Here is a 60,948-nt window from a genome sequence, read left to right as displayed (position 1 = left end):
ATCTCTGCCTACTGAGTAGTGGAAAACAAGTTAATATCTGCTAGCATGACAGAGATGATCAGTGTGTAGCATGCTTGAAAAATGTGTGGACTGATATCATTAGAGTTACAGTATTTACTGACTTCCCAAATGGCAACCTGCACAGTCATCCCTTCATATAGTTTTATGATCAAGTTTATTCAGAATCTGTCATTTTCTGTTAATTTTTCAGAGTTGTTTTCAGAGTGATGGATTGCATTTGAATGGATTTGGTATGAGTCATCCAGAGAGACTACTGCTAGAAGGAAGAGTAATAGTGAGATAATTAAAGGTAAGCGAAAGATCTGAGTGTGTAAGAAGAGATATGAAAGAACCAGAGAGTGAGATGGATGAAGCTGATGGAGTGATTATGAAGGATGAGAGATGAGAATGGTATGCAAGATGAACAATGAAATAGGAGAGGAAGCTGGGTGAACAGGAAGATAGAAAGTAGGAAAAGTGGACACCAGAATCAGTAGTGAGTGTGTATGTATGTGTGGAAGAGTGGTGGTCAGTGTAAAGAGTATATGGTGTTGGTCAAATGAGAATTAGTTTGGTTGAAGTTATTTAAGGGGAGAGATGAAGGTCTGGAATTGCAGCTGAGAGGTGAAATAGGACTGGTTAAAGACTCAAAAATCCATTAGTTTGCATTTTAAGGTAATGCTTCAAGGAGTTAATGGAATCATTAACATACCTTGTATCACAAGATCCTTTCAATGGGGAAAAATCCCAAAGCAGTTGAAAGGGGTAAAATTACCTAACTTCTCATAGGGGTGATAACACTGAAACTAATGGTGGCCAGTTTTTGTTTCTGGAGTTGTGATTACGGTATGTTGAAAAGGGCAATAGACTAGAATACAGAAATGGGTGGATAGTAGTAGGATTCTTAGTGAATGTTAATGTGGGTTTAAGGAATTTGATTTGTTTTATGGTGCAAAGACATCAAAGGTCATACTGCACCAGGACGGGTTTACAGCAGTACATAAGGTAAACAGTTTGTCGTACAATCACAAATATCCATGTCCTTGGCAGGATTCGAACCCACAGCCTTTGCTGGAGAGCAGATACGCTAACCACTTGGCCAACTAGGCTGGTGTTCATATTGATTAAGAATTTACTTAATTACAACAGGGTAGAGATAAAAAGAGGACTATGACAGGGATGTGTGTTATCACCACTGCTGTTTGAGATCTGCGAAAGGGTCATGGAAGAAATCAAAATATAAGGGGGACCGGAAAGTAATCAATTTTTTGAACTACATTTTTAATATAAATTTTATTAAAGAGCAAATTAACATTATTCAATTCTATAATCGCCATCATTAATTATAACCTTATTCCAACGATCTACTAAGTTTAGAATTCCTTTTTTTGAAAAAACTTTTTTCTTTAGAGGCAAAAAATGATATCAAACTCCTTTGGACATCATCTTGCGAACGGATGGTTTTATTTCTTATGCTGTGTTCTAAGGACCTGAATAAGTGATAATCACTGGAGGCAATATCTGGCGGATATGGAGGATGTGGTAGAAGTTCCCATCCTAACTGCCTAATTTTTTCTTGAGTCATTCTTGCAGAATGTGGTTTTGCATTATCTTGCTGCAAAATTACCCCTTTTCGATTGACAAGTGCAGGACGTTTGATTAACAATGCTTGTAATTTGTAATTGATGTAGTCACGCTAATTGTTCACAGTAGATGGCTGCTGTGATAGTCTTACCTTGTTCCATGAGTTCGTAATGAATAATTCCATGAATATTCCACCAAACGCACACAGAACCTTTTGTGGATGAAGTCCATCTTTAGGTGTTAGAATTGGAGTTTGATTTGGAGAAAGCCACTGTTTTTTGCATTTATTATTCTTATACAGCACCCATTTTTCATCACCAGTTACGACTCGTTCCAAAAAGGGGTCATTTTGTTGCCTGGTCAACAATGAATTGCAAATCGCCCGTCTCTGTGCTTTATTGTTTTCTGACAGTTCATGCGGTACCCATACACCCTGTTTAAGAACTTTGATACTCTTATGTAAGTGCTCTTGTACAGTTGACCATGATGAATTAAGTTTCTCTGCTAATTCTTGTATGGTTTGTTTTGGATCTGATTCAACAAGAGTCTTAAGAGCATCGTCATCTAGAGTAAGAGGTCTTCCAGATCGAGGACGATCAGAGAGATCAAAATTTTTTTCTGCAAATCTCCTAAACCATCACACTGACATTTGTTAACCTTCATTACGTCTCCATAAGTTGAGCAAATGATTTTGGTAGCCTCGGTAGCATTCTTTCCTTGGTGAAACAAAAACAGCATACAAAAACAGATGTAAATGGTGCTCTTCAACTTTAAAGTCTGCCATATTAAAAAAAAATAATCTAAAATTTAAAAAAAAAAACAGATTTTTTAAATAGAAAAGTAATGCTAATATTTAAATAAAAATCAAATTTAATAATTTGTGTTATTTAAGAAAAAACAATCGGCTAAAAATGACCTATTAAAAATTATTGATTACTTTCCAGTCCCCCTTATACATACAGGCATTTCAGTTGGTGGTACAAAACAATACTAATCAATGAGAATGAAGAGGATCGATCTGCAAAATATAGTTACAAACTGGAGTAACTATGATAACTGATAGCTTTGGTAAATTTGGACTAAAAATAAACATGCAAAAAACACAAATAATAATCGCAGGCATAGTGATGGATAAAAAGCTTTTAAAAGGTTTTTATAGTGATGGATAAAACATAACCTTAAAACGGCTAACCTCCATAGAACAGGTAGATACATTTAAAAGAAGAATACACATAGCCAAAACAACCTTTCTTAATATAAACAAATACCAATAGAAAAGTTGATATAAATACAAGTATACAACTGTTGACTTGCTATGTATATATTCTTCATTAATGTACACCTCAGAAACATGGACTATCAGTAAAGAAATGGAAAAAAAGATTGCTGGCTGTAGAGATGTGGTAAGAAGAAGAATGATGCAGATCTGCAAATAAGCAAGTACTTGAAAAAGCAAACCAAAAAAGATTACTGAATGAGATCAGGAAAAGGAAAATGAAATTTTTTGGACTTGTGCTAAAAGAAGAACTGACCAATGTGATTGTCACAGGAAAACTACAAGGAAGAGTCCAACCAAGAGATCACTATATGACAGACATTGAACATGGACAGGCAAAAGTACTATACAGAATTTTAGAGATGAATATGATAACAATTCTATGGCCTCCAACCTCTTGATCAGAGACAGCACTTTAATGAATGAACAGCATTGTAACAGATGTCTTGGACAATCCACAGGATGAGTTTGGTATTGAAATTGAAGTGGATAAGGAGATTGGCTGTTTGATCAGCCAGTTGTGTAAGGGACAGCAGTATCCCAGAAGAGGAAAGTCACTGGTGGTGTGTGCCACTAGTGACTCTCCACAGGTCTGTTTCAGGAGCCTTAATGTTATATGTTAATGATGTGGAAAAGGATATGCAGTTGTTTGTGAATGATGCAGAATTAGGTATTGCTATAAAAGGATGAAATTCTGTGTATATAACTGGTAGGGATCTATTGAAGGAGATAAGAGATATCTGTGGGGGGATGGGGGAGTAATGATTAGAACTAACACCAGTAGAATTGTAAAGATAACATAGTGGAAGTATGACAATTATTATTATTGTTGTTGTCATTATTATTACATAACACCTCCAGGGAGTTCAAAGAATCATCGAGGGAGGGCACCTACTCTACAAGAACTGCAACTACACCAACGCCATCTACCACCTATCACCACCACTAGTATTTCCACAGACAATCACAAACATTCATGCCCATGGCAGGATTCGAACCCACAGCCTTTTGGCTGGAGAATGGATAACCACTCGGCCAACCAGGCTGCCAAAAAAATGAGTGACTTGAAGGATGGTTTAACTCATTACTCAGTGGTGGCGCTGTCCAGTTGCAAGTCCACCCCAAAACCAAGCAGAGCTGCTCATATCTCATAGTAAAGCATCCACTTCAGTGAATTTTCCCACATCTATGCAAAACCCGTCTTTGGAAGCCAGACCCAGAAGAGATTAATTATAAGGAAGAGATTGTTATGTAGAAATAAAGAGGTTATAGTGACGCTGTACAAAGCCTTGATAAGGTTAAATATGAGCTTCTGTGCACATATTTTGTTACCAGAATTTTCAGAGATGATTTCGGAGAACATCCAGAGAAGAGTAACTGAGATGTTGTTAGGTTTTTGAAATGTTGAGTATGGGAGTGATTAAGAGAATGCCATCTACAGTGGAGAATGCATAATATACAAGTTGGTGCAGGGTTTGTATGTTAAAAAGATTTTCATGGAGTAAAATCAGATAGGATAGAGAGCCTCCATAGCTCAGTTGGTATAGATGAAGCCCTTTGGTCGGAAAGACTTGAGTTCTTTTCTTGTCCATTTTGTGAGAAACCTTTATCTAGTCTCCTTTTGACTAAAGGTGAGTTAGCTGGTCTCATATGGCTGTAGAGGGTCCCCTCCCCCCCTGGAAATAATAATAATAATAACTAAGAGATGAATAAGTTGAGGATAAAAAAATATAACTCATGTATGTATGAGGGTAAGTTCCAAAAGTTTCCAGCCTGACATACAAAATCCGTGCCAATTTTAGAACACTGTGTGTGACAGATAGCACCATCTATGGAGTTTAGTGTACAAGTTTGAACTCTACCTGCATCATTCAGTTGGAGGCACTCATTTGACTAACATATGGCTGTAATGTTAAAAATTGAGTACCGTGCTGTGATAAAGTTTTTCACCAAAGAAGGGCTCTCCAAGTGCTATCAGACCACGATTGAATGATGTTTGTGGGGATGCTTCTCCTTCATATTCCACCATGAAGGAATGGGCTAAATAGTTTGCCTAGGAAGAGAGAGCATCGAAGATGATGCTCATGTTAGTCGGCTTCTGTAAGTATGACTGAGGAAAATGTCTCTCTTGTTGAGGAGGAACTGCTCAATGACAGATAGCTGAAGCTCAAAGAAATCTCATCAAGGTTGGGGCTTTCTATAACAACCATCTTTCGCATCATTCACAAGAAGCTTCACATGATGAAGTCAATGCAAAGTGGGTGTCCCAACTTCTCTCTTCAATTCAGAAGGAGCATGGTGTGACCTGTTCCTGCAAGTTTTTAGAGCTTTGCCAAGGGAATCAGAGAGAAGTGCTGGAATCCATTTTCAGTAGGGATGAAACCATGGTCCTTCATTATTATTCTCTTTCCAAAAGGGAATCCATGGAGTGGTGCAAACCAGGTGAATCACCGCCGAGAAAAGCCAGGGTCACTTAGTCCAAGAAAACCATGGCAACAATGTTTTGGGATTGTTGGGAATTTTCTTGATTGACTTCAAGGAAAAGGAATACCACCGTGAATGTAGAATATTATGCTTCACTCCTGCGCAATGGCATTAAGGAGAAGAGACGAGGAATGCTGAGTCATGGTGTTCGCCTGCTTCATGACAGTGCTCCAGTCAATACAGCTATTGTTGCGACGGCTGCAGTGAAGGACTGTGGCTTCCAGGAGATTGAACAGCCACCCTACATCTTAGATCTAGCACCCAGTGACGACTACCTCTTCTCAAAACTGAAGAAAGACCTTAGAGAAAGAAAATTTGCAGATGACAATAAGGTGAAAGATGCAGTTTTAGGCCATTTTGCAGTCAAAAGTGCAGACTATTTTTTCAAGGGCATAGAAATGTTAATTCAAAGATGTGAAGATGGTTGAAGTAAAGGGAGATTATGTTGAAAAGTGACACAGTTTTCTTTGTATCACCTCCAAAAGTTAGTCAGGCTGGAAACTTATTCTAAGAGTTTATAAGGCAGAATAAGATGATGACATCTGTTCCTGTAACTACATAATGGCTGTCACGTTTGTTAGTCTTTACTGTTTTTTCTACTAGTTTTCATGTTTACACTTGATGAAATCCTGTGCAATTAGGATGAAACTTCATGTGGTTAATGAAATGTTATCTTATTCTAGTGTTCTGCCTTATAAACTTTTAGTTAAATATATATGTTTAATTAATTTTTTTTGACTTGCAGATAATTTATGGAATTTTATTTACTCAGTTCACTGAAACAAAAATGCTAATAGTGAATATTAAAAAAAAAAAAAGAAAGAATTTAACACTAACATTGAATAAACTTTATTCATCATATTTATTTCACAAAACAAGTGAGAGGAGGGATAGAAAATATTTTGCTCTCTGCTAGTCCTTTGTTTTGATTCCAGATCACAGCAGACTAGTAGTTCCCATGAAAAATTAGGAATTCTTCCATTTTTCAAAGTGACAGAAAAGGAATACTCTCTGTTATTTTAAATTTGTGTAAATGTTATGATTCTTGTGACCGTAGACATTGAAACTTTTTTTTCTTGGTTATTCAGATCATATATATTTTATTTGTGTGACAACATTTCAAGCTACACTGTTTGTCCAAACTACATTAATTAAATGCATTAATTAAAAAAATATAAAAATTGTTCATGTGTTATGATTTTGACTGTGGGTTGATGCTATTAGATATTTGTGTGACAATTCAGTGTTTTTTTAAAGCATTTAGTATATTTTAAAGCATTTAGTACATTACTGAAAACAACCACCATTGACAGATAACCAATAATTTGTAAAATGATCTGATAACTTATTTTTATAATGAAGATATGATAGACATATTTTACAGTATTTACAGAAAAGTATAACTCAGAATCACCTTTTTAAATTTAATATAACCGTAACCAAAAGTTTCTTTTGATTATATTTTATTAATAGTGATGTGAAAGTAATGGATTCATAACATTCCTAAATTACGCTACAATTGCTTCCTTCGATAAATAAAGTAAAAATGCACATTTAGCTCTGCCTTTGAACTGGACTAAGTTCCACCTCTTGATATATTTTTTTTCCATCCTAGCTTGCGACTATGCTAACTTACCAACCTACCTCCAGTCCAAGGATGTCGGATGTCAATGTAAATCACAGTATGTGGAACTACACAGCATGGAATCATGATAGGCTTAGAAGACAGCTTGCAAGGATGCCATAGCATGAGGAACTAGAGCAATGGTCTTTAAACCGTTTTTTTTTTTTGTCTCACACCTCTCCCTCTCACTTCTGATTTTATAAAGTCCCATGTCTCCATTTATTTCTTCAGATTTTTTTTTAATCAAAAATTATTAATATTTGTTTGTTTATTTATTCCACCAACCTAAATGTCCAGTTTTCCTGTGAATAATGCAAACTGAATATATAAACTATATTTGAATTGCAAAAATGGTTAGAGGAAAAAAAAAGTTGCACTAATGTACGAAATATACATATTAACTTTAAATAAATATACACATCATCATTTGTAGAATAAGGAACAAAAGTAACTTAAGCTTGAGAATAAATGACAGTAGTTAATGGTGTTGATCATTCATGCTGCAAAGTTGCACTGGGTGTTGTTAGTTCTGTTCTGCTCTGATCTAAGTAACTCTGTAGAATAGTTTGAATGATATGACATTTGCCCTTCATTTGGAAAACCTGGGTTTGAATCCTATCTAGGATGCTGTGGACCTTTCTATTTTGGAACAGAAGGTGAGGTCACTGATCTCATGCATAGTTTGCATTCGAGTGAAACAGGATGCTAGAGAACACACGAACTTAAGACATACTGTCCTCATAGCTTTGATTGCTTTAGCTTAATTACAGTGAACCAATCTGTTGCTGAAACTTCAACTGTTGGAATGACATATAAATTGTATTTATAAAAATATATATATTTTTTTTTTGTCTTTCATATAGTTTTTTGAAAAATAATTATATTTTTGATAAATCAACTCCCACCAAACTTTGGCACTTATCAGAGATTAATTTAAACCACTTTCATCATGGCTTGGTGCTGACCTTATGCATGCTCAAGCCCTACGTTCTGCAACACTGCACCATAGTGACTTATTTAAGTGATGCATTCAAACTTATTTGAATTGCATTCTGTCTTTCCATCTCTCTCTCTCTCTCCCTCCCTCCCTCCCTCCGTTTATTTAGCATATAGGTAGCTGATGACATATAATTAACTTTTCAAGTGACTCAAGATTTGAACATTTATTGTAAAAGTGTGATTATAACACATGGACTTTTCTCTCTAATCCGAACTGTCTTGATCCACTTAGGGCAATAGTAACAAGATTAATAATAAAAATTATTCTGAAAAAAGAGAATAATAATAAAAGTCAAATAGTAAACAAGTTTATATTATGTCTCTAAGTGCTGATGCCTTTGCACTTTTAAGTTTTTTTTGTTTTGTTTTTTAATCTGATCCACACACGAAAAGCCACAAAACCTGTAGCACATTAGTGCTATGTGTGGGAAAGAGGAATAGAAGAAAGGAGGAAACTGTTCACATTTTGCTTGAACAGCTGAGGGTTGTAATCTTTGGGGGAAGGCAGAGTGGGGGGATGCTGTTCCAAAGGACAGAAGTAGATGGAATGAAAGAGGAGGCAGTAAAGTTAGTTTGGTAAGTTTCAAGATGGGCTATAAAAGGGTGTTGGTTAGCAGTGGCTCTTGTGTTTATGATTTTGGAGAGTGAGGGAATAATAGTGTCCATGAAAGTATCTGTAGAAGAAACACCTTCTCCATAGCTTTAGAGAGAACAGAAGTGAGAGAACAGTTGAACAGCAGTTCATTGGTTGGCTTTTATCACATTTCTTTGGGATGGGTTGGATGTGGACCTGTTTCCATTTGTAAAGTAGATGCCAGTCGAATAGGATAGATTGAAGAGGCGATAGAGGATAGGTGTTCGTTCTGGGGTTAAATTTTTTAACACAATAGGTGGGATACCATTAGGTGTCCCACCAGATGCTTTCTTTGTGTCCAGGTTATTTAGAATTCTTTGTATTTCTTTTTGTCAGAAGACTATGGCAACATGAAGGGAGATATTCTTGGTAGAGTGGAGGGAACTTTGTCCCAGTCTGCAATGCAGGAATTGGAAGAGAAAAGTGATGCAAGTTTGGCTTTAGCTTGAGGTAACTACAATACCGGTAATCCAGATGTGGGAGTGGTGAAAACCTGATTTTCAGTATTTAAGTAACCTTATTTTTCCATTTAGAGACCGTCTATGCATGCACTTAAGTTGAATTGGTCAAAATATATTTTGGTTTCATTCATAAATTATATAACATTATTTTTTGCATTTTGAGACCCTTATTCCTCTGTCCAGAAAAAGCTATATATAATATGGGCATGCTTGTGTGTGTACACAAGCATGTGCGCACACACACACAAATTAAGGAATATAGGGATAAATTCTAAATATATAGATCGTAATTAGAACCATGAGCATTATAAAATATAGCTTGGAAGAGTGACATAAGCACGTAAAGGGAGTTATCATAGCAATCCAGAAGAATTTCTAAAAGAGTTTTTTTTATGTTGTCAAATAGAAGAAAGACATGGCTGTGGAAGAATACTTGAGTGACTTGAAATGATAGAAAGGTATCTACAACAGAATCAAGTGGTTAAATTATTGATTGTCCACTTTGCCAGACTATTATATGGGGCATGAGGAGAAGATGTTTATTTTAAGGAAGTGAATGAATTAGAAAATGGGTGAACAGGAGCAGCTAGAAATATTGTATTGTTCAGATATGAATAAAGTATGCGATTGGGTGTATGGTTGTTTCAGAGGAGTGTTAATATTGTTTAGGTTTAAATAGTGTATAAAAAAAGGATAAAAAAGTAAGATGCTGTTTCTGCAAAAAAAAGTTGGTGCTAAACAGGGACATCAAATTGCAGACCAGTTTCCACTTCTCAGAAACTGGTTAAGACTAGAATTTAGGATATGATGAATACGCTCTTGAATCTCTTTGGTAATACTTTGTTTTTATTCAAGGGTTATCTTATTTTAATAATTCTATATGCATGCAGCTGAATTATTGAATGACTAATAAAGTTTTTTTTTCTTATTTCTGTGAAGCTAGTCAGCTGAACATGTGCATAGAAATAGCTTTTGGTGTATGACCAAGAGGGAAATCAAAAATTGTCAAGTTTTTAAGTTTGAATATTCTTTTCAAAAAAAAAAAAAAAAAAAAAACGAATTTTTTTAAAATCACATTTTGACATCAGTATCAGTAAATAGCTGTCTCACATGCTATCATTAATGAATTTGTCAAATTTGACAAATTCTATCCCACCCATCTCCATGGAATATCTTCCCTAACTATTCATCCCTCAGTAAATTGTTGGCATTATAATAGTGATAGATTAGGGAAATGTTCCTTCCTTTGCTTATATTTCTATTCCTCCTTTACTCTGATTGGACTGTTTTCTCCAGGATTTCAGTTGTAACGTGTCTTATCTTTAAATAAATAAACAAATTATTCTTACTAGCATAATTTGATTAAGTGCCCTCATCCTATATACCATTTTGATTTCTCACCCTGTATGCACATCTTGATTTTCTAACAAGTGCACTAAACCAGTTCATAATAAAAAGAAAGCATACTACAATTAACTGAAAATAAAGTTTCTTGCCGGCTTTTTCTTTATTTTCTGAAATCTGTTGTACCTGTAATAATATCAGCAAATTCAAATATGCTTTGAAAATGTCAATGATGCAAATGGCAGTTGTACCTTCTTCTCATCACTACTACCAGAATTTGACAAATATGTTTGCCCCCTCATCCTTTGGTAGGTAGATTTTTGCCAGCTGGCAAGAAGCCACAGATTGGACAAAATATAAACATTTTTTATTTAATAAAAATAACTCTGAAATATCTTTAAAAAACACAGATGTGACACACCACTGATGAATTTATGGAACTCTTATTGACTTATAGAAACATGTCATTAAAAACAAACTTGCTCAAGTAGTATTTCTCAAAATTTGTCCAGCTTGTCTACTACTGTCTGCTTTCATCCAGATGGTAAGTTCTTCTGCTGTGTTGAAAAGACAAAATGAACTTTTTCTGCTGTAACAGATATCTTAACTTAGTGCCTCGTAATCTCTTCTCAGCCAGCAAAAGATCAGAAAATTTTCAAGCATCTTTGATACCAAAAACTTCTTGTTTTGATAGCAATAGTAACACATCTCCAGGGATACAGTCATGACAAGTAACTTCTGAACTTTGCATTCTCCTATTCTACTAGCATCTGTCCCTATAATTCACATTCTAGTCTTTAGTAATTCAGTCAGTTCATGTTCATTCCATGGAGGAAGATCAGCAGTTCTAACTTATCTCCCACATATTCAGTAGGATTACAGTCAGGGGAGTTTTGGAGCCAAGGCATTGTGGCAGATTTGTTGTTGTGTTCCACCAACCACTCAATAGTTGTACGAGCCTGATGACAAGGTGTGTTGTCCTGTTCAAAAGATGACACTGTTGTCATCTATTTTCTGGCATATCCTAGGTCCCAACAGACCTAGGGTATGCCAGAAAATAGCTCCCCACAACCAACTGTGCAACCAGGGGATAGGGCTTCACACTATTTACACAAAATGCAAACCTGGCCATTAATATGGTGCAGCAGAAAATGGGATTCATCACTCCAGATGTCCTTCCATCTGTCAAAGGTCCATTGCCGACGTTTTTGGCCCATGTGAGATGTTGTTTACAGTGCCTTGCCGTCACCATGGGTACCCCTTGTTGGTCTCCTGCTGTGGAACCCCCAGGTGAAGGAGGTGTTGTATTAGTGAACGAGCTGTGTGACTGTTGCACGTCATTGCTGAGATACCAGTTGTGACACCGACTCTCACCTCTAGGGTCAACTATGCATTATTGACCAATGTGAGCCCTTCTGTTGGATGTCTGTTCATGATTAATCTAGTCCTGGTACACCCTTGATACAGTAGTATGGGAACAACCAATAAGTGTGGCTGTTTCCAAAATACTTGTATCTACCCTCTGGGCCCGAACTATCTGCTGCAATCAAATTGACTTACATCACCGTGTTTCCCTATTACTGGCAAACATTTACTGCCCTTTTATAGTAGCCGCACGTGACATTGATGTTACACAGTACTTGGTTATCATGCTGAATATGTAAATTGGGGGAGGGGGGAGTGTTCCTAATGCAAAGCTAACTCAGTGTACACTTCTGTCTAAAATGCTCTTCACTCATATCCTGAATTAAGAATGGGAGAAATGTTTAGCATCAGAAGCCAAGTTCTTGGGACTCATTCCTTGACAGAAAATTTACATTCCTTGCACACATTCATCAACTAAGAAAAAAGTGCAAAAGAGCATTGAATCTTTGCTCTCTATTGTCTACTGAATGGGGTGCACATTGATCTTCATTGTTTCGTCTCTATCATGTGCTTATACATTCAATGCTGGATTATGAGTCTCGAGTCTATGGTTCTGTAAGGCAGAATACACTGCGATGGTTGGATCCCATTTATCATCAGAGTATATGGATAACTATCGGTGCCTTTCACACATTGCCCACTCCAAGTCTATGTTGAAGCAAATGAATTGGTCCTGTCATTTAGATGGAAACATTTGTCTCATAACTATGTTCACAATATTACCTGCACCAAACATAACAACATTCCCCCATGGCTGGTTTGTACTCCATCCTGCAATCTCTCACTTTGTCAACTACATAAGTCTCGTACTCCATTATTTGTTTACCTGCAATTGTTTAATGCACCGAGCAAGTCCACTTTTGATTTCTTGCCCATCTACACCAATGGTTCAAGAACCGACACCTCTGGCTGTGCTGCTGTGTTTCTTGATATGACTGTTTCCAACTAGATCTCACCTGATTGCAGTAATTATTCATGCCTTTCAGTTTGCACTTGTGCATATAAAAGAAAACTGCTATCAAAAGTGTGTAATGTATAGAGACTCATTAAATTCTTTACAGGCTATCAGCTCTGTATATAATCCACATCCAGTGCTGTGTGAGGTGTTATCTGTTGTACAGGTAACACCATACACACAGCACTTGATGTGGATTAAACCATTGTAAACACTTAATTTTGATGTGCAGTTGTGCTGCATTCTCAGCCGTGTACATTAGAATTAAGAGAAATTAGACTGCAGCTGTAGCTGCTGTATCAGCTCGTACATTTTCGACATTCAATCATGTAATCTGATGTGCTGTTTTGGCTACCTTTGCAGTATGTCCTCCAAACTTCAGCTTTCTATCCACATCATCCCCAAGTGCCTAGTCTTATCAGTTTCTTGCAGTTGATTTCCATCAGTATAATACACACTCTGCAATGTCTTCTCCAAGTTCATCAGTTTACATTTTTCGATGATAAACTGGCAGCTATTTACCTTTGCCTATACTGCTAGTCTATTTAAGTCATCCTGTAGGAACTCTATATCACCTTCATTTACTACCGCTCCTCCTAGTTTTGCATCAGCAATCAACTGAATATTTCCCCTCGGATAATTTCCTGTATCACTGATGGACAAATTAAACAATAGAGGACCAAGTACTGAGTCCTGTGGTACACCACCAGTTACCTGCCTTCTTCTGGACTCAGCACTTCCATAAACTACTTTGTCCATCTTTATCCATCTCCATATGCTGCAATTTATGCGACAGAGTTCTATGTTGAATCCCGTCAGATGCCTTTGCAAAGTCCAGCAGTATCACTGAGTAGTCAATTCCTTTATCCAACTTCATTGTCACTTTATTATAAAAAGTAAGCAGATTACTAACATAAAACTTACCCTTCACAAAACCATGTTGCCCTTAAGTATCATATTCCTATCTACCCAGTCCTGAATTCTCTCTTTTACCAATTTCTCAAAAATTTTAACCACCACTCTTGAGATACTAATTGGCCTATAATTTGCTACTTCTATCTTGGAATTTCGTTTATGCAGTGGGACTATTTTGCCCTCTTTCCATTCCATTGGCACCTTAGTACTGTATCCTAAATTATATAGCTTAGTCAGAGGAGCTGATAATTTCCTTGCACATTCTTGTAATATACAGCTGATATGTCATCTAATCCCCAGACTGTGTTCACGTTTAGGTTGTGCAATATCCTAAGCACCTCCATCTCTTTAACTTCTGTTCTCCCATCAGTCATATCATGTAATGTCATTTACTTAGATGGTGCATCCTTGCAAAATGATAATTTAGTAACTCAGCTGTTTGGTTTGCTTCTGTTACCTTCCTGCCATTGGCACTTTTTAAAGTAATCTTTCTATAGTCATTCTTCCTTTTAGTTCTGTTAAATATATGGAATGTAATAAGAGTATTATGAGGAACGTTGTTGATCAGGCAAATACATGAGTGATATTCCCATTTTGAAAATTTAAACAAATCTGGTTAAATGTTAAGATGTTGCCTTAACACTTGGATCACTTTTTTTTTTTTTTTTTTTTGGATACATATCTGGGGGGGGGGGAATACTTTTCATTACTTTAAGATGCCATTTGTTATTAGATGGGTGGGGAAGAACAGCTTCCCAAATGGTCTTCTATACTCTGGCAATTCTATGCACTGCTGAACTTCCAAAGAAGTTCAGGCAGTCTGTCCATATGTTTTTTGGTTTACCAGCTAGTCTTTTCATATTTGGTTTCCAGTCTATTCGCTAGTTTAATTCTTTTTTGGTCTGTTCTGTTAACATGTTTGATTCCTTTCAGGTCTTCTTCTTTTTTTTATCCATTTGTTTAGGGGTTGTAATTGACATTCTTCATAAATCTTTTAATTTTTTATTCTGTCAAATTTTGTTTTATTAACTATTTTCTTAATGTTTTAATTTCACATGTTGCATTTATCTGTTGCATTTTTGATGTTTCTATTTTTCATATGCATGCATATGGCAATATTGATTGAACCACTTATTTATATATTTTTACTTTTGTTTCTTTTGTTAGATCTTTATTTTTCCATGTAGTTGAATTTAAACATCCTGATATTTTATTAGTTTTCAGAGATTGTTCTTTTACTTTCTTCTGTATTATATTTTCTCTATACATGGTTATTCCTAGGTATTTAAATTTCATTAATTGTTCCAGTATTTTCCCATTTAGTTGTAATTTACATGTCATTACTTCTTTTGCATTTACAGCAATCCCTCGATTAATGCGCCTAATGCATTCTTTAAAACAGGCGCATTAATCAAAAACGCACTAATCGAATATAATAACCTATAGGAAAAAGTATAATTCGTTCCTCAAATTTCTTGTTTGACCCTTAATTTTTTTTATAAAAGAATTAGGGTATGTCTCAAGGCTTGGTTAAAGGAAACCATGAAGCTGAAAGACAATAAAACATATTCATAATATAAATTTATTATTCTGCTTCTTAACAAAGAATTGAGTTAACGTAGTATGGTGAGCATTCTGTTTATTTTTTTCGTACAACTGACGGTATGGCCCTATTGCCTCTTCTGCAAATTTTACTGGTTCTCTCTTCACCAGGGTCAGTCTCTAAGCATTGCTGCTTAAAAACTTCGATTGTACAAAAATTATTTTCAAATTGTTTCTGTGAAATGGCTTGTCAGTGATTAAATTTTCCATATTCTTCAGGATTTTCCTGCTGTGCATCTAAGTTTAGCAGGTCGGAATCACTCAACTTCTCAGAATGAGATTTAATTAATTTAGATTCATTTGAAAATGCCTCTAAAATCATTTGCACAATGTGGAAGAATGTGCTTCCAAACGGCTCGCATATTACTAGCAGTAATTTCATTCGCCTTTGTGACTTTATAACCAGACTGAGATTTCTCTGATTTGGCTAGAAAAGTCTTGAAAGGCATTCGCTTCCAAAAAAAGGCTGGTTTCATCGACATTAAATATTTGTTGATCACAATAGTTCCCTCCTTACACAATTTTCTTCAAAATCTCTGGATATCTCCTTATCTGCACTTGCAGCTTCCCCTGCGATTAGAACGTTATGTAGGCTATTTCTCTTTTTGAAATGCTCAAATCACCCAGCACTAATGTGGAATTCTAATTTTTCCATCATTGATAGTCCTTTCTTTCCAGGTTACCAAGAGCCAATGCTTTTGATTTAATAAGGCCAGTGTTTAGCGAGATCCGTTTTTGGTTACAATCTTCGATCCATGTAAAAAGAAGTCTCTCTAATTCAATCATTATAATACTTTGATTTCAAGTGCATGCATGATGAACTTGAAGTAGCCTTATCTTTCTCTTTGTATTCAGCAGTTGATTCACCAATTTTTGTGTTCTTGTCCTATCTTTGCTCTGGACTTGCCTTGTTCATTTTTCTTTATTATTTCAAGTTTTTCTTCTGATCAGATTACTTTTCGAATCGTTTTAACACTTCTATTTTTTGCTCCCTAATTCTTTTACTCATGATTAAAGGTTAGGAAAATGACAAATTTTTTGCCCTGGATAATGTGTGTGTAAACTTACACACACACACACACACACACACACACACACACACACAATGATGTGAAAATTATTTGTAATTATGACAGATTTTCAGGGCACTTTTTTTTTAAGATTTGAGAGTGTATTAAGTATCTGTGATAGTGATTTATTAAGTTCTATATTTGTACTATGTAATAGTCAAAGGAAAAAAATAAAGCATACAAAGATAATAAGCCAAAAGGCTATTTTACCGGCAAATTTGTTAATTAAGAGGGAGATGTTAAATCCTGTTTTCTGTTCACTTAAAAACCTTGATATTCCAGGTCTACCTACTCATTGATGAGACCTCAAAAAAGGTTGAAACCGGTTCTGGGTAGTGACCTCTTCTCATAATGTAAAACAATATTTATACATCTCTTAGGAGCTGGGTTTTACATTATGAAAGAATATTAAAGTTAGTGAGGGAGCTTGCTCCACCTTTGCATGGAGTTGCCCTGGTGTTGTACTATCCAAGTAATCATTTACACTTGGTTCCGCCGATAGTTTTTTCGGCATTGAAACTCTATGGATGTCAATGGATTTCGACCCGAGTTTCGTACCCGGCTATAAAATAAAATGGGATTTAACATCTCCCTCTTAATTAAAATAAAGCATATTTTAGGGTTCAGGAATCATTTTATTAGTGATTTCACATGGCTGACTGAAATCTTATGATATAAGATTTCAGTCAACCATGTGGAATCACTTACAAAAAATGTCCTTAATCCATAAAATCATATGATTTCAGCTGCCAAACTGAAAAACAAAGTGAGGGAAGAAGGATATCCGTGACACTAATGTTTATTAGAATATTCATGTAGGCATGTCATGAATTGTGTGTTGGAGGAGTCCTAAGCAAGCAAATGATCTTGTACAGTTTGTTGTAGTTGTTACATCTATCTGTTTTTTATTTATATTTCACTTTTTTTGCCTTTTTGTCTAAGAAGAATGTTCTTTTATTTGGCAGTGATTGTTGTAGTCAGTGTATGCTTCTTTGACATAGTAATAAATCTCAGATACACTAATATTTTGTTGGAGACTACCAGATGCAGACCTTTTCTTACAAAACAAAAAGGATTCATTTTTATTCAAAGGAATAAAGATGTGGCTAACTCTCGTTATATGTGGGGTTTGCATTCTCGAGATCGCCTTCCCAAACAAGTGAGATTCTGATCTTTCAAGATTAATTTAATTGAAAATGCATCTATTTTTCGTATATATTAAAGTATAAGAGTAGTAAAGAAAATATTCAGTACATGTTTTATCAGCTTACAGGCTTGAGACATGACCGTCGTTGTGAGCTTTCTCAGGCTCAATATCTACAGAACTTGACTCAGATTCCTTACCGATGTGCTTTTCCATAGCCAGAAGATCTTCGTTACTCAGAGTGCAGAAGTTATTTACAAAAGACAATACTGCATAAACCAATAAGACAATAGGGACACAAATTATATTCTTGTTTATAGAGAATGGAATGAAAATATCCCTGACTCACACACAGACATAAGCAAAACAAAAATCACTAATTACAGTACAAAGATAGTCTGTATTCTGTTTAGTGATAAATTAATTGATGTAATTAGAGACACCTAGAATGAAAATAACTCTGCATAGATAAAAACATCTCTTCCCCCATATTGCATTTCTCTCCTCCTATACTGCATAGACATAAGCAAAAAAAAAAAAGTAGTTTTATTGTAGTGCTAACATTATCTAACTAAATACAGTATCCTAACAACCTGTTTCAAATTTTCATTTGCAGAAAATATATGGTCACACATATATTTTCATAATGCAGTCAATGGATGGATTAGAAACCAATTGAGTTATGTATAGCAAATTTCCAAAAATAGATAACGTATATACGTATATAACTTGAAATCAGATGAAATTACATTTCAGATTTTCTGCATCATTAAGACGGTTCACAAATTAGTATTTGTGAACCGTCTTAATTCATTTTATTTGTAAAAACAAATAAAATGAATTAAACGAATTCTTCCCTGATGTACAACCTGTGAGAACACGGCATGGCATGAATATTTTAAGGCACTCGCCTCGTGATGCAGATTTTAATTAGCTTTGCCAGAACCACTGCAGAGATATTCATTAGTCTATAATTGGTTGCTTTTGTCCTGGTTTCACCCTTATATAATGGAATTACCTTGCCCTCTATTCATTCATTAGGAATTGCTTATGTTCTGACTAGTATTCAAAGTTAGAGATGCTGCTAATTCTTTTGCTGAAAAGTTTTTTTTCACTTGGTTACAAAGTAAATCATACTCGACAAGAAATTATTTTCTTGTCTAATCTAAGTGTAAGCACATTTTTGTTACACTTGAAGGATTAAGCACAAGAATATAATTTCTTGGTGAGTATAATTTTCTTTGTAACCAAGTGAAAAAAACTTTCTACACCTATATTTGATCCAGAGTATTTTAATAATGTGATTTACTTTTTTGCTACTTATGTATATATATGTGGAATTATATAAAGAAAATATGACTTTGTGTTAATTCAACCTTGATATCATTCTGGGTCTGGCTCCCACTGATTAAACCTCAGTAATGTTTGAAACTGGTCTGTAGTGACTCTTTCCCTAATGCATAGAAATATACACATCCATAAAGAAGTGTGCTTTCCATTATAGAATACTGAGGCAATTTATGTGAAGTTTAGCAGCCCATATACACCCTCTGTCCAAAAAGAAACCGAACTTTTCGAAAATAGAACTGGTGGCGTCATCTGTTGTATCTCTTTGTTGTCGAAAGCGGCAACCTTCATTAGTGTTGTGTCAACGTTTATGACATTTCTTTCATTAGAAGCCAAGTTATAGTGCCAAGAGTGACAGTTTGTTTTGATGAACGGTTGGAAAATGAGTTTCAAACAGAGAGCTGCGATTGACTTTTGTGTTAAACTTGTTAAACGTTTTGCTGAAATGCATCAAATGCTTCAAAAAAAGCATACGGAGATGAATGCTAACCCGTACTGAAGTTTACGAGTGGTTTACAAAGCGATTTCAAAGTGGTCGTGAGACGCTTGAGGACGACGAAAAGCCAGGCCTTCCAAAAACTGGATGGAGCGCAGTTAATATCTAAAAGGTGCGCAATTTCCTCCAAGAAAACCCGAAATCATCTGTGAGATTGATCAAAGATGAATTGGGAATTCCAAAATCAACTGTGGACAACATTTTGACTGAAAGTTTGGTAAATTGAATTCGAGATTTGTTCCCCACAAGTTGACCGATGACCAAAAAATGAATCGAATGGAACACTGCAAGGACCTCATTAAAACTGCTCATAAGGACTCAAACCTCCTTGAAACGATTGTTACTGTGTATTGTTACTTGAAACGATTGTGATGAAATGTGGTGTTTTGAGTATGAGCCCGAAACAAAGTACTGAGTGGAGACCACCAGAAGAGGAGCATCTGAAGAAAAAAAAAAAAGTAGCTCGGAGAAGTCAAAAATAAAGAAAATGCTGATTTGTTTCTACGATTCGAAGGACATTATCCACAGAGAATTTCTTCTGCTTGGCCAAACCGTCAATGGTGAGTTTTATCTCGAAGTTTTGAAGCAATTGATAGCGAGAATTCGTCGCGTATGACATGAATATCATGATGCAGGCAGCTGGTCACTTTTGCACGATAATGCACCATCTCGTCGTTCGAACATTGTGAGACACAAGTTTGTGTGTTGGATCACTTGCCATATTCACCTGATTTAGTTCCTATGACTTCTTTCTCTTCCCTTAACTTCATTTGCTGATCAAAGGAAAGTGATACGACACCATTGAAAACGTTCAAGCAGCAGTAACCACGACCCTCAACAGTATCCCGAAAACCGATATATAAAAAACTCATTTAACGAATTAATTGACCTTGCCAAATGCTGTATCGATGCTGAGGGAGAATATATTGATTGAAATAAATGATTTGAATAATTATAATTGGCCAGTTTTATTTTCTATCAAAAGTTCCGTTGTGTGTATAATGAGTAGCTAATTGTAAAGATAAATTCATGAAAAACCTTTGTTTGTTCGCATTTACATAAATAAACAAGAATATAATTTCTCGGCAAGTATGATTTAATTCTTTCACACATTTTCAGCATCCTTCAAGTTCTTGCAATAACTTTAATTTCTCCAACTCATCCACCTCTATCCTTTTATCTAGTTCCATCTCAGTACCCAGATAACTAATGGGAATGCTTGGGACATATATTTTACTATTGCGATTTTAACAACTTGACACCTTTCTAAAAGTATCTAATACCGTATTTACTAAGATTAAAGCTAACTGTTTTCCATAGTCTGATTTTGTGTTCCTCACAACCCTTAGTCCTTGCTTCAATATCTTTCCATTTCCAATGTTCATCCATTTAGCACTCTAATGAGTTAATTTCCTAACTCTCATTAGAGATGCAGTCATCTGTAGCTTGCTTCTGATATCTTTTGACCATTTCCTATTCACTGCTAGTTCCTCTACTCTGCAGTTTTTCATGTGAAGGTACTGCTTCCATCTGCCTTTTCAACTATGGCAGGTGATTACGTATCATAATCACCTGCCATATAATTTAGCATTATCCTTTTTCATTCAAAGCGCTTACAAAGTTTTCCACCTCCTAAGACAAAACTAGAGGCAAAGGAGCTACCTCATTTTATATACGGATTCTTAGAGCTAATATTCTTTCTCCACAAGTCCCATCATCCATCACGTATTGTAAGGTAGTTATCCCTTAGTAACTCTTTAAATTCTCTTTCCCTTGCCTGGCATGCTTTCTCTTCAACTGTAGTCTGTATCACCGTAGTTGAAATCACCCATAATGATAGTGATCTCAGTTATCCAACATTCAAATGAATGAATCTTTGATCATCACCCTTGAATTAACAACAAAATTCTGGTATGCTGCCATGTAATTGTAGCTTCAGTCAGCAGGGATGTAGTAATTATCCTGCCCTTCAATTATTTGTACAAATTGATGTCCTGTTGGGTTGGATAATTGAGGGTTACTGTAGTTATATCTGTAAGGTTATTCCTTTTCTGTCTATGCAGTTTATAGTCCTCTTCAGGAGAGTATGGTATATAGCAGTATACAACTGTGTATTTTGTTCTGTTAACTGCTAGCTTACACAAAACAGCTCAAATCTATTGCTTGTATTACTGCTACTATCAACATCACTCGAGATCTCTATTTTGGTTTTGTCGATTGGATTTTAACGGTATAGATGTGAACACAGATTGATAAGAAAATAACTATTTATTGACTTAATTGCTAATATTTCGCTGGTATTCTGTCCAGCATCTTCAGAGCACACAAAGTTTGTTACAGTAGCGAGACAACCACAATCCAGTGTAACTGTGGGACTAGTATGAGCAATTGTAGCGTGCAGTGCAAAGACTAAAGTCCTAATTACGTGCCATCTAAGTTGAATAAAAAGAAATAACTAATAAAATTAAATTAAAAAATTAAAAAAAAAAACGAGAGAGAAAGCAACTACTAATTTGGTCTTAGGATGACTGTCTCCCAAATCTTTGGTAGATTTATGCAGCCATACTTGTTGAGGTCTGGAGTATGTTTCAAGGCTTCTGTTGATTCCAGGAACAACCTCTGACTTATAAAAGCTTCTGCGCGGCACTTTTGTTTTTTTCCAGTTGATCCTGTGTGCAGCAGTATCCAAAGCATGGTCTGCTAGACTGACTTGCCATAATGAAAGATATATTTTTTGTGTTCACTGAGGTGGATGTCCACAGTTCTTCCTGTCTGTCCATAGTAGGCTCGATGACATGAACAGGGCACTTCATAGACTCTTGGATGTGATAAAGGAGAGAGAATCTGTCCTTAGAATGAGAGTTGCCAATTTCACATAAGGTTTAAATACGATGTGTAGTTGGTCTTTGTTAAGCCCCCTAGATATCTTTTTCAGATGTGCCTTTAATGTATGGGATGGTGACAGTTTTGTTGTAGTCTTCTGTCATAGACAGTGGGGGGGGGGGGATTTCTGGGAGCATTTGGTATTTTATCTATCTTATAGGGATTATGGCCATTGGTCAGTGAGAAAGTTCAGCAGTGAGAGCAATGTCATTGGAACAAATTGCTCTAGCTCTATGGGTTAGTGTTTTTAGAATACCATATTGTTGAGATGGGTGATGGTTTGTGTAAATATCTCCCTGTATGTGTGGGTTTTCTATAAACTGAGAATGATAAGGAAACTTCTGGAAGACATGATTAGTATGCCCAGGAAGGTCAGACAATCATTGGCTTCTAGTTCCATTGTAAAGTGGATTTTTGGGTGCTGGCTATTTAGATACACTAAAAATGTATTCAAAGTGTCTGGGCCATGTGGCCAAATAGCAAACACATCGTCAACATAGTGTAGCTAGAGATTAGGTTTGAGAGTGGCTGTATTGATAGCTAGTTTTTCCAGATGTTCTATGTAGAAGTTGGCTAAGGGGAGAGAAAAGTGGGATCCCATAGCTGTCCCATCTAATTGTTTGTATATTTTCCCTTTCCATGTTGAATGTGACAACATCACATGGTCAAGAATTCTACTTTGGTTATATTTAATTCCTCTGCAATCATTAGCAGTATTTCCCATCCTTTTTATCCTGCCCATCCTCCTTGAATACACTGTACTTACCACATTTTGTTCCTGTAAGGATATCCTCTTCTGTTAAGCCAGATCTCGTTAATGTCAATAATTGTTAGGTCTGTAACATTTACTAGTGCTAAAAATCCATTGTTATTATTCCCGATTCTTCGTGAGTATACATGATAATCACCTATCCGTCTGAGATGTGTTAAGTAACTTAAATAGTCCAAGTTGATTTATCAACCAAATGCTTTATCTGACTGCTGCAATTATTGCTTTTATGGAATGATCCCATTTTTGGTCATTCCTTTCATATTATCATTCCCTGTCATAAAAGTATCATTCATCTTAGTGCATGTGTCCAAGCCCTCGTGTAGCTACCCTGTCATACTTGGTTGCACTGACTACCTATATAATTCTTTGCTGACTAAGAGTTCTTTCAAATATCCGACACAAATACCTGACACAAATCCATTTAATTATAATCCATTCTCTGACTATAAATTCTTTCTACCATCAAAAATATTCTATAAATCAACAAGGTGTACATCATTCCTCTTGCACAGTCTGCTCATTGAGTCATTAACAATCACAGCTTTTTCATCTCTCTCTCTCTCTCTCTCTCATAATCTTAGCAAAAGCTAACAATCTTGACTCTTTTGCTCTTCTTTTCACCTCATTCAACAATCTTTATATCTTCTCATCCATCTCATATCTCCAGTTCTGCCACTATTCTACCTGCTTGCATATAGCCTCAGTCGTGTCACATATCTTCACTCCTAGAAAACACACTTTTATTATTTGCATATCTAGCACACCCCTATCATAGAAATGCTGTACATCACAATATTCTTTTTCATCCTTCAATCTTTAGGAATGTTATTTGATGACATTTACAATTCAGGATTGGTCATACTGTATAATTTAACAACAGTAGAAGGAAAATAACAGTTATCTCCCATTGAGGTTTGTTAATGGATTTATTTAAGTTAAAAATATTTGGTTCAATATTATAAATATTATGGCTGTGGTTAGTCTTAATCAATGTTGGCATTTTATTTTAAAAAATATATATACACACATGCATTTCTGAAATTTCTGTGGTTATATTGAAATTCTTGAGTTCATGTATAAAAATCACATAATTCTGAGTTGAAAAAGAATTTATTAGTATTACATTCCTCTGCTAGTTTCATGTACCTTTTTGTACACTTTTCAGGAGATATTTTTAGATATAAGGGAAATTACAAGGGACTTTTACTGTATCACATAAAGGTCTCTTGTTTATTTAACTTGTATGGAGACTCCATGATAAGAGTTCTTGAGGAGTGTGACAATCGGATTTTCCTGGGGCAAAGATTAAGGACGTGAGCAATGCTGTAAGGATGCAGAGAGAAAGTGAAAAAAGATTTTTTGTGGTTGACAAGTGTGGTATCTGAGAAGATATGAGAGAGTTGCTGGTACAAGTGGATAAGAAGAGTGAGAGAGTAAAGGTTGTGAGCCTGTTCCCACAGTTATAGTGTGGAATTTGTGGATGTGTGGAATGAGTTTGATAATGAAAGGACCTATATAAGGTGGATGATTTGTATTTGAATGGATTTGGAGTTAGGTGTATTGAGAAAATATTGTTCAGTGAGAGTTTGCATGTACAGCCAGGGAAACTGGAGTATTTGGAGGGGTGCAGGCATCCTAGAGGTGAGCAAGTGTGAGAATGATCATATGATGCTGAATCACTCTCCCAGAACCACCTCAGGTTCTGATCTTGAGTGGGATAATCACCCACTCAAGTTCAGAACCTGAGGAAGTACTGCAGTTTATGTGTACTAATGCTAAAGTATTCAGAATAAGGGAAGGAGTTTGGGCAGCCAAAAGTTGGGCATTAGTGAGATTTAGTTGATAGAGCATGATATAGTAATGGGAGAAACAAGACGGTGCAAGGAGTTTTGCAGAAGAATTGAAGCCAGAAAGAGCAGGAGTGCATCTGAGACTACTTGGTGATATAAATGCCAGGGGTATAAGGGAGAATATAGATACCATACATTGGCAAATTAGCATAATAAATGCAGGTCAAGTAATTATTAGAGTATTTTCAACTATGGAGACAGATTGGAATGAGGATTGGTCATAGAGAGAGAAGGAAATGGGATTTATACAGCTGCTAAGAGATAATTACCTCATACAACATATAATGGAGAGGACTAGGAGTTCAAATCCCTCTCATTACATGTTTTCACATGCTGAATTTTCAGCAGAATTGCCAAGCAGGCAGTTATGATAAACTGAGGAGCCATCTTTAGAGCATTGCCATGATAAGAATTTTGAGGGGGGGAAATGTTCGCAGTCTATGGGAGATGGTTAAGGGCTGTTTGAATAAAGTATCAGACCGCATACCCAGAGGCAGGAAGATAAATAAGGTAGGAGTTAGTGAGTAGCATCAAATTAAATTAAACTTTCTAAGAAATTATATTCTTGTTTAATCCTTTATCTCAGTGTAAGCAGACAAATTTTCCATGCAAAGTATCTTCACAACTGGGTTACTTGTATATAGAGGCTAATGACTATAGCAATACAAGTGATAAACAGAACATTGAAAAAATACTATATATATATAAAAATATAACATAATCACTTAACACTAATATAGAGAGTGATATGTTAAGAACAGGGCCGATTTGAGAGTATCTGATGTCCCTAGGCAAAGAAAATTTAGGCACCCCTATACATTGTCTCTCTATATATATTTTGTCATACTCACACAAACATAAGCCCAGAAGTCTTAGCACCCCTGGGCGATTGCCTAGGTTCGCCTAATGGTAAAACTGGCCCTGGTTAAGAAAAAGATGTATGATGATAAACAGGAAAAGGAAATATAAGCAACTGTACTGTGTGTAACCAAGGGCTGTAGCCATACTGCTTACTAGAAAAGTTAAATTCGGGTGTTAGTCATTTGATTTTGTAGTGACTGTATCTATGAGAGCTCATGTAACATGATATATGCTTAGTGATAATACACATCATTGGAAAATTATAATTGGGAATTTTAATTGTAAAGTAGGCTATAAATAACAGGGAGAAAGTGCTTTTGGTGTGTAATGCATAGACCAAAGAAATTAGAGAGGACAAAGAGTTTTTGAATTTGCAGAGATCCATAGTTTATATATAGGTAATGCTTTCTTTAAAAAATGTTAGTGAACTTGGAAATCACCAGATTGCAGAAGTTTTTAACGAAATGGATTATATTACTCTGAACAACATGGAAATATTAGAATATGTATCTGTTGTCAACTAGTTTATGATAGTGATCATTGAGAGCAAGGATAAGAATAAGCATCGAGAGGGAAAGAGAGAGATTGAAAATGGTAATGAAAAAAAAAATCCACAATAAAAGGTGAAAGATATAATAAACCATAAAGAAAAAATTTAGAAAATAATGGAAGAAAAAATTGAAAGCAGTATGAATGAATCAGACATCTGATAGAATGGAGGAAATAGCTTCAACAATAATGGAAGCTACTAAAAATAAAAAAAATCATTACCAGAAAATAGAACATCTACAGAAAATTTTGCCTTATAGTCACATGATCAATATTGATGTTTACCATCACAAGGCATCTTCATGGGCACAATGAATTATAACTATGTGCACACAGGCACGCTAGTAGGAAGGCAAACACAAACTGAGTATGAAAGGCAGAATCCTAATCCTGCAGATCTACTTTTTGTGCAGTGGTAGGGTATTGCTGAAGTCTAAAGTCTCTAAGGTTTTAGGTGAAGGTGAGGCTTCTGAATTCGTTCAGATTTGGTGAATGTTATATATTGTGATGTATTCTAGAAATATCTGATTAATTTCTGTTGTATTAAAGGAGCAGGGGTTTTGTTCCATTGCATCTGGTGATTCCATAGGTACACTTATGCATTTTTGGGTGAAAAAATTAGCAGCAGTATATCACATTGGTGGAACTGTACTCCAGGAGGTTGACGAAGCCTGAGATTTGGGTGTATTGGTGGATAGGGAGTTGAAGTTTACGGGGCACATAGCAAAAGTGGCTAAATCAGCTCATCAGATCTCTTGGTCACTGAAGAATACTTTGACAAGCAGAGATAAGCAAGTTATTGTTCCTCTTTATCGAGCCTTGATAAGACTTGACTACTGTGCCCAGATCTGGGTTTCTTCTTGATGGGGGAGAAGGTTGAGAGGATCCAGAGGCGAGTGACCAAGATGATAGCTAGTCTATGGAATGAACCTTACGAGAACAGGTTGAAGATCTGTGGTTTACAGAAATTGGTTAATAGGCAGAAAAGGGGTGATATGATTAAGATATTCAAACTACTGAAGTTTGAATTTCTTACAAGATTAATTCAGAGGAAATTTTTAAGAACAAGTTTGGTAATGGGAGAACTAGGGGGCCATCCATCGAAACTGAGCAAGAGTGTAGTTAGCAAGGATGTTAGAACTAGGTTTTTTACTTGGAGACTGGTGAATGAGTGGAATAAGCTGCCAGAGTTGTTGTGGGTGACTGTAAAGGAATTCAAAGCAAAGTATGATAGATACTGTGTGAATGCCAAATAGTTGTTCTTGATATGATGTTTAGGGCCTCCCTCGATGAGTCTAAGGACTCCTTGGAGTTGCCCATAATAATAATAATAATGCAAAGAACCATCAGAAGTACTTAATTAACAGAAGATAATTCCACTATATATGGCACTAAAAGGTCTCTTTTGGATATCTCTGCACAGATCTGGTCATGTGGCTATATTGATAGGAAAACATTGGAGCAAGTATAGACACAAATAACTAAGACTGTCTCAGGATTCTGGAATGTTGAGTATGTTATAAGGACAAGATCTAGGGAATGCAGTCTGTCTGCAGAGCTTGGTAAATAGGAGGAGTAATATGATTGAGACATATAAGCTGGTGAGAGATATCAGATAGATACAAGGGAATTATTACATAAGGTAATAAAAGAACAAGGTCATCCCTGGTTTTGTACAAAGGTCATGTGAGTTTAAGGAAGTAAAAAGGAAAATTTTTTTTCATAGCTGGTGATGAATAAGTGGAGTTTGGGCTAAGTGAGAGTTGGGGGTAATGTGGAATATCTTCAAGGTAAAGTATTATATTGTAGTATGTGTGTCTTCAGACTCCATGGAATATTAGAAGTGATACTAGAATTATGTGGTTTTATATTGAAACTCTCAAGTGTGTGTGTGAGAGAGAAGTGAATATTTAAGAGGCAAGAAATTTTGTGGAACTCTGCTAAATGTTGATGCAGTCATTTACTTTATGCAGAATAAAAAATATGCCACATCACAAGTACAGGCTGCTTCACAAACTCCTGGATGTGGTAAAGGAGAGAGTTTTTCCTTTGGTGAACAGATGAGAGTTGCCAATTTGAAATTGGCAACTCTCATCAATGTGGTCTGTGAATGTATGAAATGGTAAGTTTTGTTGTGGTTTCATGTATTAGGTGAAGAAAGGAATTTCAGGGGAGAACATTTAGTATTTTTTCCATTTTGGGGGGGATTATAGCCATCGGCTAAAAAGTGTGGTGCAGGTGAGTGATTTCAAACACTAACTCACAGAGTCAGAGATAGCTCTGACTCTGTGAGTTAATGCTTTTAGGATGCCATACTGTTGAGCTAGATGACTGTGTGATTTTTTTGTGCTAATATCTTCCAGTACTTACCCAAAACACTGCTTTCAGTATATGTAATTTTTCTATAAACAGAAAAAAGTAATGAATCTTCAGGAAGGAATGTGACTAGTGTATCTAGGAAAGGCAGTCAGTCAGTCATTAGATTCCTGTTCTATTAGGGTGTTGGCTATTTAAATGCACTAAAAATGTATCTAATTGAGTCTGGACCATCCAGCTAAATTCAAACAAAACATCCAGACACTTTAGATACATTTTTAGTGCATTTAAATAGCCAATACCCTAAAATCCCCTTCACAATGGAACAGGAATCTAATGTGCCTTTCTTTTTTTTTTTTTCTTGAGAGATGCTGGGCAGTAGCAAAATATCAACAACTAAGTTAAATAAATATTAATTATTTTCTTATTATTCTTGTGTTGTGAATTAAAACTGTTAAATAAACTAAACATGAACTGCCAACACATAAGCCTTTCTACCTATTTAATCAGGCCATTTGTTAAGGTGCAGCTGAAAAGGGCATTTCTATTCTCATACTGGTGCTGTAGTGACTGATGACATCCATTATGAGATGATAAAACATCTGCACCATTTTTTTTTTTTTTTTCACTCTTCTTTTCTAACTATACAACAAGATACTGAGAAGGAATTTCTAATTCATGGCATAAGTCAGTTGCCACTGCCTTTCCAAAACCAGGTAAAGATTCAGCACAATCAGACATTTACTGATTGCTCTAGTCAGCTATTTTTGTAACGTATAGGAAAGAATGGTTAATGCTAGACTTCTCAGGTATTTAGAAAGCAATGATCTTTTCTCTAACACACTTTTAGAAAACTGAAATCAGATGTTCATGTTTCGGGAATGAATCTCTTATAGATGTTTCTAGACAGATCTGATAGTCCAACACTGATCAGAGATTCATTCCTGAAATGTGAACATCTGATTTCAGTTTTCTTGAACATGAAAAAAGCTTATGACACACTGGTGATATGCTATATTAAAAGATCTCTATAATTTAAGTCTGAAGGTCCATCTACCTTCTTTTACTAAAAACTTTCTCTCCGGCCAAATTTTCCAAATTCAAGTGGGAATTGGTCTTAAGTAAACTCAGTCACTAAACAACTTCTTTCTGCTGTAGGCAGTGCTCTCTTGATGACTTCAGTCTCCTATCATTCTTGTAACATGGAAGGTGATTTCAACATACAGTTGATTGTATTTGTTCATAGTGTTAGTAATGGGTTTAGGTTTACAGCAGAAAAAAAGTGTGTTGACTTCACTGAATATAAACTCATCATCCAGACAGCGTTAAGGATAGGGTAAACATGTTATCTCAGCAGCAACAAGTAAAGTTCTTAGAAGTCATTTTTGGCAAAAAGCTTACATTTTTTGCACACATCTATTAGCTAAAAGAAGTGCAAGAGAAAGCATTGAATACCCTTTATATTCTCTACAGAATGACATGTTGATTGATGTTCCTTGCTTCACCTTTATTCTCAAATCTTGATTATGGGTCACAAGTCTACTCTTCTGCTATGGACTCCTCTGCATTGTTCGCATCCTATCCATCATTGAATTATACGAAGAGCTACTAGTACATTTCACACATCAATAGTTCACACTTTATGTTGAAGCAAATGAATCTGCTCTCACCTCACTTCATTTGAAACAGTTGTCACTTAACCCTAAAAATAGTCGTCATTGCCTAAGCATGTTGTGTGACTAATATTTTTTCCTTATGTTACTAAGATCAATATCACACTTTCTATTTGTCTGTTTGGTCTGGGTAAAAGCTTGTTTAAGTTGTTGGCATAAATGTTGATAGCATTACTTGCAAACATAATATTTCTCCATGGCAGGTTTATACTCTTTCAAGCAGCCTCTCACTTTCCCAGCTAGTCATCATACGTCATCATCAGTCTACCTGCAGCTGTTTAGTGCATACAGAGAGAGAGATTTCTCACCTGTCTGTATAGTGGTTCACGATCTGACTCCTTTGTTGGATATGCTGCTGTGTTTTCTAACTAGATTGTCTAGAATTGGATACCACTTGAATGCGGTAACTGTACTACTGAGCTGCTTGTTGTTCTACTCATAAAAGAAAACTGCTGCATAAACACGTGATTTATATGGACTCATAGAGTTTTTTACTGTCTACATTCAGAACTTTGTTTTACAATTATTATATCAGTGAAAACCTTTAATTTTGATGTTCAATTGCTGGATTCCCAGCCACATTTGGAGTTAAGAGAAGTGGCATTGCAGATGCAACTGCTGGGTCAACTCTTACTTTCTCCACATACTGCTTGTCATTCCCTTATATGGACTAGACAGTTAATACTTAATAATTTTCAGTTGTTATGACTGGAAGCACTGAAAAATTGCTGAGATTAAGCCTGAAATTAAAATTAAAGCCCAAAACACACAGACTAACACTAACTTCCTTATGGAATTGCAAGGAAGAAAAAAAAACAGTACTGTGTTTTTCTAAAACCACTCCTGTGGCTGCATTATCCTAATAGCACATTTGCCATTTGGCCACATAGTCTAAACTTAAAATGCTTTAGTACAAGTAGAGGTCGAGAGTAATGAAATTTTAATAGAATACAAAGCAAGAAAGTATAAAAAAAGTGATAGTTTGGATATGAATGATTTGATCAGTGTAGAGTATGAGAGAATATGAAATTCCTGGAAGAAGCAAAAAAGATGAGAGAAGGAATAATGATTGTTTCTTTTGCCATGATATAATAGGAGTGAATGGCCATGATAGCAAATGAGTCAATGCATAGGTTGTGTAGGAGTAATTTGTAGATGTATGGAGTGAATTCATTTGATGAAAGAGGAGTGTACAAGGTGTCCCAGAAGTCATTGCATATTTTAATAAAATAGGGTCAGTTTCAAATAAATATTTTAATGGCATGTTATATATATAGTTTTATACAAAATACAAGCTTTAAATTGTTAATAGACTTAAAAGAACTGGATCTGTGAGCAAAAAATATCTGGATGCCCAAGGATGCATTCCATCTGTTCATTAAGACTTCAAAGAGTATCAGAAATTATCTGTGAGAAACATCCTGCTGATCAAACATATTCAAAACAATTCACAGAATCTTTCACATATGTTGCTGCTTTTCTTGGTTAATCTTTTTCACACAAGTTGTGCAGTATGCGAATGTGATAATGTTTCAGAATCAAATACAAGAATCTGTGAATTATTTTGGGTGCTAAATCTGCAAGATGCATTCTTGACTGATAATTTCTGATCCTCTTTGAAGACTTGTTGAATAGGTTCAGTGCTTTCTTGTGTGCTGTTGTTGGACATCCATATCTCTCAGCAAAATGCATGGGTCCAATTCCTTTAAATTTGTTCACAATTTAAACTTTGTATTTTGTTGAAAAATACAATCATGTTATTATTAACATGTTTGAAATTTACCTTATTGCACATGGTGACCTTTTGGACACCCTATATATGGATGATGCTCTTCACTTGAATGGATTTAGTTTGGAGTCTGGAGAAAATATTGCTGGTAAAATATTGGTCAGAGAGAGAGAGAGGGGAAAAAAAAATGATATGTAGAATCAAGCCTGTTAGGTTGGAAATATGTGGGGGGGGGGGCACTTTTAATACAGTGAATGGCAGAATACATTCTCAGATCACAAATAAGATTGGAGTAGTAAAAAAAATGCAGAGGTTCTAATGGACCAAAGAAAATAAAGCATCAGTAATAACGAGAGATGGTTGGCATTGGAGAGTTTTATTTGACCAAAAATTATAAGCATTAATGAGATGTTTGGAGGAGAGGAGGAGGATATAAAATGCTTGGAAAGAAGTCAACAGACAAAATAGTATTAGGAACAAGTAGCTATGGTGGCCACCTTAATAAGATGTAGATCCTCCTTTCACTGTGATGACAGTAGCAGTCCTACGGGGCATACTTTCCATAAGCATATGATAGCAATCAGTGGGGATTTTGGACCATTCTTCTGTAAGCATGTAATGAGGTCCTGAACTGTTGTGGGGCAGATGTCCCTTGACCTTGCCTGATGCTCCAGTTCATCCCACAGATGTTCAGTAGTGTTGAGATCAGGGATCTGTGGAGGCCAGTCAAGTGTTGTGATGTTCATGTGCACAAACCATGCAGTTACGTCAGTTTCTGCATGTCCTTATGACATGGTGCATTGTCTTGCTGGAGACATCAGTCAGTATCGTAGGAAGCATTGCATTGTCCAGAATGTCCGGATACTTTCTGAAATTCAATGCTCATGGCACCACAAACAAAGGTCCAAGGCCAAACCAGGAAAAATAGGACCATGCCATCACATCGCCACCTCCAAATTTCAAAGTTCGGGTACGTACTCTAGTCAGAGATGTTCACCAAGCATCAGCCAAACGTACACCCATAACCTATATTTCCAAGCTTCCACTTCCCACTGTACATGCTTTTTTGCACCACTGAAGACAATCCTGCATTGTAGTTTGGGTAATGTGAGGCTTGCATATTGTGGTCCTTTCCATGGAAATCCATTTGAGAGCCTTGGTTCTAATGTATTTGTGCAGATTCGTTTTCCAGTTGATGCTCAGAACTCAGCAATGTGTTGGCCAGTGAATGGCAATTTTTATATATTATCCTTCATAGCACCCTATGGTCATGGTCAGTGAGTGTAGCGTGTCATCCACTACAACTAGCACTTGCAGTTGATTCCCTGTGCTTCCATCTAAGTATGGCATCACTGATTGTTGACCTGGAATTGCGTAGTTTGTCAACAATTTGCCAAACAGATAAGTCTGCAACATGACATTCTATCACAATGCCTCTTTCAAACTCTTGTCACTTCCCTTCTTGCAGCCATTTCACCCAGACACAGTTGCACTGACTTGGGAACATCATATTCCTCCAATTTATACCGGCTAAAAACACGACTCATTACATGGCACAGTGCACTTTGCCAATGGAAGTGTCCATTGACTTCTTTCCAAGCAGTGTAATTACAGGGATAGAATGTAAAGGATACTGTATTTTCAGGATATTGAGAGAGAGAGAGATGAGAAGGGAGGAAGATTGCAGAATAGCAGCAAAGAGTATTGTCATAGCAGAAGAAATAGAAACAATAAAAGTAAAAGCTTGGCAGGAGGATAGTAGCAGAGTAGCAGGATACAGTGCACTGTTGAGGCTGTCTGCAGTAGTTAAGAGCATCTTTTGGGATGTGAATCAAGCTAAAATTTTTTTTTTTTCCCCTCAAATGCATGCTAGAAAAATGTGGATCAGAAACCCATTTACTGCACATATAATGTGGAAAAAAAAATTACAAACGAATGAATTGGAAATGGATTCATTCATTGAACAGTTTTCCTGTGACTGCATTTAGTAAACTCTCCTTGATTAATTTTTGGCTAAATTATCAAAATGAGCAGTCAGGTTCCTTAGGTGTGAAACTGGCTTCTTGACTTGAGGGGGGGGGGGTACATGTCACCATGATCTAGCAATGTTTATTTTCAGAAATGTAGCATCTAAAAAAGTACAGTATATAGATTGGATGATAAACCAAATTTTAACATAATATGGACTTTTTCTACTGGCACAAAGTTATGTGAGATAGTTGAATAAGACTAAAAGTAAAATGCAGATAGTATGTATTGGCAAATTAGCTCAAAGAGGACAAGACAAATGATTATTATGATGAACTGTGGTAAGATTGGTAGGAAAAAAGAACATAGGGATCATAACATGGGAACAAAGTTGAGGATTTTAGATGCAGTTGTTTTTCCAACAGCGACTTATGGGTGCAAGACTTGGAACCTAAAGAAGTGAGATAAGAAACGTATATCTGCTTTTGAGATGTGGTGTTACAGAAGGCTGTTGAGGATATCATATACTGAAAGGCGTACAAATGAATAGGTGTTAGAAAAGATTAGTAGAACTTTAGGGCTCCTTAAGGATATTGACAGAAGAAAGTTAAAATATTTTGGACACATAGAAAGGATGGAAGGAGAACTTCTCAGAACAGTAATAGAAGGTCAAGTTCCTGGAAAAAGAGGCAGGGGTAGACCATCAATAAGATGGATGGATGGCATGTGTGGAGTGACTGATCTTCAGAGAGTTGAGGCTGTCAGAAAAGCAAACAACAGGACTACATGCCGTGGCCTGGTGTGGAACATCACCGAGCATTGGAGTGACCATACGGCATCTGTAGATGCCCAGTGAACATAGAGAGAGTACTCACTTTGTCTCCTTCTAGGAAAGTGATCATGAAGTCTTAACCTGTGCAGTGATAAAGCGTGTAAAATTTTCATTTAAGAATGGGGGAGAGGATTTAAGAGCCTCTAGCTCAGTCAGTTTAGATGAAGCCCTTTGGTCAGAAATACCTGGGTTTGATTTCCATATATGACATAAGGAATCTTTATCTGGTCTCTTTTAACTAAAGGTGAGTTAATCAGTCTCGTACAGAGGTAGAGAGTTTTTTCACCCAGAAACTCAAGTTTTTCCTCCCTCAGAACAGGTGAACCAACCCCATGAACACACAGATCTACAGACATAAATACATTTCCCCCAAAATCAGGCTTGACAACAAGCCGGTTGGGGTCACTTAAAGTCACATCATGTAAATAGCATACCCTCCACCAAGTGGGATAATGTGAGGAAGAAGAATGGGGGGGAGGATTTATGTGGAATTCCAGAACAGTTGATTATTACAAACTTCAGAAGAAATTTGGAATAGTCTATGGATGACATAGGAAACTACATGAGAATATTATCAGCACTGCAGTGTTTGAGGAAAGTGGTAAAGAGTCAAGAAAGTAAGATAAGTCAGATGGAAGTTAACTTAATATATAGCATAATTTAAAGCAGGAGCTGCAAAAACAGAAAATGTTATAGAAAGAATATAAAAAGATATGTGATGATCATGCTTATGAGCAGTACAAAGTAATGTTTAAGATGGATGATCAGCTTGATAAGGAAGGCAGAATCAAAGGAAATTGGTTGAATGAGCCAGAACGAGTTGAGTCAATGACCACTAAAGACATTCTGAATTACAAAAAAAATAAATAAATAATAATAATAATTAAGCTCGTCGCATGTATGATTTCTGCAGTAGAAATCATGCATGCTAGAAAAATGTGGATCAGAAACCCATTTACATTCATATAATGTGAAAAAAAAAAAAAATTACAAATGAATGAATTGGAAATGGATTCATTCATTGAACAGTTTTCCTTTCCTGTGACTGCATTTGGTAAACTCTCCTTGATTAATTTTTGGCTAAATTATCAAAATGAGCAGTCAGATTCCTTAAGTGTGAAACTGGCTTCTTGACTTGGGGGAGGGGGGTGTACATGTCACTATGATGTAGCATCTAAAAAAGTACAGTATATAGATTGGATGATAAACCAAATTTTAACATAAAATGGACTTTTTCTTCTGGCACAAAGTTATGTGATGTCAAATAACATTATCATTTTCATTAATCTTTTTCTTATTTAAAAATTAAATCCATACTAAATAAAGATGGCATGATTGAATCAACAGTAATAATGAATTTGATGGACATTTTTTTACTTGGCTATGCTACCAATACAAAGGGTTATTTGGTTTAATCCTCTATTCAAGTGTAAGCAAACAGTTTGCACCTGAAATATTTTCAGGACTGGGGCAACTCATGGTAAAGGTGGTATAAGCTCTGATCATCATCATCATCATACGTATCAAGGATTTAGGCCTAGTATGGCCTGTTCTGGCCTTAGAAGTCATCGTTGAATCGTTTAAGAGGACGTCCTGGTTTTCTTTTTCCTAATGGCTTGTACTTTAAGGCTTGTTTTGGTAATCTTTCTGTTTTCATTCTTTGAACGTGTTCCATCCATCTATGTTTATATTTTTTAATTTTTTCAATTACTGGTTCTTGGTTTAATTCTTTCATAATATCTTCGTTTCTTTTGTGATCAAATAGAGTATACTTTGCAGTTTTTCTCATAAACTTCATTTCTGCTGTTGTTAATCTTTGTTTGTCTTTTTGTTTTATTGTCCAGATTTCGCTTCCATACATTAAGACCGGTAGGGCTAATGTATTGTATACTTTTAGCCTGGTTTGTTTTTGAACTAGGTTTGGTTTAAATATAGAGTTAATTACTCCTGTTATTTTTAAATATTTTGCAATTTTTATGTTTATATCTTTTTCATTTTCATAAGTGATCATACATCCTAGGTAGTTAAATGAATTCACCTGTTCTAAGATCTTGTTATCTAATACTATTTTAGTTCTTGCTGGATCTTGTCCTTTAAAGGCCATAGTTTTTGATTTTTCTGTTGATATTATCATACCATAATCTTTGGATATCTCATTTAGATTTAAAATAGCTTTCTGTAAGTTATCTTCAGAATTTGTAATTATTATTTGGTCGTCTGCAAAGAGGAGAGTGTTTAAGTTAACTGTAGGTAAAAGTTTAATTCCTTGATGTAAATTTTTACTCCATTTTATTATTATTTCATTTAAGTAGATATTAAAAAGAGTTGCTGCGAGGGGACATCCCTGTCGGACCCCTTGGTTTATCTCTCTTGTATGTGATAGCTCACGATTTAATCTTATTTGTATTTGATTGTTTTCATATATACTTGTGACAGCTTTTAGGATATTATTTGGTATTTGTCTTTCTTTTAATATGTTAAATAATGTTTCTTTTAACTTTGTGAAATGCTTTTTCAAAGTCAATAAATGCAATATGTGTTTCTAAATTATATTCTCTTCTTTTCTCTATTATTAATTTTAGGCAGAAGGCTGGGTCTATACATGATCATCCTTTTCTAAATCCATTTTGTACCTCTAGAATAAAGTTTTCGGAATATTTCATTAGTTTGTTATTTAAGATTCTGCTGTATATTTTGTAACATGAATTTAGTATACTGATACCTCTATAGTTTTTAGGGTCATCTCTATTACCTTTCTTAAAGATAGGAATCACAATTGCTTTTTTCCATTCTATTGGGGGGATACCAGTTGAGTAAATTTTATTTAAAAATAATAAGAGTCTTCCTTTGAATCTTGTTCCTGCGTATTTATATAGTTCTGAACCTAGCTTATCTTCTCCAGGTGATTTTCCATTTCTTGTTTCTTTCAGGCTGATTTCTAATTCTTCTTCAGTTATTTCCTTTTCATTTTCGTTAATTGTTTGCCAGTTGTCTTTTTTAAAATATTTGTCTGTCCACAGTTCTGTGTAGTAATTTAGAAATTCTTCTAATTTCAATTCAGTGTTTAATTTTATGTTTTCTTTGGTATCTGCATTTAGGTGTTTCAAAATCTTATATACATTGGGTCTTATTTTATATAAATCATGTTCTAAATTAGAAACAAATTTATTCCATGATTCTCTGTCTTTTTCTGATTTCTCTTTTAGCTATGGCTCTTATTCTTTTATATTCTATTTCATCTTCTAATCTTTTACTGCTTAACCATTTGTGATAGGCTTCTCATTTGCTGCTGCATTTAGTATCGTTTTTATATTAAGCCATTCTATTTCTATTTCTTCATTTTGTTTTATTTTATCTAGATACTGGTTAATTCCTTGTTCATATAGCCATTGTACATTTGTGTCATTCAATAGTCTAGTTTTATAAACAAATGTTTTAATTTTTCTTTCTGTTCTTGTTACTTGTAGCCATTTAGGTGGTAATCTTAATTTTATTTTAACAAGGAAGTGGTCACTGCTTATTTCATATCCTCTGTGAACTCTAACATCTAGTGAAAATTTTGATGTCTTTTCATTTAATATGAAGTAATCTAATATTGATTTCTCTGTTCTCTGAAGCTCTGATCATTTGCCTTAGTATCTCATAATGCAAAGCACATATCCTTATAGGTGTATATAATGCACATATCATTATACATTATGGAAATGATTGCTACCCAGACCGGTTTCGACCTTTATTGAGGTCTTGTCAGTGGGAGCTAGACCCAGAGGTGGTGATACTAAGGTGGAAGTAATGCAAAAGTCATATTACCATATACCAATAAGATGTTGACACCTTATGGAAGCGAAAGAATCAGAGGTGTATCAGATGTTGGTTGGGTTAGATGTTAATAAGGCTGTTGGAATGGATGATATCACCACGTATTCCTGAAGAATGTGCACCACTATACCCATGACCTGGTTATTTAATGAAAGTTTTACTGTGGGTAGGGTTCCTACGGAATAGAAAGAAGGCAAAATAATAATGCTCCACAAACATGGTTTTATGACAGAAGTTTCCAATTATAGATCAGTCTGTATAACTGTGTTTGTCTTCATGGTGTTGGAGAGATTGGTAAGGAATAGAATACAGGATTGGGTGGACATAGAATGATGGTCAGCATGCATCTGTAAAGAGTAAGTCCTGTTTTAGCAGTTTACTTACATTTTATGATAAGGTAACAAGTGCATTAGCGTTTGATAGGTTATCATTAAATGGATCAGAGATTGTGTATGATGGAGCAGTGTCTCCAAAAAGGAGTGTAGCAGTGGTTTACTCCAGGGTTCCGTTCTTGAACCCCTGCTGTTTAACACGTTGATAAACAATATATCATGTGGAGTGACTGGGGATCTTCAGTTGTTTGCTGATGCACAGTTGTGAAGAATTATAAGTAGCACTGCAGATGTTAATTCCCTTCAGGAAGATTTGAATAGACTTTTTACTTGGAGAAAGGAATGGGGCTGTAGATATAAGTGCAAGGTGTTGCATTTTGGAGTGTAGAAATATAAGGCTGTGTACTATATCAATGTTGCCATACTGCAGGAAGTGGATGAGATTAGAGATTTGTGAAATATGGTTGACAGTAGACTGAAGTTTAGAGGGCATATTGCTAGTGTTGCAAAGGCTGCACATAGTAGTGCTGCTATGATATGAAGTACTCCAGCATGTAGGAATAAGGAAATGGTTGTGCACTGGTTAGACCACACTTGGATGTTCAAATGGCCATCTTTCAGAACAACACATTATCATCGCTACTGTTTAAAATTCATACCCAAGAGTAATGCATATAACATGAACATGATATCATTTACAGATTGTCATTGTCTCCCCATCTCTCAGATTTGCAGCACTATAACAAATTGATGCCATGCTTAATAGCAACATAAATTGCTGTTAGTGGTGAGTAGACCTGTTACTAGACTAGATGCTTAGAATTATAAGTGTGTTTTTCATCTGAATATAAATTAGCTGGTTCATGTGGAGGTGACAGGGTTTTTCATTCTGCAAAATAGGCAAACATGCAATTGACAGACAATACACTGGCTTCATTGCCTTAGCTGCTTTGGTTTAATTTAAACAATTGCAGCTGGCTAGGATTATTTGGATGAATAAAGGAATATGCTAAATTTTCTCTTGCTGTTTAAAATAAGTAATTATGGACATCACAGCATGACTAAATCAGTGACTAAATCTGCAGGACTGATAGGTTTGATTGTAGTCGCTTGCTGTTTCTGATTTTTTTTTCCCTCAGCTAATTCCTGAACTCCCCCCCCCACACACACACAGAAGAAACTTAAGCTTTTAATTTAATAACTCAGAAAAACTATTTCTACAATGCACATTATTGCATACATATAAAAGTAGTGAAAGGTGGTGACCAGAAAACTATTTCCAGAAAATTAGGAGTAAGAGAGTAGAGTACTTTCTTTAAGCTAATTTCTTTATTGATTTCATTATACTTACATTTCTTAGATTTTGTAAGAAGTTAGTTAAACTTTACTTAAGCTTGAAACAAAAAATCTCTAAATATATTTAACTTTTTTCTTTTATTTTTCAGATTTTGAAAATTTTTGAAGCACAAATATAAAGAGAGCTATTTTTGCTATCAGAGACGTTTGGACAGCTGTTGTTGTTGCAAATTTTTACAGTGTTTCTCTCCTAATTTCATTTTATGTGCAGTGTAAATTATCATTGTAAAACATGACCTCCATAATGTAAGTTATGACTTGAAAAACATGCATGGATCAAAACATAAACAGACATTGTATTTATTTGCTATTGCCTATCACGCTTCAGTTGGGGGGGGAGGAAGAGACTGAACTTACATCAGATATATTTTGTGTAGTTGAAGTCATCACAAATATATCAGTTTGTTATATTGTTGAATTAATGTTTAGTGTTAATGGGTTTTAATGTAAAGGCCACTTTAAATTTTAAATGTTTTATTATACACCAGTGCATTTAAAAGAAAGCTACCAGCTTTCTGACTTATCCTATGCATCGTGGTTATATTTGCATAGGAAAGCTTGCTTGTTTATATTGAAATTTGGTTCTTTCACCCATGTAAGTAGGTTACTTAAAAGAAAAAAAAATTCTGGTTATTATATAAATAGTTTTATCAGTGAACTAAAATTCTTTTAAGTTTAAATGAAACACCAACAATGAAATATTTTCCTATTATTGTAGTAAATAAATTCCTTGTATGGGAACTTATTAAAATGTTTTTGTTTGAATGGAATGGCAATGAGTGAAATTTTCTTGAATTACTGTTTGAAGCTGTAATGTAATGATGGCATTTATATATAATTACTTGCTTTATTATGAAGTCATCGCAGATTGAAAATAATCATGAAAGGACTTTTTTTCTAACTCTGTTCATTGCATAGAAAAATATTTGTATAATACAGTATAAATAGTGCTGTAGCCACAATATGATCTTTCTACATGTTTAATGTAAAATGCATGAAAATTATCTTTCAATTGCTGTTGAAGAGGAAAACAAGAAAAGTTTTGTGAGTCATAACTACAACCTAGTTTAGTTTTATAGTTGTTCACAACTAAATCAGAAATCAGTTTTATTTATGATAATTAATATGGATTTTGTTTCCACTTATACTGGAATTTCAGAAATAATTGCCAAAAAATAAATATCTATGTTATATATACACATACACTCTTTCCAAAGTAGTCAGCAGATATTGGTAGTATAATGATTTTGTAGCTAGTGTGTTATATTAAAATAAAATAAACATAACCATTTAATTAGGCAAATAATGTTCAAATAAATTATTGAGGTTTTATCAGAAAGTTTATTTTTGTTATTACAGAAAGAATACTTTGTTAAGGAGCTCTAAATGATAATGAAAATTAGTGAATGTAGTAAAAAACTGCCCATATAAGTTTTAAAAAATCATACATTAAAGTTTATTATGCAATATAGATATTATGTGTTTTAGTAGTATATTGTAATATGCAATATATATATATTCCTGTTTTTACTCATAACATTCAAAATGTTACTTTGTATACTTTGGATTTTTATATGCAGAGAACAGTTGCATTCACAGTTGTTTGAAGTATAAACTAAAATATAAAAAACTGATCCCCATGGAACACATACAAGATGTTTTCTTTCATTAACAAGCAAAGCAGTCATAAGGTAATGCCAGTTTAAAATAGCATTAAAATAGCAAGACTGTTTGCTGCTGTATTTTCAGGCTAACAGACCCTCATTTGCAATTTTGGTACTTTGCAAAGTTTGAAGTTCTCCACTTGTATATCACAGATAGCAAAGTTTTCTTACAAAACAAATATAACTTAGAAATAAGGATTGCATTTTTGGTCATTCTGTTACACATTTTTTCTGTGCAATATCAGTTCAAATAAGAAAAGACTGATCATTATGGGTGATTTTAATTATGGCAATATAGACTGGAATGATGAGATATCAACTGGAAGTAAAGAAAATGAGTTTTTTGAGGGATAATTACCTCAGACAGTATGTAACAGAGGGCACGCAAGGATTGAGGGTCTTGGATTTGGTCATCTCATCAGAGGATGTAATTATAAATGAGGTGTCAAATCATCCACCAATTGGTGAGAGTGACCATGAGGTGATTACCTGGGTGGTTGCCAGCAGTGTGAGGACCTTTGTGAGAAAAGGGTATATGTGGAACTACAAGGGAGGGGGTGATTATGAAGCGCTCAGGAGACAGCTTGTGGGTGTAACATGGAATGAGGAGTTAGCTGGAAAAGAGATTGATGCAGCTTGGGGGATTTTCAAAAACTATCTAGTAGATGCAATTCTAAATATATTCCAAGGTTGAGAAGGTTAAATAAAGTAGGTGTGAGATGGATGAATAAAGAGATTAAGCATGTGATACAGAGAAAGACGGCATTTGTGGAAGTAGCATAAGCGAAGTGGAAATAACAAATTCTATGAGGTCTACAAAGACCAGGCAAGGAGGGTAACTTGGTTGACTATATATATATATACACACACACACACACACACACACACACACACACAGTCATCACTCGATGTACGTCTGGGTTCCAGACGGCAGGACGTAAGTCGATACATTAAAATCAACAGAGTAATAAGGTTAGGGACTTAACCATAATAAGTATATACAGTCATTTTAATTTTTAAACCTAATTATAAAACTACTGTGCATTACTGCCTCTAAAAAACAGGAGAATAATCACCCAAAATTTCCTCTACAATCACATTATCTTCCCTGTGTGAATGTTCAAGCTGCGACTCTTCTGGTATAACCATTTTTTTTTTTATGGAAATGTCTGATGTGCTTTGCTTATTCCTCTTTTTATCATAAATCTGTTCACAGAAAGCAAACGCATCATGTACTTTCGTTTCTATTATTAAGTAGCGTTCAACATTTGGGGTCCATGTCTTCAGCCATTTTGAGAACATCACTAACTGCAAAGAACATTTCTCCAAGACCCTTCACTGTAAATTGTTTAACTACCTCTTCTGCTAAGTTAGCAGAGGAGCTGCTTAAAAGTATAGGGTTACAACAACCTTAAATCTGATCGGTAATTTTCTATGTATCATTATTATATATATCTTAAAAAGCAAGTGATCTAGCTGCCCAACACTTATTCATATTCGGTGCATTTCCCTGAATCTAGATTAGAACAAATATTTCTCTTGTGCATATCTTATTGTATATAATCAACATACCTAAATCAGTTAACCATTTTTTTCTTCTATCTGTATATATCGTGTCTGAAAAACTGCTCATGTGCGATATTACCATAACATCAAATATTTGAAACTTATAACTGCTTCAACTAAACTCATCACTTTTATTACAAGACACCTTGAAATAGTCCAAAGATGAATCAGAGGAGCGCACCAAACAGCACACAATCCACCATCTATACAACTTATTCCTCTATCTATGCATTGCTTAGAAAGAAGTCAACAGACATCCCATGGGCAAGGAGAATTCTCGATGTAACGAGTCACGTGATAGCAGTTATAGAGTAATATATATAATCTCCCAAGTCAGTGCAACTGTGTCCATGTGAAATGGCAGCGAGAAGGGAATTGACGAAATTTAAATTGGCATTGTGATAGGATGCCATGTGGCAGGCCTATCTTTTTGGCAAAATGTTGACAAAATGGGCCATTCCAGGTCAACAGACTGATACCATATGAGATGGAAGCAGAGAGAGTCAACTGCAAGTGCTATGCGCAGTGGACGACTCATCGACCGGTGCGTTGAATATGGATTCCGGATCTGAACGAATCTGTACAAAAACGTTCTGAACCGACTCTCGCAACTTGGGTTTCCATGGTCGGATGGTAATAAGAGCTTCACATTACTCGAACTAATGCAGCATCCTCTTCAGTGGTGTAAAGAGTGCTTACAGTGGGATCTGGTAGGTTGGATAGCTATTATAGTGCGACGAATCGCGTTACACCACCATGCACGAACGGGTGTGAATGATGACCAGTGAATGTCTTACCAGAGTGAGTAACCCCCAACAATGAAATTCGGAGGTGGCAGTGTAATGGTATGGTCCTGCTTTCGCCTCGCTCCTCTGTTTATGGTGCCACGAACACTCGATCCCAAAAGGTATCTGAATATTCTGGACAATGCACTGTGTCATAAGGCTGCTATTGCAACCATGTAGTTTATGGATATAAAAGTAATCTAAACGACTGGCCTTCACAGAGCCGTTATCTCAACCCTTTTGAACAGCTCTGGAAAGAATTGGAGCATCGCTTAGCTCATGGATGTCTTCCCTACAACAGCCTGTGACCTCATGACATGCCTACAGGAACAATGGTCCATCGATCTCTATCGTACGCTTGTGGAAAGTATGTCCATAGGATTGCTGCAGTCATTGCAGCAAAGATGGTTACTACATCTTTGGACACATTATGGCGTCCAAAGATGGACACCATAATGTGTTTCCCACATTATGGTGTCCGTTTACTTCTCTCAAAGCAGTGTTTAGTAGTCATAAAAATACATCACATAAATTCTATTGAATACAGCTGTGTAATGCTTAACGAAGGATCTCATTTCTTGTCAGGTATAATTTGTCTAGTACTATGCACGACCCTACATCATTTACACACCACAACATGTTTCTCACATAATTGAGTGTGTTTTGGCCAATTTACAAGTGTTTGGAGGAAATCAAGAGTTTCTAGGAGGAGCAGTAAAATTATACTACATCCATATCAGATCATCACTAACTCACCCAAGAAAGATTGGTTGACCCAGGATTTATACACACCCTTATATCATGGATATAAGTCTATTTACCCATTAATGGAAGTTTATATGCTGTACTTATGTTACATGACTAATTTCGAGCATATGGTATCGAATTCTGTAATGATCTCCTTTGTACCTGTTATATACTCCTATATCCATATCCATTCGACGTTTCTGGTTGTCTAATTGCGCTGCTGTCCAATTGAATACTACCACCATACAAATTTCATGCTTCATTGTAAAATACATGAGCTATACAACATTTTGTAAATGTTTTGTTACTTTTCTCGAGCAGTATATATTTGTGCTAAAGTCCTAGTAGATAGAGAAAAAGACATGAAAAATAGTGCACGTGAGTATGAAATTTTATACAAAATGCATCCAAGACGTTAAGGGAATACTCTCATTAATTCTAAGAACTTTTCTTATAAACGTTATAATTATTGCCCTATATAAAGCAATGGTTAAGCCTCATTTAGAGTATTGTAAAGCTTGGAGTCCCTATATTAGAAAGGTCAGATATACTGTAATAGTTAAGAGAAGAACAAGGTTGGTATGTGCAGTCAATAGTTTCTTAGCTGGAATTTTTTAATTTACAAATCTTTGAGAAATGCGAATAAGAAGACAAATGATTGAAGTCTGTAAAGGTATTTATGGGTAGAACATTTCGATTGGGTGAGGATTTTTTACATTTCCTCGTGAATTACATGGTATAAATAATTTCAAAGTAATAAAGGACTAATTACGTTGCATTTAAGAAAATATTATTTCTTTGAAGGAGTAGCCAACCACTAGAATAAACTTCCAGAAAGTGTTTCAGTAGTAGATGCTTCAGGCATATTTAAAGAGGCTATATATATATATATATAATAGAAATAAATGATTTATAATAATTTTGTTGACTAAGACAATAGCTTTACTGTGAATTTTTTTTTATTCGCATAAGGGCATAGACCAGTTCGATTTAGCACTATCTAACTTATGGAGACTCAGGTGGCCTTTTTATCTCCACGGCTAGCCCATCAGAGACAGCCGGTTCAAAAACTATCACTAACTGTACACGGCATCCAGTGAAGAGATGACAAACAAGTGTCGCTATCTCGCGTTCTCTGATTCTAACACAATAGGTTACTGCTTGAAATTGTGTTGTTTCACAGTCGATTTTCTTGAATATACGGAAAGAAAACCCGCTTGCTTGTGTAAGAGATGTAACTCGCGAACTAGTCCAAGAGAGAGAGGCTTAGTAAAAAGTTCCTGTAGTCGGCAATTAGAACTGAACGTCTCTCTCTTCAGGCACCTAGCACCCTATGCATACAAACGTCACTTCTACTGCGCTACACTGGCCGTTATGTTCTGTGACTAACTGCATGTGATCGTCAGGGGCATTTTGCTCTCAAGAATTCTGTCTCAGTTCTTACATCAATGTGTTCTAAGTTGTTTTTTTTTATTGTATCGGATTTCATAATGCTACTAATATTCTCTCTCTCCCTTTGGTTAAAATAATTGGTAGCCACTAATCAGCTTTCATTGATAGCAAAATATGGAGATCAGCTACTTTGTGATTTGCAAAAGTTTGGTAGAGATAAACCAGCACTGCTTTTTTATTTAGAAGAATAAAAAAAAAATCAGAAGATTTGGAAGATGCCCATGTAGCTGGCTTACCTAGTCTAATTGGCATCTAGAGGAACTTTTACTGACTTTTCGGCCGGTGTCCATCTTTATAACCCTGAAACTCATGAAAATCGACAGCAAAACATTCATTTTGTCAGACAGTAACATATGCGTGTGTGCTGAAAAGTTGTGATAATCACCATGAAGGAATTGAGGTAGAACCGTGTAATTTACACATTCTACACATATTCCCCAGAATGTGTTATATGCTTGTTACAAAAAGCTCAAAATTTCTGTCAAAAACAACAGGCACAGAATCAGCATTAGACATCACAGCAGTCGACTATGAAACTGCGAATCTTACCCAGTGGAAAATACTCAAGAATGACATTAGTAATCGTAGACCTATTATCGCAACCATCAATTTGCGCTTAGACCAAAAAAACCACACAAAGAGATCTTGAAACTTCTGAAAAGCAAATTGGCTTAGATACAACTACTAGAAACATATTGCACTGGCACACCCACTAGTAAAGAACTTCATCAGCAAATACTAGAATTAACTAACAACATAAAGAGAGCTGCAAAATACAGCAATTAGTCAAATTGACCCTGACAAATCACTCGGAATTGATCTTATCTTTGGACTTATGATTCAAAACAAGGAAAAGTAGCCAAAAAACAGTCTTTGCAAGGTATTCAACACTTCCTGGAATACAGGTAAACTACCAAAAATCTGGAAAACATCAGTCATTATACCTTTACTAAAACCTAAAAAAAACTCTAGTGACTGTAAAAACTGCAGACCAGCTTTGACTAGCACTCTCTGTAAACTAAACGAAAGAATAATACAAACCAGACTAATGTATTGGCTCTTAGTAAATAACAAGATCAACTTATACCAAACTGCATGAGGTCTCAACACAGTACAGAAGATCAATTATTTTATCTTTGCCAATCAGTTATAGATGACTTTCAAGAAAAAACACCAAACCACACATACAACAGCAATATTCGTGGATCTCACAGATGCCTTCGATCGCGTTTCTGGCACACCAGCAGTAATCTTCAACATCTGAAAAAGTCCTAAATAATTCAATAAAATGCTTTAAAATATGGGCAAAGGAACTTAAATTACAGATAAACCCAGCAAAAATAAAATTGAGCATCCTCACCACTGATAGAAAAAGTAGACACAACTACGACCCCCAGATCAAAATGTGTAATACCGAAATAGAAAAAACAGTCTCCAAAATACTTAGGCCTAACCCTACATAATGAACTGAGATTTACAACTCATATTATAAATATCTAATAAGGCTCTTATATAAAACTTAATATCATCAAAAGGCTTTGTGGAGCAAAGTGGGATGCAGGGCCAGCAGAAGTGGACATGCGGGCGCCGCCGCCGGGACACCATAAGTTCATTTTTAAGAAACAAAATTTTTATCATGAAAACAAAAAATTCATAGAATGATCAATATTAAAATAAATAAGGCCGGATACACCAAATAAAAATTTTAAAAAATTGTATATTGCCGCCTCTTTGATCAGCCGGCTGTTTACAATTGTACAGCGAGAGCAGGCTAAATGCTTGCCTGCAGAGTTGTGTCTACTGCAGTCTATCTAAAGTGAAACGGTGAACGGTTTTTATGTGCAGAAACGAATTTTCGTACAAAACATTTGTTGCTAGTTAACCAGTCATATGGTACGCATCTCAGTAGCGCATTATTATTTCGCCTCTGTGTCGTGTTGTGTAATAATTTCTTGTGGGTATAAAATAGTATTGGAATCAAAAATTTAAAAAAAAAATTATGCGGTGCACAAAATCGTAAGCTTCATGCTGAGAAAGAAGCAGATGTTAAGAAACAAACTGGGGCTCTTAATAAATTTGTTAATATATTAAAATATTCTGATGCAGATTGTAACCAACTCGATACATCAGAAATTAGAGTTGAAGAACCATGCACATCATCCAGTTTGCATGAAACTACTATTGCAACTATTGAACAAGATAACAAGACGCATGTTAAGTGAAAAACAGTTAGGAGAAGATTTAGTTGTAGTTGACCACGAAACTAACACATTATCAGTCTTTATAAATTTAGAAAATCCAGGTGAATGGGGAAATATTGATGGAAAATTACGAGTTGTTTAATTGAAATGGGGCCTGTTCAAAAGAAAAATATAATATATCCCAGAGATACATATGGTCATAAATTTGGCGACACGTATTATAATAGAAAAATGGAAAACGGTGAGCTCGTGCCAAGAACATGGCAAATTTATTCCGAAACTTGATATTCTGGTATACGGGAATAAAAAGGCGTTAGCTGATTTTTTTTTTTTTTTGATATTCTGTTTTTTGCTTTTGTTGCAAACCTTTCGCACCTACCGAATCAAGTAGTCTTGTAGAAGGTTATAACGATTGGAGAAATGTAAGTAGAACTTTGCATATACATGAGACTAGTTTAACTCACATGAAAAATTTCTTAAAATGGAAGGAACTTGATAAAAATTTAAAAAACAAAACTACTATTGATTGCCAGACTCAATAGAAAAGAAACATTGGACGAGTGTTTTAGAACGCATGATTGAAATTATAAAATTCCTTGGTAGCCAAAATTTAGCTTTTCGCGGATCATCTGATAGATTATATGAAAGGAATAAACGCAATTTTTTAAAATTAGTCGAACTGTTTGCGAAGTTTGATCCCGTTATGGAAAATCATGTTGAAAGGACCCTACAACGAAACAATAGAATACACTATTTGAGTAAAAACAGTCAAAATTAAATATTGGAAACTTCAAGTAACGCAATGAGGGATACAATTTTATTGTCAATTCGAAAATCTAAATATTATTCCACAATTTTAGACTGCACACCTGATGTAAGTAAAAGAACAAATGACCATTATTATTCGCTTTGTTTCTTGTGACAATGGAATTGTCAAGATCAGGAAAAACCTTCTAGGTTTTGCAGATATATCAGATTCCACAGGACGTGGTTTATGTGTAACAACTGGAAAACTGGAACATTCCCACTGAAGACATGCAATGTCAAGGGTATGACAATGGGGCAAATATGAAAGGGAAAAAATATGGACTCCAAAATTTGCTTTTGAACAAAAATCCTCGAGCTTTTTACGTGCCATGTGCTGCTCATACTCTAAATTTAATCATTAACGATGCAGCCAAAGTGAATGCAGATACAATTATTCAAGAAATATACAATTTCTTCTCATTCTATTACAAACGTTGGGCAATCCTTTTAAAGGATTGCCCAACGTTTGTAAAAGAATGAAATGTCCATGCTGAGTTCCTAAAAAAATTAACATTGAAACAGCCATCAGAAACGCGATGGGAAAGTAAAATTAATGCAATCCACCCTCTACGATATCAGGCAGGAGAAATTTACGATGCACTTTTTGAAATTTTAAATAATGAAAATTTTAATAAAGAAACTCAGCAGGAAGCACAAAGATTATGTGCTAAAATAAAGGACTACAAATTTATTTGCTCTCTTATAACTTGGCATGATTTACTTAACAGAATAAACCCTGTGAGTAAAATGCTTCAAGACAAAAATATGAACATTACACTTGCTTTACAATCTATCGAAAACTTAAAAATATTCTTACAAGAGTATCGATCAGATACAAATTTTAAAGAAGTTCGAAAACGGCAAAAGAACTGAGTGAAGAGGTGGACAAAGAACAAGAATTTAAAACTGGTACGGAAGTCCGACGACGAAAGAAGAGACACGACAATTTGACTACGAGCGTCATGACGAAACGCCACAATCGCCAGAAGATACATTTATATTGAATGTGTTTTATGTACTTCTAGACGTTGCAATGTGTTCGTTAATAGAACGTTTTGAACAACTAAAAACATATTATGATAATTTCAATTTCTTGTATAGATTACTACAAATTAATAACAAAGAATTACGAAAAAATTGTGACGATTTAGAGATTCTCTTGAAGGACGATGACAATAAAGACGTAAATGCTATACAACTATATGACGAGTTATGTGCTTTCCGGGATATTTTTCCGAAGGATAATTTAAATATTCAAAACCATTTCGATATTCTTAATTTTATTGTGTCCAATAATTTATCTTTCCCTAACTTTTCAATTGCTTTAAGAATACTATTAACCTTACCTGTTAGTGTAGCGAGCGGTGAACGTTCCTTTTCCAAGTTGAAATTGATTAAAACCTACTTAATAACAAATATGTCACAAAAAAGACTTGTTATTTGGCGTTAATAGTTATTCTAAATGATATATGTGCGGAATTAGACGTTAAGACCATTATTTCTAATTTTGTGAATATGAAATCAAAAACCCTAAACTTTTAATTTAAAAAATTTCAAGTATATTTATGTAATTTAATTTTTTTTCTATTATTCTGAAGATGTTATTTTTTGAATACATATATTAAATGTTCTATTTATTTCTGAATTCTTTTCTTATTTTCTCAACTATCTTGAGTTTCTTTTATTTTCCTAAAAGATGTTCCACTTATAAAAATTATTAAATTTTTTTTCCAAGTTACTAAGAATTTAGTAACTTGTGAAATGCAAGAATTTTTTAAACTTTAGTTCAAATAAATTTTAACTTTAATTAAAATTCATTCTAATTTTGTTAGCGATTCGGGTCGGTGAGAAGGCTATAATCCCTGTATCATTATATTCAACGATTAAAGTGAAGTAGCTTTATCAAAATTTGCTTTAACTTTTGAGAATTTTTTGAATATTCAGGTTTTTAACGATTATCCTGCCTAGTGAACAACCCCGGTTCGTTACATTTAGCGAACCAACGTGTGGCTATTCTGTCAAAATTTATTCAAGAAATTTCAAATAATTTAAATTTTTATTATCGTAAAAGAACCACACACGCCCGGATCGTTACAGGGGCGCTTAGATAGGCATTGCATGCGGGCGACAAACACCCTAGCGCCGGCTCTGGTGGGATGTATAACAGAAGACACTCAAAACTACATATACAGCTTATTATACATCTACATATACAGCACTCGTACAACCCACTATGGAATATGCCTCATCAATCTTGGCTTTAGCTTCTACTAGCTCAGAAGAAAAACTCCCAGAGTACAATCAAAAGCAGCAAAAATCATTATAGGTGCAGTCTCATCCACAAATAATTTAAAAGCTCAACAAGAGTGTGAGCTTCACATTCTAGAAGATAGAAGAAAACTCTCCACAGTTAAATTTACTAGCAGAATCAGGAGCCAACAACAGGATCATATCTCACTCAGGACTTTCGATGCCTGGATAAGAAAATCTAGAGTAAAAAGATCATCTAGTTTACAATATGATCATGAAATTAGAAAACAGATCAACTTAGAGCACCTGTCCTTTGAAATAAGCAAAGTACCATTCTTTTCCACTATTGTACCAAAAAGCACAATGATAAACTTAAATCATCTTAGAATCTTGTTCAAAAAAAGATTCAGAGCATGAAAATAAAAGAAAAGGACTTGACACATTACTTAAATAATCTAAACCATGTCATGGCCTATACTTATGGATCATCTGATGAAGCACTCAGGGGTTTTCTAACGCTACCTGGAGGAGAGGAAACGGAAATCAAAATCACAGCTGGCAAATTAGCTTCAAACTTTATTTTTGAATTACAGCCATACAAACGGCTGTCAAGTTCTATCTCTTCTCAAATCCAGTAATAAACATTACCATCTGCAGCGACTCAAAATCTGCACTTGAGGCATTAATGAATGGAAAAACAAAACTCACACACTCAGAAAATTACACACACTATCACTAACTGAATGCTAACTCTGTTGCCAAAAGATTGGTAAAACAAACAATCAAGAATGAGAAGAATGAAATCAGTGAAATTAATGAAAATAGAGAAATAACCACAATCATCACCAGACTAAGGATGGCACATTTCAAAGGCATGGAAATTCAGCCAGATGGTATTAGGAGCTATGAAATATGCAAGAACTGTCCAGGAGTTGAACTAACACCTGCCCATATATATTCTTGTCCAGCAATTGCTGTTGCTCTACAGAAAATTGATAATAACTCCAAAGAAAAGCTCTACTCCATAAAAGTACAACAGATTGCTCTTCAATGGACACGACAACAACAACAACGCTACCGCATCATTTGCAATCTTCTGAGGAAAGTCTTTCCCATGTTAGACAAACCAGTCCTCAGCTCCATATATATGACTTCATCATCTGTGGTGAATTTTGTTCCTTTCAAGTGTTTCTTTAAATTTGGGAATAAGAAATAGTCAGATGGAGCTTGGTCTGCAGAATAGGATGAGTGAGACAGACACTGAAAGCCTAAATTTTTTGTCTGTTGGTTTCATGAGCAGTGTAAGCATATGTGTTGTCCTGCAAAAGCAATACACCTCTGCCCAGTTTCACACAGCAGTTTCCTTCAGTACCTCCTTCAATTCCTTCAGAGCTGTTGGAACTGCTGCTGTAACAATTGCACCTTTTATTGAGAGAAAAGGTGCAATACTTGGTAAGGATTACACCATCCATATCGCAAAAGACAATGGCAAGAACATTCCTTGCTGACTTTAGGGTTCAGAATTTCTTTGGCCGTGGAGAACCTTTTTTTGTCTCCATTCCACTGACTGTTGCTTGGTCTTTGGGTCATAGTGATGAAGCCATGTTTCATCAATAGTCACAATACGAGACAAAAATTTGCACTAAATTTCTCAAAATGACCCAAAATCCCTTGAGATGATAACACACGTTTTCTCTTTTGGTCAGTATTCAAACATTTGAAGATCCACTTTGCTGAGAGCTTCTGCATATCCAGATGTTGGTGGATGATGACCCCGACTCGTTTCCTGGATATTCCCAGAACCATTGCAATGTTTTTGGTATTCGTCTATCATCAAGGATCACAGCATGCACTGCATTGATATTTTCAGGCATGATCGCTGTGGACGGTCTTCCTAACCTGGGAGGCATCTGTTTTCTTAGCATGCCCAGTTTTAAGTCTTAGCCAACTGTTGGATATGATGGGGCACATCCCCCTAAAGTTTAGCACAAAGTTTCGTGAATCTCAGTTGCGGACTTTTCTTGCAGCACGAAACACTTAATGACGGCCCGCACTGTGCCTTCTCGAATTTCTTCAAAACGTCTGACGTCGTCTTATATATCCTAAAAGAAAAATCAAAAATTATTATAATTTGATGAAACATGGGGAAGGGTTTTAAGATATTCTTTGTTGTGGTTATATCAGTTGCTTTAATATCATTTTTGTTCTAGATGTTTATCAGAAGTTTTCAGCCCTTACCTCGTATACTATAATAGTTTGGGAGCATGGGATGGCGGAATTTGTCTTCCGTACTTTCTCCTCCTTGGCTGCCCATGAAATCATCGATTGTCTTGGGACAGCATTAGTCACACTTAAGAACAGCGGCATCTCCATGCTTGCTGCGCAAGCTCATTAATTGAGAAGGAAGTAATATTTATTTGTTAATAAATGCATGCATTTATTAAGCATTCCATTTAGGCTTTGATTTTTGTAGACGGAAGACGTCTTAAGCTTGCGCGGCAATAATTGAGCTTTGCGTTGTGTATCGAAGGCCGATGATTGCTCGTCAAGTCAAAACTACCTTGGCTTGCTCGGTTGTAGAAGCTTCCAGGTCCTCGCAACAGCACTGTGATTTCATGCGCGCGCATAGCCATTTCAAGTCGTCTCACTCTGTTGCTTAAACACAGGCCATAAGCAGTCAACGTAGCTCTAGCCAGTGAGCTTCAGCCAGCCTTTACCAGTGTGCGTGTTGTTTGGGAAAATTAAGTTACAACCAACTTTTTATGCCGATGTTATTGACCAATTAATAAAGAAGAACCGTAGGGTAGAATTTGTATTCAAGTAGGTCAGCTAAATTGAAAAATATTGAATATCGTTTGTAAAATAAATGTTGTATTTGTATGATTAAATGTACATGAATTTCTAAATATATAGTTTTAAATGGTCAGTAATTCATTATTCCACTAATCAGACTTCAATCACACCTCACACTCCCTGAATGATAACAAGACTAAGCAGTTTTCAAGAGCAGCATTCGCCCCTGGCCTACTCCCTTTGAAGAATCGTTCTGAAGATTTATTTTATTTATAAAAATAATTCTGCAATTCACTGATTACAGATCGATATGCATATGATACAAAGCATAACGTCAGCGAAAACATTTTATCAGACTATAACAAGAATCGCAGAAGAAAAAAAAAAGATTATATTGCGTTCACTTGGTGTGCTGGTATCTAGTATATAGTTCACAGCTTGTTTAAAATATTATTCTGAACTTGTGTTTAAATTCTGGAGGTCGCTAGTGAGTCTTCACTGATACGGTTGTGAACTTTCTTCTCATCGCCATTGTTAGCATATCTATTCCAGATATATTTACTTGCGTTTATACGCAAACTGTCAATAATGAATGTGTCAGATTTGGACGCCCTCACAGATTCGCTGGACGAAGAGCCAGCGCTCATACTTGTAAATAAACTTCAAAGGAAATTTAAGCTCAAATGGCCATCAAACTTGATAGATCCTGATACAATTATAGACTCTCTAGATAAAGGATTGGCTTTCAGCTTCATAAAGAAACTCCTTAAGAAGTTCGAGCGTGAATGGCCCGGCTTCCTGAATCTTTACTCTTCACCTGAGACTGACGATGATCCAAATGAAGACACTCCTCAAATGGAGGAAAATTTAAATCCAGTCACCTCTGAATCTACTCATTCAGATCAAGGAGAGAAGCACGTGCGTAAAAAATGCAAAACTCTCGCCTCGGAGTCAGCAAACGAAAATGGCATGGATGAAGATGCCCCCAACATAGATTCCTCTGCCTCCACCAATGAAAAGGTGCCTCCAGTCATTCTTAGGGAAAAACAGAGATGGACAGCCCTAAGAACCACCATGGCAAACCTGCAAATAAATTACTCCACTGCCAAGAACATAGGGGAGGGCATCAAAATTCAGCCCACTACAGTGTCTGACTATAGAAAACTAAACAAGGAGTTGGACACAAGAGGTATACAATACCATACCTTCACACTTACCTCGGAGAAAAATCTTAAAGTGGTACTCCGAGGAGTATCTGAAGACATTGAAACAGCTAAATAGCTGCTGACCTCAACATGCAAGATCTGCCTCCCATCAAAGTCAGTAGAATGTACAGATCTAACAAGACCCCTATGCCTCTAGTATTGGTAGAAATACACAACATCTATAAAGATATTTATAATTTGAAGACAATCTGTGGGCTCAAGATCTCACCAGAGCCACTTAGGAAGAGGGCCTCTTCTGGACAATGCCATAGATGCCAAAAATTTGGTCATGCCCAGAAGTTGTGCAAAGCCCAATACAGATGTCTGAAATGTGGTGACACCCACTCCACATATACCTGCTCCAAGCCAAAAACAACCCTGGCTAAGTGTGCTAATTGTGGTGGCCCCCACCCTGCAAATTACAGAGGATGTATATGCCACCCAAAAAACAGACAAACTGAGTTAATCAGTCAGTCTAGCTCACTGACAGAAACGAAAGCCCCAGAAGCCCAAGTTCATCAGGCTCCTATTAGCTTGAACAAGATGACAGGTGTTCACCCACCATCAACTGAGCCCCCTAAGAAAATAAATCTTCAACACCAAACAAGAACATATGCTGATGTGGCCCGCCCCAAAAAAGCAATCCATGACCAGAATATGACAAATCCACATTCAAATATAGCAGCCATCATCACCTCTTCTCTTGTAAATATGTTACAGGATTTCAGTAACGCAAATCCATCACTGAGCACTACAAAAAGTTTCTTGCAGCAAACACAGCTCATTTTATCTGCACTCTCCAATGCATAGGAAAAAATTTACCCCAGATTCTCTAATGATTATCTCATGGAATGCCAACGGCCTTAAAAATAAAATACTAGAAGTACAGGAATTCAATGACAGATATAATCCGGATATATTATTAATTAATGAAACTCACCTGAGACCTGCTGACAATCCTAAATTCAAAGGATATCAGCTCTACAGGAATGATAGACTGGATTACAGAGGTGGTGGCACCGCCATCCTCATCAAAAATCACATCAATCATCATTCTGTAGCCATTCCTACAACCACCAATCTCGAACTTACAGGTATCAATGTCATCACAAACTCTATCGGAAACATAAAAATATATTCTGCTTATAACCCACCATCAAAAACATTGCTGACCACAGATCTGGATGCTATCCTCGGCATTAAACTGCCGGTTATTATTGCAGAAGATTTTAACGCAAAACATCACGCCTGGAGCAGTAGGTCTATAAATAGGAATGGCCGCATCCTCTATAACTACACAAGCTCAAATTGCGCAACTGTGGCTGGTCCCTCAGTGCCAACTCACCACAGTCCTACTGGCTCATCCGACGTCTTGGATATAGCTGTCCTTCAGAATGTTAACCTGCAGTACTCCCTGGAATCATTGAATGAGTTATCATCAGACCACAATCCTATTCTGCTCCAACTGGGTTATCAGAGGGATCTTCCAAATTCGCCTCATACCTTCATTCCCTGGGAAAAACTATCCAAAATGCTTCCAAACTACACTGATCCCATCCCTCATATTAATTCCAAGGAAGAAATTGATTCTGCAGTCAATAAACTTACTGATCAAATCAACACAGCCATAGCATCTATCACCTCAAATTCAGTTGCCTTCAAGCCTAAACGACTACCAGATGACATAATGAACTTAATCAGGGAGAAAAATAAAGCAAGAAAAAGATACCACAACACCAGAGCACCCCAAGACAAGAAATATCTCAACAAAATGAACAGTGCAGTGAGAGATGCACTTAAAGTCCATAGAAACAAACTATGGGAAGATAAATTAGCCTCCATATCACCTGGTGATCAATCCGTTTGGAAGTTCCTGAGAAACATCAAAAACAAAAACAAATCTCTTCCTCCTCTCAAATCTGACCTGAACATTGTTTACACAGATGCAGAAAAAGCCGAAACTATAGCTAAAAATTTAGAAAAACAGTGTAGCCCTTCATACAATAATCTAAATTTCAATCATATTTACAAAGTCCACCGCCACGTCAGACACGTGTTAAAACGGCCTGATACCTGTACTAGCCAACTCACACCTATTTCCCCAGCTGAAATTTTTGACATTATAAAGAATTTAAAGAATAAAAAAGCTCCAGGGCCTGACTGCATCTCCAACAAAGTTATTAAACTGCTACCCCGAAAGGCCATCGTATATCTCACAACAATAATAAATGCTATGTTCAGGTTTAAGTACTTCCCCTCTGCATGGAAGTTGGCAGACGTAGTTCCTATATACAAACCAGGCAAGGATCCTCAGCAGCCTCAAAGTTATCGTCCCATAAGTCTGATATCTAATCTGGGCAAAATAGCAGAAAAAGCTATCCTTTCCAGAATTCAACTTTCAGTAAAAAAATTAAACATCCTTCCTTCAGAACAGTTTGGTTTTCGCCAATTTCACAGTACCACCCAACAAATTCACAGACTAATAGAATTCATTATCACAAGTTATAATTGGCATCAATACACCGGGGCAGTTTTTCTTGATTTAGAGAAGGCGTTTGACAAGTTATGGCACTTTGGACTACTATACAAGTTGATTTTAGCTAGCATTCCATCAGATCTAGTTCAAATTATAAAGTCATTTCTTAGTGACAGACGAATGCAAGTCAAACTAAATGATATATTATCTACCCAACGACGCATCTTGGCAGGAGTTCCTCAAGGGTCCCTTCTGGCACCGATACTTTTCACGATTTACATGGCGGACATTCCGCACAATCCAATGTCATCCATCATTGCCCTATACGCAGACGACACAGCTATACTAGCCAGATCTATTAAACCTCACCTTGTCACCAAGAAACTGCAAGAAAATCTGCAGAGATTAGAGCACTGGTTCTCGGAATGGAGACTGCAAGTAAACCCTCAGAAGAGTATTGTCATGCTCTTCACTAAAAACTCAATACTCCCCAAAGATGATATCTTCCTATTTAATACCAAGATTCCCTGGAAAGCAGAAGCCAAATATCTGGGTGTACTGCTGGACAGAAAACTAACTTTCAGTTCACATATAAAAGCCTCATGTTCAAAAGCATCAAGAGTCATTGCACAGCTTTACCCTCTTATCAATAGGAATAGCAAGCTGGATACCAAAATAAAACTGCTCCTTTATCAACTGTTGATTCGACCCATTATCACTTACGCATCCCCAGCCTGGAGTCACACCTCAAGTACAAATATCCTCAAACTACAGAAAGTGCAAAACAAATGTCTCCGCATGATATTAAACGCACCATGGTACGTCAGAAATGTCCAACTTCACCGGGATACAAATATTCCCTACATCTATTCTTTCCTGCAGTCTTCAGCAGTGAAGTTCTTCTCAGTGTCCTCTTCACATCCAAATGAATTAGTGCAACAAGCAGCAAATTATGATGAAACAGACTTCTCAAAATATAGGAGACCGAAGGCCATCCTACTTCCAAATGAAGATCTCTGAATCGCACCCACTCAGGCAGAGCTCTTAGTTCATAAACTTTTCCTCACACAGTAATCCTTATCAGATAGCAGGGAATAAAAAAGCATTTTGCTTCGCCCTTATAGTCAGCAACGTCTTCCGTCTTGCGTGTTTAAATTCTAAAAGTAAATATACATAATCGTTTTACACCAATAGTAGCTAACAGTTTAAATGTCGTGAGTAGTTCAAACCGCTAGACTGCAATCTAGCGGTGTTTTGATGATCCAAAATTGCGGTTTGGTTTAACATGGGATTTTGCGTGAATGATACTTTTCATGTTAACGTGATAATTATTATACCTTGTGCTTTATAAGACATGTGTACAACGATAAACGCATAATATGCCAGCTAGTTAAGTTTACTCTCATTCTTCGGCACATTGGTGAAAAGTTACTAATGTTAATCAAAGTGAACATTTATTCTTAATGGACAGGTAAAATAAATTTCATAATCTCATTCTGATGTTTTGATTTTTAAACCCCCCCCCCCCTAGAAAAATATAAGGATAAACTTTCTTTAAAAGATAGTAATAGAGTATGACCAAATGACATGTTACCAGAATTACTGTATTATTATTGTATAACAATATCTCATTTTAATCACTGGATTCATCTTGGAGGTTAGACTTGGCTATCATTGCGAACCTCAATCTTATGTACACTTATAGCATTTAGAAACACATTTAACATTCCATACTTATTCATAACTTTCCAAGTAAAAGATAAACTCGTTTCACGTGAAAATCTCATTGACTGTTTCACCATGCTGTTACACAATACACTGCCACAGCTCTTCACTCTGTGTATAAATCTTTTTGCATTCACTAATCTCTTAAAATATACACGGAGTTGAAAAAACTGCATTATTTTTAATCGTGAGGGACTGAGTTAGTACTTGCACCATAATTTGAGACCAACTGTTAAAATGCTTGTCTTATCATTCAAGAGAAGAGATTCCATGGTATGTATCATGGAATCTCATCTCAGATAGCAAGAGGAAATCAGTTGGATGCTCTCAGTGATAAAAGAGTAAAGTATTCTAGTTGTACTACTGATGCTTTTTTTTTTTTTTTTTTAAAGTATAATCAGCAGTCATTTTGCAAACTGGAAATGTTTCATTCTCATGCTGCCAATATTCTTCATACTTGACACCCTGGGAAGATTTCTTGTCCTTTCTCTCTCTCTCTCACCTCACTCCCATGCATTGAGAAACTGCCCTATATGTCAATTCTATTCTGTAAAATGTCTGTGAGGATGATGTAGCAATTAGCCCTTCAGTTAGAAAGATCTGGATTCAGCTCTCATCAACATTCGGAATCATTTCCAGGGTTTTTCAAATGAAAGTGAGCTGGCTTCATATAAAGGTGGCAGAGTATTTCATCTCACAGAACAGACAGAAAGCCAGAGAGCATGTAATTGACATATGCCTTCATGACCTTACTTTCTTCTTATAATTTCAACCAAACACCTATATTCTGTAAAATCTCTTGACCGACTTAAGTGTTTGTCTCCTCTTCTCACTTCACCTCACAATTTTTATTCTCTTAGTAATAAAAAAAAAAAAAAAAAAAAAAAAAAACCCTCAACATTATACTCATATTTCCTCATTTTGTCTCCTTAAATCATCATTCAATTATCCTGATATGACTCTTTAGACTCTCTCTC

At 35.7% G+C, this 60,948-nt stretch overlaps 1 long non-coding RNA gene across 1 annotated transcript; it reads left to right on the top strand.

Moving 5' to 3' along the window:
* Positions 1-208: 208 nt before the first annotated feature.
* LOC150107274 (uncharacterized) lies at positions 209-41,070 on the top strand. The gene is made up of 3 exons (XR_016548184.1): positions 209-310; positions 6,960-7,111; positions 40,390-41,070. It is a non-coding gene; the product is annotated as an uncharacterized LOC150107274 (long non-coding RNA).
* Positions 41,071-60,948: the final 19,878 nt, after the last annotated feature.

The sequence above is a fragment of the Typopeltis vanoorti genome, chromosome 4, assembly GCF_054136105.1.
Source record: "Typopeltis vanoorti isolate ZY-2024b chromosome 4, IOZ_Tvanoo_1.0, whole genome shotgun sequence".
NCBI lineage: Eukaryota > Metazoa > Arthropoda > Arachnida > Uropygi > Thelyphonidae > Typopeltis > Typopeltis vanoorti.
This window is presented reverse-complemented; position numbering and strand designations above follow the sequence as displayed.